The 72,089-nt window shown below is 40.8% G+C and overlaps 3 protein-coding genes across 3 annotated transcripts; 1 reads left to right on the top strand and 2 right to left on the bottom strand.

Annotated features, from left to right (window-relative positions):
* Positions 1-19,055: 19,055 nt before the first annotated feature.
* On the top strand, positions 19,056-20,206 carry LOC306744327 (cholecystokinin-like; the record flags this gene model as incomplete). Its single annotated transcript, XM_079226945.1, has 3 exons — positions 19,056-19,133; positions 19,361-19,562; positions 20,073-20,206. 3 exons carry the CDS (start codon positions 19,056-19,058, stop codon positions 20,204-20,206), a joined length of 414 nt encoding a protein of 137 aa, XP_079083071.1.
* A 4,143-nt stretch (positions 20,207-24,349) lies between these two features.
* On the bottom strand, positions 24,350-56,766 carry mroh1 (maestro heat-like repeat family member 1; the record flags this gene model as incomplete). Its single annotated transcript, XM_079227915.1, has 44 exons — positions 24,350-26,563; positions 26,647-26,712; positions 26,877-26,979; positions 27,274-27,408; positions 27,586-27,735; positions 27,899-28,020; positions 28,246-28,312; positions 28,418-28,564; positions 28,819-28,933; positions 29,303-29,440; positions 29,534-29,703; positions 30,078-30,243; positions 30,446-30,543; positions 38,662-38,718; positions 38,848-39,000; positions 39,330-39,442; positions 41,087-41,222; positions 41,434-41,538; positions 41,977-42,072; positions 42,251-42,392; positions 42,503-42,582; positions 42,725-42,847; positions 44,337-44,363; positions 45,405-45,551; positions 45,677-45,799; positions 45,937-46,056; positions 46,543-46,650; positions 46,872-46,924; positions 47,075-47,216; positions 47,613-47,653; positions 47,803-47,947; positions 48,140-48,247; positions 49,293-49,415; positions 49,551-49,624; positions 49,827-49,940; positions 50,303-50,381; positions 52,331-52,423; positions 52,663-52,803; positions 53,430-53,581; positions 54,227-54,325; positions 55,139-55,301; positions 55,391-55,522; positions 56,341-56,486; positions 56,745-56,766. 44 exons carry the CDS (start codon positions 56,764-56,766, stop codon positions 26,487-26,489), a joined length of 4,911 nt encoding a protein of 1,636 aa, XP_079084041.1. The 3' UTR covers positions 24,350-26,486.
* A 2,983-nt stretch (positions 56,767-59,749) lies between these two features.
* Positions 59,750-65,701, bottom strand: ncam3 (neural cell adhesion molecule 3; the record flags this gene model as incomplete). The annotated part of the gene is made up of 16 exons (XM_079227986.1): positions 59,750-59,792; positions 60,170-60,304; positions 60,414-60,603; positions 60,793-60,961; positions 61,050-61,177; positions 61,626-61,745; positions 61,909-62,076; positions 62,200-62,335; positions 62,607-62,740; positions 62,918-63,072; positions 63,470-63,587; positions 63,804-63,947; positions 64,163-64,300; positions 64,498-64,695; positions 64,853-64,948; positions 65,635-65,701. 16 exons carry the CDS (start codon positions 65,699-65,701, stop codon positions 59,750-59,752), a joined length of 2,139 nt encoding a protein of 712 aa, XP_079084112.1.
* Between the last annotated feature and the right edge of the window lie 6,388 nt (positions 65,702-72,089).

The raw sequence follows: 72,089 nt of genomic DNA, 5'->3' as shown, positions 1-72,089 counted from the left end.
GACATGTTTTACACCTGATGCAGTTCAATCAGGTTACATAAGCTGCAACACATTTACATTTTTTGGAGCATATTTGGCAAGAAAAAAACATTGTTCATCCTCTTTTAACATTGGATTGTATATGTGTCATGACTTTTGCAGGTTCAGCAGAAGTCCCAAAAGATTCGATTACACCATTCTGCAGTTTATTCCCTTTGGTATGTAGACATTTGCCAATAAAAAGCTTCAAGAAATAAACTTGTCTTTGAATGTTTCGTTCATTTTCAGCTGTTATATATTTTTTGATTTTCGTGTTGCATAAGTGGGCACATGCAGTCTGGTATTGATTTTTGGTGTGTGGTTATCATTAATGAAAAGTTCAACGGTGCTAAATGTGATTTATGATCCCACCTGTGCCACTAATGACCCTTACACGTCATGTTGCTTAGCATTCTTACAGGAAACCATTATGGTAATAATCATAGGATGCAGCAGACCGTGTGTGTAAACTGGTGTGTGTGCTCGACACAAGTGTGTGTTCCCATTGATGTGCAGGTCTGGTCTTGTTAGCAGGGCAGCACTTTGGGTTATAAATGGAGCATTATCATGTCTACATATGAAGGGCAAAGATGCAATTATTTTCATATTTTGTGAGTGATAGTGATTAATTAGATATTGTCTACCTGTGTATGTGTGCATGCTTGTGTCTGTGTACTGTATGCTTTCTGTTGGATAAGAGTCTCCTGGCTCTATTTACTGACCAACAGAGGAGATATTATTATTTGATGATTCCCAGTCTGGGCTTATGCTGTCCTCTTTGAGCATTTAGAGTCTAAATGATCCACAGCTTGGAATGACGTCCAGTTATACTCTGGTTTCTTGAGCTGTGGGCTGGAAAATAGACTTGGTTTTAAAACATCACTAGTCTGCAAGAAAAAGCAACACACGGTAATGAAACACCCTGAAACATTTTGTCTTTGACAAAGATATGGTAGTCAAATAAAGTTCAGATACTTGAGTCTATGGAAGATGACATTAAAATACAAATCCTCTTTTGTCCTACTACCTATTTCTCTCATTCTGTACTTTTTTTAGCAGAAGGGGTCAATCCACCCAGGTCCAGGGATAACTCGCCTCGTCATAAAATCAAGACTGTTAAGGCCTTTATAATAGTCGTTTCTTGTGTAATGCCCTGTAATGCCAAACAGTGTGCTCCTTCATTTAAAAAAAAATAACCATGAAAAAATTATTGGAAATGTAACAAAATGTTTCTTCAATATTCTATAATATAGTAAAAGTTTCAATTACAGCTAAAACAAAAGAAAACGTACACTAACTCACAGTGTGCTATCGTGATCCTGAACATCGCTTCATTATGTAAAGTCTTTACATTTCTTTTTCTTTTTTCAGCACAATTAAGACCATTTTCACTGACATGGATTATGGTACCTCGTAATTTAATGAGCTCAATTGGTTAATCCCCACAGAGAAAAACTGTTCAACTTGTTCAGCCTGTGTTTGTCGACACCCGTCTGCAGAGACCAGGAATTACGAATTCAATTTTGTATGATGAATGGACAATAGACTGCTCCAAGGGTTCTAATTAGTTCTCTGCTCTCAGGTCGAAGGTGCTTCTGCTGGAAGTGAAATACGCTGTGGTGGTGGGCCTAAGGGGCCTGGACCCGCCCATCTTTACAACTGGCCCATCTTAAATGAGGGGTAGGCCTTTATTTACTTTATACAATAGAGACAAAACACATTTTCATTTTCAAAACAAATTATGTTCATTTAGTAAATTATGGTCACATTTAGAGGGAAATAGATGGTAAAACAGGATGTGATTTAGGGCGTGGCAACTTTCTGATTGTTAGGTCACTATCACGGCGTTGTGTGGTCGGGGAGTTGTCCATGTTTTCGTCTTACAACTTTAAGCCTTTCACAGTGGGTTTCCAGTTCATGAAAATTAAATGTATATTTTTGATTGCTTAAAATGTCTTATTCAGCCTTCAGTTGTACTTAGCTCCTCCCTCTCGTGCCACGTCTGGTTGTAAAAAGCCAAGATGAACTCAAGTCTTCAAAATGGCAGAATGGTGTCTTTGTCCACTTCTTTGATTGTTCTCTATAAATACATTAAACGTGAACCTTCAGCCATCTCTTTCCTCTAGTCTCTGTTTATAGTTTCACATGAACAGTGCCATCGGGCACTTAAGAAAAAAGGGCGTTGTAGAAACTAAAGAAAAATTAAGAACCCTGTGCTGTTATTGTTTTTCTGTCAAAGAAGCAATACACACAAACTGCTTAAGGTCAGAAATGTCTTCTCCAGCATCATGTAATGGATTTTTTTAATAACCGAGTTCTTCGGCTGCTCTTGGTTTAAATCAGTAAGATGATTTCAGTGGATGTGGACTGAAGGGAAATTAATGCCATTTATGTGGCTGCTTTTACACAGAATCAGACAAATGTGGCATCAAGCACCAACATGTGATCATATCATGACAGTATAAGTGCCAAAACTACAGCTATGAGATAAGTAGACACATCCGCTGAGCTGGCCAACGGATGATGATTGGAATAAGAGATAGGAACATGCACGGATGATCCGGATTGAAGATTAGTTCCACACAGATGGATTAACAGAGTAGATCTACTTCTAATTAGTAGCAATGGCTGAAATCTTTCCTCAAGGGTAATGACATTTTTGCTTCAACTTTTCAACAGCTGAGTTGAAGAAAATAATAAATCTAAAACTTATTTAAAAGTTCAGAATATGACAGACATCAGATTCTGTCTGAACAGCCACTCCTGTTCAAGATGTTAAGTTGAATTACTTTCCTAATTATAATCACTGCTTGTGTATTTATTTGATAGCAGCTGGTTCATGTGTAGAAAGAAAAATCACACTTTAAGTGGAAGTGTTTTGACCTGTCAGGCACCATCAGTACTGAGACTAATCACTACTTAGCGGGTACCATTAATGATTTCTGTGAAAGGAAAACAACATAGTATAGCAGCCTGTTAGTTACTAATGGTGAATCATAATGTGTCATGGAAGATGGCAGGTGGTAAAGACAGAATGGTAGAGCAACAATTACTTGCATTTTTCTGCAGAACAACAAGTATTTTCTTGAGAAAATAACTAAACAAAAACTGAAAAACTACTGAAATACATTAGTATACAGTAGTACTCTGTTTACACTCACTTATTGGGTTCAGTTACATAAAGCTTCCTTAAATTTCCGTGGAAATATAACAATGTCTACGAGTTGGAACGTTCAGCGGTCCTTTCATGTATTTCAAAAAGTATCGATGAGATACTTTGCACTTAATAAATGTTGCTTTTGACAGCAGGGGTCAAATTACAGAAACTTCCTAAATCTGAAATCCTATTTTATCTCAGTTTAGGATAACATTTAGGATCTTTGGCATTACAGATACATGTTTAGACCTGTCTTTAGCTAGTACTACAGAGCCGTCCTTTCTTCAGGATCTCCCAAGTAAGAATCCCTAATAAGGATGGCAAAGTGGTTCCTCCATTTCATGTTTCCAGTGTGAACACAATGTACTAAAAACCTGCTGGGAATTTGTACGACATATGGATTATTTTGTTATAAGTCTGTTATTAGTGCTTTACATTCACCTAAAACATGACTTTTCTTTGTATAAAAAAACATATCAGATGTAAAGGGAATAATTTGTCATTTGATTCACTCACTATAGATTTTGTCACTTTAGCCCGAGGAACCATTGTAATTTCTGTCCATGTATATTATCTGTAAAGAAGCGTGTTTCGATCCTTGCCTTATTGATTTGCTGCACAATATATATACACTATCCCTGCAGGTAAATAATAAAGTCTTCAACAGAATTAGTTTCTCTACAAATTTTGCCAATCTTATTGTATTGTATCGTTCAATAACCTTGACTGTACTGAGTCCCACACTGTCTCTGTTTGTCTCTCAGCCTCTCTTTCACTCTGCTCTGTTTGTCTCCTCTAAACCAGTTATCAGCTAATTGGTCATGGATTATATGACTGAAACCGCAGTCTGACCCAAAAATATTGCAAACATCATTTTGGGGATTTCTGTTCCTCAAGAGTAAGCCTCAGACACAGCGCATTAACGCTCAGAGAGCTTGTTAGTCAAACTGAAAGACAGACAAGGTCAACACGCAACCCTCCTAACGTGGCAGCACAGTGATTAAGTCGAACTGTGTATGTGTCTTTTAAATGACTATCACTGTCACTGTGTATGTCAGATGAGTGTTTCTTTGTTCTGACTGAAAGACAAGTGACTCACATCCACTTAGACTTCTCTGTGCCGTTCTTTGTCAAGCCTCTCAAATCATCCATCTCACCAATCAGAGCCTGAGGCTGTGTGCTTCAAGTCCTCTGGATTAGGACCAGCAATCCTGCCCTCCTTTACAAATATGTGCAGAAAATAAAAGAACTTGAAAAATACATGACCAATTGTGTCTATAAACAGGTTTGTTTTGGAAGTTTAGGAAACATAGCAGCTGAATATTTTATGCCCACGCACGTCTGAAATCCAGATTCACTCAGTCGTGACAGAAATATGTAAATCAATTTTTTCCAGTGACCAAAAGCCAGATGCTGTCAATTTAAGTCTGGACATGATCAACATTTCTTGTGTATTTCAATGGTGTGTAAAGCCTTTAGGAGACAAATCAGAGCAGCCACTTCAAAGTATGTGACGTTGGGACATTATAATAAGTATATAATCCTGTTAGACTAAACTTTTCCAATTTTTGCCATGTCAAATTTAATTCAGCTTTTGATTGATGAAAACTTTAACAAAATTCATCAAAAGATTACAGATCTAGCAACAGGACATTCACCGAATCAGCTGTCTTAATAGTTAATTTAATTTTGTGTTTGAAGCAATATTAATTCTGTTTTCTTCTGTCATTGTCTATATATATATATATATATATATATATATATATATATATATATATATATATATATATATATATAAAATGTAGACTACTATAAACATTAGAAATTCTTAAAAGCGTCATTCTAAATGAAACTTTGATGAAAAGAAAACAGATAATTTGTCATCTTAATATTCTTTAAAGGAATAGTTTATCATTTAGCTTTTTTTGCCAATAGTTACTGCAGATGAGAAGCTCAATACCACTTTAATGCCTGTACGGTAAATATGAAACTACAACCAGGAGCTGGTTAGCTTAGCGCGAGAGGAAGTTACTGCGCTAAGAAATATACACATGTGAACTGGCCTTCTTCACAGGAGCCTTTGGACAAAGCAGAGCTAGCCTCCTGCTTCAAGCCTCCCGGTTGTAACTTCATGTTTATCATCAGAGAGTGGTTTTGATCTTCCCATCTAATTCTAAGCAAGATGGTGAATAAGTGTATTTCCCTGAAAAATATTCCTACAAATGTGCATGCTGTATTGATGTTGTAGTGATGTTGTAATTGTCTTCACTTGCTTCCTTACTAGGACAGTAAATTAGGTAAGGTCAATGAAGTCACTAAAATAAATGAGTGCAACACAGCTACCAGATGAATAAACTTTAAACCCACTTTTATCGAAGCCGTTGACTAAATATAATGCTGTGATTAAAATAAAAAACACTGAGGCAGAATTAGAGGGGAAATGCTGAATTGCTGAACTATGACCCCCCATTAAAAAAACAAATTCGTGACAAGAGAGGGGGATCAGAGAGGAATATTCGTGCTGCTCATCCAGCTGCTCTCTATCAAATTACACGGAGAACAGAGTGACAATAGGATGTTGCTCGAGTGATTCACATGCAACGGCCGTCTGCATTATGATGACCAATCCCCAAACCCACACTAATGATAACACTGTTTGATTTGTGTGTGTAAAATGAACGTATGACGAAGTGCACCGTGTCTACAGTACTTATGTGCAGGAGCATATCCTACAAAGGTTATTGTGTGTGTGTGTGTGTGTGTGTGTGTGTGTGTGTGTGTGTGTGTGTGTGTGTGTGTGTGTGTGTACACTCTTCTAAAAGTAAAACTAAGAGCACTTGAGAACAGCTAATACTATCCATTTACACTGTGTCAATGTTACGTAAGACAGATGAGAGAGGACAGTAAATACACAGCAGAGTGTGTTGTATAATCTGTGCATCATGGGCTCGATGTGTGTGCGAAGCGGAGATCATTAGACTGCCGACTCAGTGAATGTAGACTGAACATCTGTGGAGGATGTTGGGCATCTCTCATCCTACAGGCAACACAAATACTCCTAGATAGAAAGATAGATATATACTTTATTCATCCCCAGGGAGACATTTGTTTGTAGCAACAGCAAGCAAAGTTACAGTAAACATAAACATAGTGAAATAGAAGTATATACAGTGAAATAGAAGTTTATACAGGGAAATAGGATAGGTATTAAATAAACTAACTAAACAACTAAAGCGGTGCTAGGGCTATTGATATTGATTCAATTGAAGGAGGATCTGGCCATAGGTGATTTATTATAAAGTCGTATTGCAGTTAGCAGGAATGTGCTCCTGTATCAGCCCTGTGCAATCATGTGTGTGTGTGTGTGTGTGTGTGTGTGTGTGTGTGTGTGTGTGTGTGTATGTGTGTGTGTGTGTGTGTGTGTGTGTGCGCGTGCGTGTGTGTGTGTGTGTGTGTGTGTGTGTGTTTAAGGCACAAAGCTACTGTGAAAGTATCAAGAGTGTTAAGCGTCACCTCAAATATGAATGGATATGTTTTTTTCAGTCGGTGTCTGGAGATTTAAGAATGACGTAGAAGAGGGAACAAAGAGGGAGCAATAAATCCATGATAGTCATTTAATCCCATTTGAATCTGGTTTGGGTTTTCTTATTTCTTCTAGTTGATGCTAACAATTTTTTATGACACCAAATTCGTCTACGCCTTTGGTGTGTTCCGTGTTTGTGCCTTACTGTATGTGTCTATTGTTGTATGTGTCTATGTACATTTTCTGTATATGCATTGCCATAAAATTCTTTGTGTACTGTGATTTTGACCAAATAAGTAAGAGGAAACAGCGACATACTGATTGCTTTGTGGAAATGAATGCTAATTCCGGTTCAGCTTCATCGTGTAGCCACACGATGTATATCACCTCTGGTTCTCACCACAATGGTGCAACATGCTGCATGGAACTGCTCATCTACGACCGCAACCCCTCAATCTCAATCAAGTTGTTGGTCTAACTGCACACACCAAGATTGAGCAATGCCTTAAGTTCACCCTCCTGTAATAGCTTTCAGACTTTCATTCATTTTGAGTGTTTCTTTCAACATGTTTCAACATAATGAGACAGACATTATTCTTGTCTTGTTCTTCTACAAAATTAGGTCTCAGCTTCGGACAGTCATTGGAAGCACAACAACGAGGGCATCACCTTACATTTCTAACAAAGTGCAGCAATAACTTGGTACCTATTCCTCTCCAAGCATTTTGTGATATTACATGCATCTCTCTCTCTCTCTCTCTCTCTCTCTCTCTCTCTCTCTCTCTCTCTCTCTCTCTCTCTCTCTCTCTCTCTCTCTCGCCCCCCCCCCCCCTTTGGCTCGTCTCTAAGGTGTCATTTCTTTATTTCCCTTTTCAGTCCATCTTTTGAATGGGGTGTCACCTCTATATTGGCCATGCTGGCTGAAGGAACACACACACACACACACACACACACACACACACACACACACACACACACACACGCACGCACACAGACAGATGACGGGTCCGGGTAGACCTACACACCTTGTGGGAGGTGAAGTGAACAAAGCCCCTGCCGGTTAACCAGAGGATGGAGCGGCTTCTATGAGTCGCTCCTTTTGTTGGGTCTCAGGCCTCGTATTGATTTCACTCCCTCAGGGACGGACAGAGTGCAAGTTGTGAGGAACAGAGCGTGTAGGTGAGACAGTGATCTGTCCTCGCTGTTATTTCATTACCCATGTGATGATGGATCACATACTGAGAGAGAGAGACCAATCTCTCCTGCAGTGTTGTTACAAGCACCCTGAAGTAATAATTTGATCATATCATGTCAGCTTTTTACCGTTTGCTAATCGTGTCAAGCGTCACAAATATTTAACAGCGCATACATACTTGATGGAATTACGTTAAATCTTGTCTACCTACAGCAGTGGTTACATTACGCAAGTTAAGAAACCGTGACGTCTGGTATTCAGTTGGTCTTTATGTTGTCGACCACCAACCGGGTTATTCTAAAGGGGTCGTGACTCAAAAAGGTTGAGAAACACGGATCTTCAGTAAACGGTTGTGTCGTTGCGGCGTCACTCCCAAATGCCAAATATATAATTAAAATGAATTTACCTGCAATTACACTGCAGTGTACAAATGACAAGTGTAGAGGGCGAACAATATGATGGAATAATCATCATCATCCTCATCTTCATGATCATCAGGATCATCATCATCATCATCATAACATGCCAGCAGGTGGGAAAGGGTAACTGGTAAATGATGAGAAAAGGTCAGGAAGGGCAACTCTCATATTGTTGCTATACTGTAGTTGAAAGCTCAAAAAAAGATAAACAACACAGCTTTTCCCCGGCCCTGAAGCTATAATGGACTTACTGAATGTTATATTTTTATTTTTCATTTTATAGTTGTGTACGTTTGTAGGATAAAATTGACCTTTAAATAAAAAAAACATTTAACATTTTAGCACCCCAATGAAAAAAAAAAAGATCCAATCCTTTTTAACAAACATGATTTTGAATGCTGTATGACATATTCTACATATAGACGACTGTTTAAGGGAAGAGAGAAGCTGTAGCTGAGTGATATTTCCCATAGCCACTGCTACCAGTGAAGTGGTGCTATGCCAGATAAAAAATGACGGAAATGACGGGCAACAACGTTTTAAAAAGCACCTCTCAAATCACCTCACCAACAGCAATAACTATAATAATATCAGTTTTGATAACCAGTGATCACTTTTCATTCCATCGAGAGGCTTAAAACACCAAGACAGGTCCCTCTTTTCAATACACTGAAGATTGTTTGGCCAAAATGTCAATGCTGCTTGATTTTTATCCAAATCAAGGACAGTATACGCTAGAATGCGTTGACCCTCAAACTGTCACAAAATCCATTCCCACATAGGTTTAGTGTAACCTTGCCTCACCTAATATGAATGTGCCTGTTACCAGCCTGTTTCTTTTGGACTCCGTCTAGCTTCTCTCAGTATGTGTGTGTGCAGCTTCTTATCACACTCCATCCAACTCATTTTCTTGTTTCAACCAACAAATGCCCTCTTTTTCCTGCCAGTGATAGACGGCCTGAGGCGGGCAATATAACTGTCTAAACTAACTATCAAAACAAAAGGAGAAAGTCTCAGTCTCTGTCTCAGTTATCTCTATATTTACTGGAGACAACTACTGAAATGAGAACCTCCACCACTTACACTGTAGGACTAATTCAGGATATGCGGAGTAAATAGCATCGGGCCTCTTAAGTAATTCAAAATCTAACTAAAAGTAGTCTGGAATTGATTGCCTTTACCCTCAGAAATGTTTAAGGTTGACTTCCCAAAAGTGACTTAACACGAAATGCTGCAGTCCTCCTCCCTTCCAACTATTTTATCAAGTGATGACTTTAGAATAAGTAATGCATTTAGAGGATGTTTTAGTCAGATCTGCTAATTCCTTTAGCATGCTTTACAACGTTTTAAGTGGGTCATTACGGTCTCGGGTATTCCAGTCTGTCCTCAGAATCCGATGTCCGTACTTTCTCTGCACATAGCGTTTGATTTCATCTCTTTACATCCACAAGTCAATGGTTACTCACTGCTCTGTGCACACAGGAGGAGACTGCAGGCTCTATTGCCCTGAACCCAGTGGGCGTCCAGATCGCTGTCGAGTGCATCGGGAACAGGGACGTGGGACAATGTAGGATTGTATTCCGGATCGGGATTTAAGTCTGATTGTGTTGAATTTCCATCATCGGTAGAAATGAAAAAATAGCGCCTGTTTTTTCACATGAATCATCATGTTAGAAGAAGAAGAAGAAAAAAACAGACTGATAAACAGCAGTTTTCTAATTTATTCATCCTATATTTGTGCAGGGGGACCTGATTCATGATTATCTTATTCAAGAAATATATGTGATGCAATAAACACCTTTGTTTCTTTACTAAATGTAAGGTAAATAGATTCCACTATGTTTTGGCACACCTATGGTGCGCTTGGCCATGTGGTGGGATCAGAAAGCACACATTATAGGTGGGTGCTATTAAGGTGCTACACATGGCCAATCACATTCAGTACTTTCAGCTCCTTTAGCTCTCCCAGTAACTGACAGTTATGAATCCTGTAGAGTTTCCCTCAGAGGAAACTTTTTGTTGTCTAGGACCTGGAAGGGAAATCAATTTCAAAGTTTAGTTTTGAATCCGAACAATCTCTATGACTTCATGCTGTTCATCACAGCCACACATCTACTTGTACTGTAATAAAAAATGTGGACCAGCGGATCTGCGGTGCATGATTGTGTGGCTTGACAGAGTGCAACATTACTCCATCGGGACTACAGAGGGAACAGGTACCTGCTGCCTTCAGATGGCTGTCCAGCAGTGTCACGCAAAGGCCGCCATTATCGCGCCGCTAACTTTCACGACAGACAGAGGTTTATTCTGCCTAGCTGGCATTAATGCCGTAACATTTGTATGATGTATCTGCATTATCATGTCCACCGTATCCACAGTGACTGAAATAGGATATCTGAGATAAGTAATGCATCAAATTGTTGAAAAAAGCTATATTATAGAGTAACATTTAATAGATTATATCATTTATTTGACTAAAAAAAGCTTAACCGTGTCATATAATATGTTACTCCACTACACGTTGTGGCATCACAAGGGGACAGGTGGTGGAGGGACGCTACATCCCCACTCAAGATCAGTGCCCACACCACAAAATGGCCGCCGGGCTGGAGACTACATCTCCCAGGCTGCCTCATCACGCACCCAGCTGCAGGTGCTTAAGGCCCCTAATTGAGGCAGGGCTGGGAAGCTGGATAAAGGGCAGAGTGGAGAGCACATGAAAAGAAGAGCGGGACAAGCAGAAGGTGCAAGAGGCTGCAGAGGAGAAAAGGACTAGGAAGAGGTGGACCTTGGACCCTGGACTTTTCAGTGTTGAGTTTTGAGTTTTGTTTTGGGTTAAATAACCCCTTTCTCCTACGGGACGCTTTATGTTTGTGAATGGACTTTTTATTTTATTTTTGGAAATTACCTTGCTGGTGGGAGGGAAAATAAACCTTACATTTGATTTATACCGTCTGAGTGTGCCTGTTTTCCACTCTCTGTTGCACTGGCCCACTCGAGCCTGCTCTAGGGACAACCCGTGACACTACAACGTTAAGGACGACATAAAATAGCAGATGAACATTTAATATCCAGGGGTTCCCATTATAGACACCACTGACTATCAATAACAATTTGGTCTGAATTTAGCACACTGACTATATACAGTACTAGGTTTCCACCTAGTCTTCTTCTGTTTTGTTGTTCAGCAAGACCAAGTCAGTCCACCCCAGGCCGGGCCAGCATTTTGCAGTTCCTGTTTACTAATAATTCCGAACAGTTTAGATTAGCGGAGACATCTAGACACATTTTATAACATTTCAGAGTGAATAGTTCTCCCCTGTTTAACCAAGTGCCATAAAACTTCCCATTATTACTGCTCAGATAAAACCACACATATACAGTAACTAATATTGCAAAGGTTACACACACACAAAAACACACACTTTTTATGGCCCGGAGAGAAGCATTAGGATTGATGAAAGGATCTTCTTTATTGAAAAAAAGCTGTTGAATGTAGTCTGCCATTATTTCCCCTGAGAAAGTCACTCTTAAGATTCATCAATAACACTTCGCACTGCACACCAGGCCTGAGCTAACAGACTGTTTATTTCAATTCAAATCGCTTACAGCAATTTCATTACATTCTCAAAATAAAACAAATAAAAACATAAACACCTTGTTAAGCTTTTTTTCACAGATAATCCTGCATATGACAAATTAGATTTAGTGATTAGTAAGAAAGTTTCATTGCAAATTGTAGAAAGTCAGAGAGAGAGAGCAGCAAAGTTCAGAAGCATTATCAGCTCTCATTGTTTCCAACTATGAAAATGATCATATCATCTAAATGTAGTACTTAAGTACAATTTTGAGATAACCTACTTTACTTCAGTATTTCCATTGTATGTAACTTTACAAGTCCACTTTTACCTTCACTACATTTAATCGACAATTTTAGGAACTATTTGCTATAATGTGCAGATTCAGATTCTTCATGTGAAATACAGTACTTTTACTGAAGTAGCATTTTGAATGCATGACTTTTACTTGTAAAAGATTATATTTACACTGTGCTTCATTTAATCATAGACACATTACAAATATGAATGACCCACCATCAAAGCATGGTAAAACAAATACACTGTTAAAATACCCCTTCACTGTGAAACTATGGCAAAAAAGACTTTGCTGAGCGGCCTCTAGATAAATGACGGGAAACGCTGGCTCTGAGAAAGTTCTACAAGCAACATCAAACCTATGGACATATAGCTCAAAGTATTTTCAATGTATGCGTGAACGTTTGAGAAGACATCACGTCAGAGGAAACCGATGTGATGTAAAATGTCATCAGCAGCTTCTACCTTGAACACTTGACTTCTACTGAGAGAGACGTCTCACAGAAGGAAGACGGACAATCATTTGGCTTAAAAGTGTGGTGAGGAATATTTGCAGTTAAAAGGTCCTCATTAATGGTGAAAAACATTGTCAACAATTTAAATAAATGACTTTTGATTGATGAAAAATATCGTTTTTTTACTTTAGGCTTGTGACAAAGTATTTGATATGCCTCTTTAGAAGATAAATCAAACCTGACAACCTTTCGTGTGAGGCCGTGTCCAGACAACAGGTCAACCGAGAGGCGTTTGTCCATCTATTAGATCAGAATATCTGCATTCAAAACAATCCAGATGATGAAAGACATTAGAAAACTAAGATAATCAGCAATATCACATTACTAGCTAATTAAATTTATTGATGTGTCTCGTGCTCAAAACGATGATCTTATTTTTGGACGGTGTCTATAATGTGAAATCCTCGGTCTTTCCACCAGTTCCCAGGTGGCCTCAGACAGTAAGTAGTCATACATTTGTTAAAGATGATTTGATTAATGTTTTATCGTCAGCATAATTTCTGTCTTCCCATCTTCGCCCCTCCATCTTTCACTCTGCCCCCGCCCGTCCCTTCATGTCTGACAAAACAGAACGAGCCAGTTGATTAGAGCAGAAAAGAGGGTCCATCTCCTGAAGAGGCTTCTGTCCCACACAACACAACGCTGCAATTAACTCAAGGGCCGTGAGTCACAGCTGGGAGGGAGAGGCAGAGAGAATAAACAAGAACGCATTCCTTGTAAAAAAAAAAAAAGCTCCGCGTCTACATGCATGTTTTTCCTTAATGACAACAACAGCGATGTGCTCAAGAACCACTGACCTGCGTGACCTTGCTGGCTTGACAAATTGATTGCTCATTCCACAAGAGGGATATTTTCAAGTTATATGTCAACAATGTGCTACAAAGTCAGCTTGGCATGAAGATAAATCTGGTTACATATGGTTATTTTGTTAGTTTTCATTTTTCAAGAAATTGTTGAATTGTAAATTGTATTTGGGTTATTGAGATGGTATTTTATTGTTAACTGAACCAAGTAGTTTGCTTGTGAAAAGTAGAATGCCTTCTCTTTATTTAGAGGCTTCTTGATCTGTGAAATTTAACGTACAATTTGTATTATAGTATGCAAATGCAGAATATGTCCAGAATTGAATATTGTCTCGTCGCAATTTCCCACAACAACAGAGAGACACAGAACCACATTACAAACTGTACCAAGATGAACTTGGCTGAGCACTTCCAGACCATGAGATGAATATTCAATCGAGTAAAATGAGATGTATGAACACATCATTTCACCGGATATGCAGCAGCAGGAAAACACGAGCGAGGTGTGGAGCAGATTTATAGATTGGGCAAAAAAATAACCTCTTATGAGTGATTTATAGCGTGATGATCAGATAGTCAGCCCATTGAGTTATGCATGGGGTACCAATGAATGCAGCTGAGTGTAGTAGTAGAAAACCAGTCATTTATACTCTTTAATTATTGCATATTTGGAGACACTGTGAATGTGACAAAAGACATACAGAGCTCCCCATGAAACCAATCATGGAGGTCATATACCAGGAGAATGAGCTGTGAGCAAGATGAAAGTCATGTTTCCGTCACTAAAGCAATCATTCACTTCTCCCTAAGGACAGCACGAACCTCAGGAGAGGTAGGTGGAAACCATTTCAGCCAATGACATGGCAACGCAGAGCACTACAACATGAGTATTATAGACTGCATACGTTCGAATCAAAGTACCACAATGCACACTCACAACAACGAGAACATCATTCCCAAATCACGCCAATAACTGTTACCACAGCTGCACATAACTCGGCAGATCGCAGCAGAAGCCAGCAGGTGAAAAAAGCCATGGTTTACCAATATGAACTGACGACAAGAACCTGCCCATGAACTGCCTGTCCAAGCACATAGTATCATGTGTGAGTGCAGTGGTGTATACAAAGTTGGAGAAACAACAGTTGTATTGTTCATTAATTAGTGATGTTAGATTGTTAGATGTTAGCAGCGATGGACAGAAGCAACTGCCAAGTAAATGTAATGGGATGGTGTGCAAATATCTATGCAATGTATAGACACAATGATGTTGATCGCATGTGGAGGTTGGAGAGGGATGATAGGGCAATGTGGTATTTAGCCCTCTAGTGGACATGAGGGGGATTTGAGAAGGCAGGTAATAGAATACAGTGGGGGTACAGACTAAAATATGTAAAACTGAGAATGTAGCTCCTTCACAGCTGTTATTTATTCATACTTTTCATCTTTACTTCCCCCAAACAGCAGACGGAAGCTGTCTGATGAGGCCTGCAGCTGTACTTCTGTAATGACACCCTTTGGGAGGAGAGCGTCATTTGTTCAGCGGTCTGTTTGACCAAAAGCACTCTCAATGTCTTCGACAGAACGGATTACATTTTAAAACATGGTGGGGTAAAAACATGAAATGCTGTGTGCAACTTTTATTATTCATGAGGCAAAGGCAGACGTTTGAAAACAATCGTGTGTCTGCTAGAAGGTAGACAGGTGCCAATGACAGAGTGCAAGTGAATGCCCCATCAAAGGTCAAACACCTGCCAATGACACCATCAGGAAACAGGCTAATGTTAGCCTCATCAACATACTGGAGTGGAGCTGAAAACACACCAGATTGTCCACCGACACAATCCCCCCATTCTCTCTCACATTGACAGGTATCCGGCTAACCTCTCTTCAGTGTAACCCGTCAACACCTACATCAACACGTGTCCTCTTGAGGTCAGATGCACGGTTAATAAATATCCTTCTTGGGTCGGTGAGTGCAATTTTGAACTTCCCACGTCACAGTCGTGAGATGCGTTATTACTTTTGTGACACTGGTATCTTTTATTGCTGGTTTCAGATTCATACCCTGTAACTTTTAATTTAAGCCAACAAAGACCCCCCAACATTCAGGTCCTGAATTACACAAAGCTAAAGGGTGAAAATATTTTCCATAAATGCTCCAGAGCCTTCCTGGGACCTCGCCAGCAGCTGAACAACTGCAGAATTTTAAATGATTTGGACAATCCCTGCAACCAAATTAGTATCTCTGAATAGACATACCAGGAATAATAGCTGGCAAGTGAAGGAAGCACAGTTGTGTTTCTCCACTCTCCATTACTGGCTCCATATCTAAATGTATATATATATATATATATATATGTATATATATATATACATATATATATATATATATATATATATATATATATGTATATATATATATACATATATATGTATGTATATATACATACATATATATATGTATGTAAATATACATACATATATATGTATATATATATATATATATATATATATATATATATATATATTTAAATCTCAAATAGTTGTATGATTTGCATATTGTAGTAAGGACACAGCATAAGTAATGCTTAACGGTGTCGATATAAGTTGAAGGTTTCATCTTCAAGGGAGAGTTTTTACTGCTTTAATGGACTTAAAAATAATAATTGCATGAGCACTTCATGTTATTACCTCAGTGAGCGGCTCACCCCATTTAATGTATGATTGCCGTTCAGCCTTTTCATCAGACGGAACACGATGATTGTCAGTTTGAAAATGAGTTTGGCATTAAAGCTTAAAGTAGGGTCTAGCATTTTACTCAGGTTTTTTAAACAGACATTCAATCTGGTAAATGACAGCATTTATTCATTCTGCTCAATTTGTTAGAAGTCCACCAGGGATCATTGGTGGTGCAGTATGAAGAAAATAAAGCCCTGTGAGAAATCGATTTCCTTTATGAAATTGCAATGGCCTGTCATTTCGCCCTCGCTGAAATGGGCACTGACCTGCGTGCTGCTTCTGCTCAATGAGAAAGAAAAACACACAGTGACAGAGTGAAAACATTTTACTTTTCATATTCTATCCACACCTGTGTCCATGCATAACCCGATACCAATTCACGGAAGATATTCTTTCTCTGGGATTTCTTCTACTCTGGGTCGCCACCTTCTCATGTGTACTCATATCTGTCCATCTATCAGTGTGTGTGTGTGTGTGTGTGTGTGTGTGTGTGTACTTAGATGCTGAAACACAGTAATGCATTCTACTTGTAAAGAGCTGTTCAGTTTTTCTTCACTGATTCAAACCACCAAAACTGTCAATGTGTTCCTCTTTTTGTTTCTCACACAGGTGAGTGTGGAGGAGGCGCTCAATTAAAGCTGCCACCTTTGTCATGAACCTTTTTTCACAGCAGTGTGTGTGTGTGTGTGTATGTGTGTGTGTGTGTGTGTGTGTGTGTGTGTGTGTGTGTGTGTGTATGTGTGTGTATGTGTGTGTGTGTGCACATTTGAGTCCTACAATGCGTCAGTGCCTTCAGTTTCTGCGCAAGCAGCAGGCTCCTCCCATGTGTCCAGACCCCTCCCCCTTCCTGTGTGTCCGTATAAAACATGATCTCCTCTCTTGCTCACTCAGTCTCAGTCTGAACACTGGAGGAGCAAAGATCAGCATCTTCAGACTCAGCATCTCGGTCCATGGCAACAGCTGCAGGTAAGAATAAAAAAAAAAAACTGATTCTGAAATGTGTCCTTGGTTTTTTCTGTTGAATGAGGACAAAAGGTTCTTTGAAGGAGTTTCTTTTTTTTTTTAATAATTTCTTCTTTTTTTGTCTTGGACAGAAACAGAAATTGTGCATTTAATCAGAAAAGTTCAGAGAAAGTTATACAATGTGGTTATCATATTTAGTTGTATTATTTCCTATTACTTTTTTATCTTTTCACAATAAATGTATTATTAATTTTGTACTAGCTTCTTTAGTTAACTGAGTTATTGTTTAAAGGGGAAATAAAACATAGAACATGTAATGTAGATAAATGGGACACCACTGACACATGTGTGTTTAGGACAGTACATTTCAAATATGAGAGCACAATGACAGGTGGCCAAACTGTTAGAATAATCCAGCTGTTTAAATTCAATTGAATTAGAGACAATGACCAGCTGCTAACAGGAATTATATTAGCATCAAGAGAATGACTGGTTACACCACCGCTGTGTCAATCTAAACACAATTATTCAAACGGACTGTTGCATTGAGTGACATTGACACAATTACATTTATATAATTTCTAGAAGGTTTCATTTCAAGGCTGTGGATGAACAGAGCTGATAGTCATCCTGTCCAGTGAACAATAGCTAGAGCAGATAAAGTACTGATATCATCCAAGCTGCTAAAGGATAAACAGAGTTTGGATTCTGTGTCTGTTGAAATATTCACTGAAAAAAATGTTAATATGTGCTTTACTTTGCATAAGTGCAGCAAAAGAGAAATTTTTTGAATTGTAAAGAAAAAGAGTTGAAGTATGGACAAGACAAAAAAAGGCAGCAAGAGAGTAAATAATAACACGTAATGTGCTGTAATAGAAGCATTGAAAGTCAGAGCGAGTGGGTTTTGAACGATTGAGATTAAAAAGCCTCAGAGGGACTGATGCTGTTTGATCGAATTTGAGGATTTGCTCTGGAAGAATGTTCTGGCGCAAAGCATCATTCATCACAACTAACATGCTGCTTTGCTGGGCTTCAAAATAAATACTATGTTAGAAAACTAGCTAGTCAGTCTCACAAATGTAATAACATGACATCTTTAATGCATGCAGTTTTTCCCTTTTTCAAACAACTTCTCTATCACAGAAAAAATAATGCCAAAACTATAATCACTGTTGATTATCTAAGCAGATAGTATGTATACGAAGATAGATGTATACGAACGCAGATTTTTAGGGGTTGCAAAACAGATTTTGATTTATGTTTTGACCCTTTTATACGAGCAACAGAATACATAAAAAGGTAATAAAAAAAATTAAAAAATCATGCAATTCATTCTGTCAGTGCTGTCATGTGAACACTGCTAAAAAAAAAAAAAAAGCACAAAAAAGGAGCGCCAAATGAAGATTTAGAGATAATTGGTTTCCTTTTTGATTCTGTCAATGCTGACAGTGTTCATCCCAACTACGCCACACTCTGTGGGTGGGTGTTAGATACTGAATTGTTCTGAAATAAAAACATATGTTTGCGGTTCCAGTGGAACCATCAAAGGTGAATCTCTCCCTCCACCACTGTGTTTTAACAACTGTAAAAAAAAATATGTATAGCTACTCTCTGCCCTGTGGTTTTCCCCTCTCAACAAGCTGAAGGGAGACAATAAAAGAGAGCAGCAGGCAGTGGAGAGACAGTAAAGAGCAACGAGTGGCCTCATAAGAAAGTGACCACATAGGCGGAGATGATTTCTTTTAACTATATTTCTGTATTTTGTCCCCCTCTTTCTCTCTCTCTCTCTCTCTCTCTCTCTCTCTCTCTCTCTCTCTCTCTCTCTCTCTCTCTCTCTCTCCAGCAATGAATGCAGGTATCTGTGTGTGTGTTCTCCTGGCTGCTTTGTCCAGCAGTTCGCTGAGTATGCCCTCACAATCCATGGTAAGACACACACACACACACACACACACACACACACACACACACACACACACACACACACACACACACACACACACACACACACACACACATATGATAACAGTCGCCACAACAGAAAGTGGTATATCTTCTAATCCTATAATGCATTGAGTATTTAGCATGGAGTCTTCTTGTTCTTAATGGGTCTTTCCTCATCTCTCTTCTCTCTGTTTTGTCGTCCTCCAAAGTCCCAGAGAGCTGAGGGTGAGGCTCTAGTGTCGGACAACATGCCTCCCCCCTTATCCCTCCACACACGCCAGACCCGCTCGGCCGCGGCGCCCCCCTCAGGGCGCCTGGCCGACTACAACCAACTCCAGGAGGAAGCAAATGCTCGAAACAGCCTGAGACAATTACTGGCCAAACTCATCTCAAGGAAAGGTGAGAGGTCGGGTGTAGAGCATGAGATGAACGGAACGTGTAATTAGAGCGAGTCTTTCCCTCTAGTCATCTCACCTCATTACACACAGAATATTCCCCTTGTCTTATTTTGCTCCCGGTCTTGTTATTTCTATCATCCCAACATCCATCACTCATGCTGAGTCCTAGTCCCACCATCTGGCATTTTACCGCCTCCCTCTAGCTCTCTATCTCTCCTCCCTCCATCTTTCCATACCTCCTCCTCCGCCTGTCTCCCTGCCTCCTGTCCTCCCTATCTGCTCTCTCTCTCTCTCTCTCTCTCTCTCTCTCTCTCTCTCTCTCTCTCTCTCTCTCTCTCTCTGTCACTGGGTATCTCTGCATCTCTTTCAAGTCAACACGGTGTGACTGGGAGACCTGCTGAGCTCACTGGTCTCCCTGAAACACTTAAAATACAAAACAAGTCAGCATGCGTTACTTCAATTCAAATGTGCCTACATCCTTTGTTTGATGACGAGTGACGGTGTGTGTCTCTGTCTCCTCAAGGCTACGAGACCAGATCCTCCCTCACCAGCAGAGCCAGTGGTCTGGCCCCCGGCCACAGGATAAAGGACAGAGACTACCAAGGCTGGATGGACTTTGGAAGACGCAGCGCAGAGGAGTATGAATACCCCTCCTAAAGGCCTGGCTTGCTTTCGCTGAAACCTGAGTTACAACCCCCATCACCGTCAATAAAAGCCCAATAAAAATAAAGAGCCCTTTTCACACTGCACTTACTATAACCAAGGGCTGACTTGACTGGACCCCCGAGTGAGTTTAGCATCATAATATATAAATGGAGGGGTGGGGACCCTGAATCGCCATGCTGAAGTAAAGAGCACTTGCCAAACCGCTCCCCACACTAAGTCAGAATTGTATTCAAGCACAAATGTTACAGATAATGCTGACAATATTTGATGTTGTTGTTATTGTCAGGAAATCCTAAAACAATTATAATAAAAACCAATATGAATATTATATATTCATCTCCCAATATTTTTTGACTTCTCTATCCTTTTGTTCCAATTGAAAACATAAATCATTAAAAACAGCTTACACATAAATGGTTTCATTCTGACAAAGACTCAGTGGTAGTTTTAGAAGACAATGCACTGTGAATAAATTGCCAGTGTTAAAGGAAAAGAAGAGCATGTCACACTGACTTTTTGGGAAGCAATGGAGGTCTATATGACACAGAGGATAATTGGGGCTTTGACTGCACAGTGCGCACAAAATATTTGTTACATTGGTTTCAATTCATTGCTGGAATTGTTATTTTCATGGGAATTTGACCAAACCTATGCTTTAAGACCAACAGGAACACACACTCAGTGGTGTTAAGAGCTCAGCAGATATTGGCGCTTAGGTCTAGGGCAACATTGAGCAATATGGTTTCTATTATATATTTTTTAAAGGATATAGTCTCAATTTATTTGGAAGAGGAAAAAAACTGACCATATAGCAAAATATTCTCCTTTGAATATGAATTCCAGCTCTATCCTCACTGTCTTACCTACTGAAATGTATGTCACTCAAAGTTATTATTAAAGGACCTCATTCTACCGACGAGTAGGAATGTATCAGAGGCCTTTGTATTGGACCGTAACGAGCCACTTAGGCGGCTTTTGGCAATTGGATCAAAAGTGCAATTTAAGTCTGTATCTTTTATTGGCACCTCAATGCATTCAGCTGACTGCAGCCCAGAGCTTCAATTCACTTCAGTCTATTCATATCATAGCATCTCTAACGAATGCTGAGATACAACACAACATCACAGCACCAGGATGTCAGTAAGATCGTTTCTAATTTGGTAGTCACTTTAAACTGCACCAACTCTTCACCCCGCCCCCACCCTGCCTGCTGAAGCTCACCCTGGGCTCAACATGCGCAGCGTGAAAAGCACAAGATCAGCACAAGGTGTTGTCTGCTGTCAGTCGCCCTGTCAGTGCATTACCTCGGTGGCAGAAAGTACTGCAGATATGAATAGAAGAGTGCTTTTGTTTCCATTTTTTTTTAAAGACTATTGATGTATGCACTCTTACAGGTAAAAGTCTCTGTGCTACATTACATCTTTCTCCCAGCTAACAGATTCAACACAAATCTAAATAAAGCTCAATTTCTCTCTGATTTAAGCAAGAAATGAATTGAATTGGGATTATGATGTTATTATGTTTCAAGGGCACAGTTGGTGGGCTGATCAGAAGGATTTTCTTGTATCCTCTGTCTGCGGCTGCCATGTCTGCCGGTTGGTGTCCTTTCACACGAGGATTTGGCGTAATTCACCAGGGCATCCTCCACTAGATGAAAGCCAGGACTTTATCTTTAGAGTCTATTGTTTAAAAAGATATACAAATTTAAATTTGTTATATAAGTTTCAAAGGATAATGTCAGCCATCTTTGAAAGTAAGCTTTAATACACTGCAAAAGGTGAGGGAACACGTTTCTCACATCAGTGGAATTCTAACTCCAACTCTAACGCCAGATTTGAACATTGTATAGTGATTTAAATCAATCAATGAAGAGCAGAGCAGCAAAAGGGGAACATCAAGTGAGGGATTCTCTGCATCACTGAACCCTGTCTCAGAGAGAACAATTCATAAAATAAAGCTTTTAGTTTGCAAATACAAACGAAAATAGATGGTCATATATCTCATGTAAATTTGTTTGTGAAACAGATATGAAGCAAAATGTAAGCGTATGTGTATATAATCTTTGGATGAAAATGGGGAGTTTGTGTTTATGTGTGTCTGATTATGGGTCTTGATTCATCAATTACTCTGGCTTGAAATTAATAAAGTACTATATTGACGTATGAATAAAACTCAACTGCCTTCACAGTTCACACACACATCCTGCTGCATAATGTCCACACAAAAAACGCACATTACACTTTCTCTTCACCTCTTCAATGTAGTCCCTTCACCCAGTGTATCATCAGACTGGTTTACAGGCAGATGAACTGAGATTAAGACACACACACACACACACACACACACACACACACACACACACACACACACACACACACACACAGTATCATCAAGTATTATTAGTGTAAAAAATAGTCATTATTCAGGAAAGTGTTCCCTGTCAATGTTTTACTAATAGGATGTTTTGGATTATTATTACCTCTCCATTATGTGCATGTTGCATCTACTGGTTTAAGGTTGTGCTAATTTAACTGGTGCATATACTTTTGGGTATTTAATCTACAGCAAAGCCTCATATTCTGTAAAATCATCATGTGTGTAGCGCTGCTGTCCTGTGAGAACCAGGTATCTCTAAGAAGTTGAGCTCAGAAAAACAGCCCCGTTTCAGTTTTTTGACGAACCAAGAGGCTTTTAAAACCGTTTATCCAGTTAAAGAAGGAGAATTTTCTCAACCCCGAAACAAACCATAATCAGCCTCGAAACATTCAAATTCACCAAAACTGGAGACACGTGGTTTTTTTACTGGACAGGCATGGTATACAACTTTTAATCTAAAAAGTAGTGATGTGTCCTTCCTTGTCGAGGCTTCGATGCGCGTGTCGAGTAATCCAGGTAGATTTTGGTGAAGCGCGTATCGAGGTTTGTGTCGATGACGTATGTGGTGACGTCTGAAGCCTCGCGAGCCGGCCGTACCACGTGACTGATTCAGAAGATGGTTCGTGGGTTTGCCGTGCGATTTGAAATATAAGGGGCAGCGAAACTCAATGGATTTCCCCCTTCCTCTCTGTACCCAGCTTCATGTGTGCCTGTGAAAGGGTATTTTATAAAGCAGGCAAAATAGTCTCAAAAAGCCCAGCACAGTGGAAAAGTTCTTATTTTTACTTAAAAAATTGGACACATCAACATGGACTAGCGGAGCTGAGGCTCGAAACACCGATCCGATATTCTTACCACTGACCCACAGTCACATCACAACCTTCTCCCAATTTGTTTCGAGTTTTGATTTTGATTCCGCCATTAGATCATAAAGACAGACACAATATTAAGTTAATAATTGATGTATTGGCGTCACAAACATAATTTATTAAATTTAAAGCTTCACACACCAAAGCCATGGTGTCGTTATGATCACTCTGCCTGTTTTACATGTATTGTCCACTTGGTGGCGCAGTAGAGCAAATGAAGCTTCATGGAGCTTCGGCCCATGAGCGAACCAATTGGATGGAAAGCTTCAATGCTTCAGGAAGCTTCATCTCGCCATCACTACTAAAAAGTAACAAGTAACTCATTTCAAAATGTGTCTCTGAAATGTATAGTGGGAGTAGAAGAACAAAGTTGCATTCAAATAAAATATGAAATCAAAGTACAAGTACCTTGAATTTGTACTCAAGTACAGTACTTGAATAAATGAGACCTTTTTAGTTACATTGAAGCTCTGACAGAATCACACATTCTTTTTGTATTTGTTTTTTGATTTCTGCATCAGAACAATTTAGTCGCAAGGTGAACTAATGTATGAAAACATATTTGTCACATTACGCACGGAGATAGGATACAACAGACTAAACACAATATACAGCTCGAAGAATGACGTGTGTTGTTAATGTCATCATCGTCCCGTCTGAAACACACAATAGTTGTGTTTACTGACGTCTGTCTGTCAGCTCCTATACAAGATCTCAAGAGCTCATATTTACTCTGTTGCTGCTGATCCAGTCTGAAACTCCCCGTTGTAGTTTCAGATGGGTCAGACCAACAGCTCAAATATCAGAACATATGATCAACATGATACACAGCTGGTCGCTAAATAAATTCACAAAACATGACTAATGCTTTGGTAAGCACACCTTTTATTATTATACCTTCTGTAAGATCACAATACCTGGCTCTTTACTGCACCCGTATGGGTACAGAGAAAAGTACACTTGCATCGGGCAATACCATTTTTTGCAAACCAAAGAAATTACCCATTATACTTTTAATGGATTTGTTTATTTCTTAATTTTAAATACATTGATTGCAATCATCCACTCGGTCTTCTGGTCCAGTGACACATGAGAAGTGACATGCACACATTCAAACTTGTAGCCATGTGTCATACATACTGGGACATTAATTAACAGTCTTTATACATAATAAAAAAACAAAATGATGAACAAAAGATCAGTAGTATAAAGTCAATAACCGTTTTTAAAACTCAGAATAATAATTACTCTTCACCATTGACCCCAAACCAAGCCATAGTGTTAGAAGTCTTGACTCACTCTTTGTAGAACTTTTAATACAATGGATAGCAGCCTTTTACATTTGATTGATACGTCTTTGATTGATACATCTTAATCGTTTTTCCTACCCACAAAGAAGTTGTCGCATATGGGAAACAGTTCATTTTCTGTTCCACCTAAAACTATTTAACGCTTTTTTGCTAATTATCCAAGCGCAATAACATAAAAAAGTTTGCCATCTGTGACAAAAAAATGATGTGAAAAAAACAGGTTCAGCTCCTTGTTTGCCTTTTGGTTCTTAAATCAGGAACTACATGAGAGCTTAAAAGTGCAACAGAAACATTGAAGGTAAACATACATACAATCATTAATTTGATCTAGAAACAATGCATTGCTTTCACCTGACTGGACATTTTCTGTCACCAAATTAATTTATCTGAAGATGCACAATGGAGTATTTAGCATCCCTCCTTGTTGGCATTTGAGTGAATTCATTTGGAGACACAAAAGTTGAAGTGGCGTGCACAGGCATCATACACATTCACACATATTTATACACTTGGAAGAGGTCTGCAAACCTACAGCTGTAGCCTAAAGCTGTACAACCTTAAACCTAAAAATAATGATATGGAAACAACATTAAGTGCATTCAAAGTGAGAGAGGACATCATCTACAGCGTCTTCATGGTGCTATTATAATATTTATTATCAATGAACATTTGGCACTAATTGATTTCAGCATGGCTTATTGGTCTGCTCTGCCCAACAGCAGCTGCCCAAGGTGGGAGTAAGAAATGATTGTGACACCAGGAAAGTGTTCAGAGTGGCTATTTAGTTGTCGTGCTGGCAGCGATTTATAAACAGCATCATTGTGACTTAGAAATGGAGGCGAGCATGGCACCAACATGCTAATGGGGTTCAGAGGAGTCATGTAGATTGCTAAACTGGGTTCTGAACAAGCCCGTTGACATGTTAGGTGAAAACCTGCCGCACAGGGCCGTGTCTGAGATTGGTTATTAAAGTGAAAAATAAAATAGTCTGTTTATTGCTGGCTGATTTGACAAAGTCAGCTAGATGATCTAGACAACTGGACATGGCGATGAGATCGTAAACATCCTGTTTTCTTTCAATTACATCCTTCTCATGAAATGCTGGTATGACGACACCCACACACACTGTGGATTTGTTGTCATGTACGTTAAATGCTCATTACTATTTCCTTTTTTACATAATATTTGAAGAAACTAGATGTATTCTAAAAATTCTGTTGCATTAGAACCTTCTAATGGCCATGGTATATTATTGACAGAAAACAGTACATATCTGTTATTGTCACTCGCTAAACACGATCTGCATGGAGCAACACAGTCTTTGGTCACTGAAGTATAGCTAAGAAGCAACACTTCCTTTCAAGTGCCTTAGGTGTCAAAAGAAGCTTAACAGAGTGCTAACTGCTAAATATATGAGCATGTGTGCGTATGAATAAGTACCAGTGTTCATTTTGTATGATTTCGTAACATTGGCAAATCTGATAGTTTGGCTTCTGGCTCCATATTTGTTCCTGCTTTGGTCCCTGTTTTTGGTTTTTATGAAGGTTCCAGTTGTGATATTTGAATACTGCTATAGTTACTGTACATTTAAATGGTGGGTTCTTAATGGTTTTTATAAACTGTGGGCCTAATCCTAAATATTCTCTGTATTCTTGTTCTGCTGTATTAGCGCATAGAGGAAACACCAAGATGTGGATGTAGGTCTTTGTGTGTGTGTTAGTGGAAACGTCCCATGGCCTCAGCAGCCTTCACCCTCACCACAGGATCTGGATCTTGCAGCAGCATCACTAAACCTGGGGAAGAACGCACACGCACAGTGTCAATACAACAGAATTTGTTTACATTTTTGAAGAAAGAAGGCTGTCCCGTGAATCACCTTTTGTGATGGTGCCCATGTTGAGGTGGGAAAAATGCTCCTCTGGAAGATTCCCCAGCAGAAACCCTGGAACGAACACACACACACACACACACACACACACACACACACACACACACCTTATGATCAGGTCACATCCAATAGGAACACACCGTTTCTGACCCATGCATCCACTCAGGTTCACTGGTTTTAGATGTAAATGTTCATGACCTGGAGTTTTGCAGTCATACCTATAAACATGGCAGCTCCTGCTCTGACCTCAGCCCAGCTGCTCTTAAAGAACTGAATGACTGATATGTGATAGAAGTTCAGCATTCCTGGAAAGTCCTCAATCTGTGAATCACAAAACATGCACTTATCATCAAACATGAAATATCATCTATTCTGATTTCGCAAACAATCTGTGCGTTTGATCCTTAAATCCACTTTGTATTAAAGCCAGAACATGGAGTTTAGTATTTCTGCTCAGATTTCCACAACATTGTTTCTCAACTTTCATGAAAATAGCAACAGTATGTAATTTTCAAAAATAATCTTAATATTCTTTAAGCCATGCTTATGAAATACTGTGTGTGTGTGTGTGTGTGTGTGTGTGTGTGTGTGTGTGTGTGTGTGTGTGTGTGTTACCAGGTACTTGGTGAGGTCATTGATAAACTCTCCATAGTGCAAACTCTTCTCATCATGAAGGTGGTTCTGAAACATGGCTGTGATCTGCTCTGATCCCACGACAGGAGCACACACTCGCATCGAATATTTACACGCCTGGGCAGATGCAAAAAAAAAGAAGAAAGATCCATATTAGTATAAAACAATACAATATTTTTTTTAATTTTCTTTCTTTATTGTTGTTTCAATTTAAGATAACATTTTCCCAATGTACTTTTATTCCAGTTTTAGTTATGATAATAACCTTGACATGAATGCACACTTTCTATTTACCTTGACCACCTCTGGGTTTGGGTCAACCAGGTGCAACAGCAGGCTGACCAGGACATTGTGGATCTGGTCTTTGAACACTGGCTCTCCTGAGCCAAACTTGGACAAGTTCCCCATAAGATGGATGGAAGCACAGCGGATCTCATCGTTCTCCTGGATGAGACAGAGCAAGAGAAGTACTGTTACGTTACATGCGTCATGCGTCTGAATAATTAAAAAGATACAAAATAACTCCAGAACTGCTATTATAAATACACTAACATTTGGATACTTTTGATTACTCGTCAGGTAATTGAAAGATTTAAAGGAAACTTACGCTTTCCAGGAATGGTTTGATTTTCATGAAGATATAGACCACTAATAAGTGGACGTTCTTCTTGTCCAGGTAGAGGAGAACTTTGGAGAGACCAGACATGGCTTCATGGGTAATCAGCTTACCTACAGGAAATGAAAAAGAGCATTTCTAAAAAGAAAAAAAAGAAACAATCCAAGACAAGAGGCTGAACATGTAGTACCATAAACATGCTGATGTCATGAGGAAAGTGAAAGCCAAATCCCTAAACTGTAGAAATCACTGCAATCAATCAGGAGAGCCAGACTACAGATTACTGCAACTTAACTTTTACCACCATGAGAAAACTCTACTGTCCACCGTCTACTGACCTGGATCGTCTTTCTCCTCCATGCCTGAACTCATGGCTGCCAGCAGCTCTTTGGCATATTTGTTCACCTGTGAGAGAATGAAGAGAGCGTGAGAAAGAGGACCCATGAAAAAGTAATCCATCAGTGATCTAGCAGCAGAGGATGTGCTCTTGTGTGTGAGCGTTGCATGTACCTTCTCAGGTGATCCCACCGCTATATTGCCCAGCCCCCGAACAGCCAGCATGCGGACAGTGCAACACGGATCCGATATCCTCTCCATCATGTTGTTCATCAACACATCTATCAGCATCAACTCCGTCACCACATGATGGTTTAGGAGCTGGAGTCAATACACGAGAGAGATGACAGGTTATTCATGTTCTTCATCTGTTAGTCAATAAAAAATGATTTGATGGCATTTGGGGCTGTTTTCATACAATACTGCATAAGGGTTAAAAAAAAAGTTAGTAGTAATTCAGATATGGTGTCAACAGGTGGGGACATTTATTGTTCATTGTACTAAGCTCAATGAAACACTTTGGCCCCTCCAACACATACAAACTAAACATGATGCAATACTTCATGGTGTATCACCTCAGAGAAGAAAGCAGTGACGGTGATTCTCTGGCATTCGTAAATGTTGTTCAAGGAGGGACACAGCGACTCTACAATGGCGGGCAACCTGGGACCAGCATGCTTAGCCATTGCCCTATACAAAAGACAAACATACTAAAATGTACACAGGCTTCATATAAAGAGGATAATCATTATTTAGAACACATATTTTATTTATGAGAGAGAGAAACAAGAGCGGAATGATATTTTAATCCTCAATAGGAAAGATAAGAACAGATTTCTGTTTCATTTACTTTTTAACATCATATTCCTAACATATTAAATGGATTTAAATATTTTGGGACTCCTGATAAATGTATTAAGCATCACACATTTAGTTTCTAATACCTTTGAATATACAAGTCACTTTTATCACAACAATATTGATGAGCAGCAGAAATGTGTTGATCCAGCATATATCTGTAGTGAACTTCGGATTGAGATCTCAAACTGAACCACGTACCTTGCCAGTAGTGTCACTCCAGTCGTGTGTGAATTTGGTTCTCTTATTGCGTCCCAGGCGTTATCTTCATCCAGTCTTTTCATCACCTCATCTAACTGGGCCCGTGCTAACAAGATTCGCAGAGCATCAGTTGCCACCCTGAAATCACGAACGATGACACCAACATGTTAGCTACACCTGAAACTAACTAACTTTAGAACTACTTTGACTAAGGAGGAACAAGATGCCTACCCTGCAACATGGATGGAGGCAGTTTGTTTAGTGTTGGTATCCTTCGGTGCCGAGACCCCGACACTCGCTCCCAGTCTGACAGTGAGACAGGAGAAGAGCTGAGGAAACATGCTGACTGCCGGCTCCTGACTGTTGCCATTTAATAACAGCTCTTTAAGACCACATGTCATCTGGAAACAACAAAAACCAGACAGGCACACATGTAAGAATCATCCTCTTCTACAGTTTGTTTGGTTTGGAGCTGCAGAAAACAGCTGAAGAGTGCTGGGCAGGACCAGAATTGCATCTAAACAGCTGTCTAAACCGGCCACGTTACACTCCTGCTATAATTGTGAAACCAAGATCTGTTTTTTTGTGTGTAATTACAGTGAATGTGTAGTGATTGTGTAGCGCTGTCAAAATGTGGGTGACCTACTCCCAATACCCTCCCTTAAATGTCATTGCTTTCTTATTTATATTAGTGTGAATTGTGCGAGTTGACAAAAGGAATTCTGCATGAATATCATAATCTTTATCGAGAACTAGTGACATGTTTGTGACTTACAGCCAGCGGCTGACTGGTGGCAACCTTTTTCGTCCCTCCTCTGATCATCGACTCCCTCTGGTCTACGTAGGGCGCCATGATGAGAAGCTTCTCAATCACCATCTCAATAATCTGATTGGCTACAATGGGGTCTGCTCCTAGGGCCATCCACATCTCACTGGTCCAGCTGGCCAGCGAGACAGAAAAACTCAACGTTGAAGCATCTTTCATTGAAAACACAAACACTTTAAATTCTTTGAAATATAACAAATTTGCAACTCACAATCTAAATAAAAAGGTTACTGAATTTACTGTGTGAAACATTTTGTGGCCATGCTGGGGTAGTATGTATGTATGTATGTATACAATTATAGGTTTTGTAAATATACCTGTCAAAAGGAAGTGGTTGGTTAACTAGTGCATTGATGACAGCCTGCAGATGCTGAGAAGCCAGGATTAGTACCGTCTGTCCCACCGCCACTCTCACCTGAACACAAGGAGAATAAACAAAACACTTTTTACACTGCGACTCAATCACAAGTTAAGAGGGTATAGCTCATAGATTGTTAACAAGATACTACACAATGAGTAGATCATTATTGCAAAATACCGCCCACAGGGTGTGTTGGTTATTCAAAACAGAATTAGAACTAGAGATTGAGACCATAAACTCGTGGTTACGAGTATGGCGCAACAAGGCTGTAAAGTAAAAGTTCTTCAGGGCCCTATTCCTCGTACCTATCTTACTGAGTTAGCCGGATAATTTTCAGGATAAGATGACGCATGTCAGGCTTTTCGGTTCCACGAAGTTTGGATAAATCACCACAGCAACACATCGAAATCCCTTAACCTGCTTCAGGGCAGGTTTAATTCAATTCACTGGATAAGCTGGCCACTCCCACCGGACAACAAAGGCAGCTCCCTTTCTCATTGATGAAGGAGCGATATTAGTTATATTAGGGAGAGAATTCTTCCAGATCGCCAAGATCCGTTCTCACATCATGATGACTTCTTGTACGAGTGCTATCGATTCTGCCGACAAGGACTCATTTATTTACGAGAGCTCCTCGAGCCGTACATTGAACACCACAGGCGCAGTCGATTGACAGTCTCACATACTGTATGCAGACTGTATGCATAGACTATCACCCGCTGTATGCTGTGCTGTTCGTAACATTTATTTAGCGCTTAAGTAGGGTGACCAGACGTCCTCTTTTTCCCAGACATGTCCTCTTTTCGAGACCTAAAAAATGTGTCCGGCAGGGATTCCAAAAACGTCCGTGATTTTGCCTCGTTGGATATTTGTGTTTGAGCTTCTCCTCTCCTCCTCTCCTCTTCTTTCTCTCCTTCTGGATAAATGATTGTCTCTTCAATGCATATTACTAACTCTACTTTCTTTTTCCATGGATTCGTGGCTGACTGGAACCGGTCCTGCCTACTGCCATGGCCCTGCTGATGGAACTGGCCTGGAACCAGGCCTGCCAGCTGCAATGGCCCTGCTGATGCCCCTCCTCTATACCTCCTTCTGCTTAATGGATCGTGGCTATCTGGATCATGGACCATGCCTACTACTCATATGAATCATTTCTGTCACAATCATTGAATGTGCTGTAACTCCGTTACGTTATTTATTCTGGTCACATGACATCTATTGCTTCTGTCCATCCGGGGAGAGGGATCCTCCTCTGTTGCTCTCCCTCAGGTTTCTTCCCCTTTTTTCTCTGTGAAAGGGTTTTTACTATCTTTATTGGGGGAGTTTTTCCTGATCCGATGCGAGGTCCCGGGACAGGGAAGTCATGTGTACAGATTGTAAAGCCCTCCGAGGCAAACTTGTATTTGTGATGTTGGGCTATATAAAATAAACTGAATTGAATTGTTTCTAGGGTCTTTCACAAACTAGTTATTACGCCCTTACAAGTTTTGAAAATGGTATCTCCCTTACGTTCCACCTTTTTGCGCGAGCTCTGACTGTAGAGAGAACTGTCATTGGTCGACCGATCTCAGTGTTGCCAGATGCATGATAATTATCCTCCAAATACGACCATTTTGAGCCTTTGGTACGATACTTCGCCATTTCCAATCTGGCAACACTGAGCACCTTGCCACCTCCACTAGTTGCATTGTTTACCACAGCACATGACATCTGCAGCCATGCCGAAACGTAAATGCAAGTTCACGGCATGCTATACACTTACACCCACAGGAGGCGGAGGCGGGTGTGCTCGGGGGCGAGGCCGAGAGCGCACACCAGGCAGCTGATTAATAAAGTATCTTACTAAACCCGCAAATTCGAAGCTTGTTGCCCTTTTGTGCCACCCGAGACTCACGGAGGTAGCGTACTACGTTACACACTCATAATTATATGACAGAATTATTAGTACACCATTGTTATGGCCCAGAGTGCATGGGATGGCAGTGGGCCCTGATGCTGTTCGCCTCCCTGCCTGGGGTGTGCTGTTGTTTTGCTGTGCTTGGTTTCATTGCAGGTGGCGATATTTAAGAGATAACTTGTGAAGGCCGGCTCTCACTCCTGTCCAGCTTCTAACAGGGCCATGCTGCGCGTCACAGATTCTTGGGTGGTGGGGTTAGCAAGGGTGTCGGTAGTAATAGGGGTGAGAAGCCTTTTTGTTTAACTACGTTTTCGGTTTTATGTTTTTTGCTAGGTAAGATACCTGTACTTTCTTTTGTTTCTTTGTGTGGTCTAGGGAAGTTAGGTTACTTGCACAGATTGTTTTGTTTGTTGTTTTGGGCCAGGCTCACCCTGAAGCTGATGTATGACAAAATAGCAATTGAGAACTATAAACTGCAGCATTGGTCCTAATTTGGGATGTGGGGAAAAGGTGAGACTCGTAGGTTACGTTGCGCTCAGGCTCCCCTAGGCCGGGCGTAACACCATACATATCATTATTGTAGAAAATGATCAAGGTGGACTCATGAAAAGAAGAATACAGAGAATCACACACAATTTATTTTCACTGCTTCAATTGATTGAATTTCTGATTGTGAAAAATGCATACATACTGATCCGCCCATACACATATTCAAACCTCCTAGTTATATGGTAATCTACACCTACATGAATATACACATATAGTACATGTATTGCACATACAGTACATATATCCTCCATAAGTATATATTAATTTGTATACTACTGCCAGCAGTTACATTTAGATACATGTAATCTGATTGATTTGGGTGATGAAGCACTTAAAATTAGCCGATACATTTTCCCAACACTGACGCATTTAACTTATCTGATATTTTGCGATGTCAAGCGGTGACTGTGTTAAGCTGCGTTCACACCAAAAGCGCTGCAAGAACGTTGCGAATATTCGCAACATTTTTAGTGTGAACGCAGCATTAGACTTTGCCATGATTAAGGTCTTGACTTCCTCATATGGGTTCATGATCATCTCCTGCTAGTCAGTGGAGAAAAAAGTGGCTTGTCCTTTGAGTTTATTTGCCATTGTACTGTTAGAAGATCATGGAATCTGTGTTCGATTTTTCACCCTCTTTTGAAGCAGACGGGCACGCGCAATAATCCAGATGACTGAATTAACGAGACCGTTTGAGCACGGATCAGCCGGGGAGAAACCGAGTTAGCCTGATGTTAATCACCGCGGTAATTTAAGATGGATAATAGGACATTTGATCGACTTTGTTGAACCACGTACGATAAATGGGGCCCAGGGCTTGTGCCCCGATGTATACATCACACACAACTTTTATATGACACATGGAGGGCAACTTAACATTTTACAATAAACAAGCACCAAACATGACTGAATTCTTTTGTTTATTTGTTTATTACATTTTTATAAATGATTTAAGATTGATTATTTATTTATTCTTTATTGTGTAGTGTAGTGTTTTTTAAGCTTAGTTTGTCACATTTGGACTTGCAAATCTATGTAAAATAAATTGTTTATGTGTACATTACAATGCATGAAAAATGATAATTAATAAGGGATATTATTATGAAGGATTTGTAAATGAAGGTCACTTTTATTACTGTAAAATGATTAATGTGTGAATGAATGTTAGACAAATATTGCATGCTGCATGGACTGCCGCTTTAAGGAATTGTAGTTATCTTGTTCGCCTGAGGGGGCGGAGCCGAACATTGACTTTTCAGACGATAGACTCTACCCTTTTTTGGGAAGAAGAAGACGAAGAAGAAGAATAGTTCCGCCCCTGAAGCGGCAGGCCCAATGACATGGTTATACCCAGAGGTGATATAAGTATTAACCAATAGGAAGGGCTCTAAGGCTCGTGAATGAGTAGAAAACTAACTTGAATTCAAAAGCTCGTTCTCTTTCCGTCTGCTCAGCGAACCCCTCAGACCTGTGGTCTGCTGTGGATCTGAAGAGCCCGATCGAGAGCATAAGCTGTCTGTCATTTTTATTACATAAATATTCTTTTACTATAACTCTTTTGGATTCCGGAACTTATTCCCCACACCACCTCCCAGGATCTTGAACTAATATTCTTCAGTAGGAAGGCCCATCAAACAGGAAATCTTCGTCTCCCTTCGTCTCGTCAATGGTCGGAAATAAACCGGCAATGTGATAACACAATTGTGCCAATGAGTGTTATAATTAGGGATGGCTTCATTTCGCTTTGAATCACATTGTTGCCAGAATAAATCTGAAGTGTTAACAAAGCATGATTTGTAAGATTCCCTCCTGCAGCTCCTACCATTGCGCGTCTGAGGGAAGAGGAAAAAAAAAAGATGGCCGGACCAGAAACCAACGTTTCTCTGCTCTGTTTGGCGGACGGTCTGCCAAAACCCAACATCACCTGGATGAAGTAAGTACTGACTATGGGAAAGGTGGCCACATCTTTTGAGTATTTTGTTCAGAAAGACATATTATGCAAAGGTTTGTTGTGTGTGTGTGTGTGTGTGTGTGTGTGTGTGTGTGTGTGTGTGTGTGTGTGTGTGTGTGTGTACTACAATAGACAAAACACACATAAATACACAATATGATGTACCCCCAGTAAACAGGAAACTTGGTGGAGATTTTATACGTTGAAACTGGTTTATGAAACTCATCGAGAGCTTAAATTGAATGTTATTGTCAGCGTGACTTTCTAACAATGAAGCCATAATATTGGAGTAACTGAAAGCCCCAGAAGGTTAGTTGTAAGTTATTATAGTATTATGACTTTAATTCAGATTTTCAAATGAACAAAACATTGTTTTTGTTTTTTTACTTAATCCACTGAATTTTAGTCAGAGTTAATATGTACAGCTGTTACAGCAAACAATTAGAGAGATGAGCAGATATAATAATAATAATAATAATAATAATAATAATAATAATAATAATAAATAATGTATTGTATTTTATTTAGAAAAACCGGATCATCCGGTAAAAAAACCTATATGTACCACGACAGTGAAAAAAAAAAAAGAGGAGCAAGACTAACACTGGACCCCTCGCATCACCTTTCTAGCTGTTGACCACTGAGGTAGTCCTGATAGCTACAAGTCCTGCCCCAACACAACATCCAGGTGACCTCCTGCTCCACTGGTCTCCCCCTTTCCCCAAAGAAGGAGGGCGACACAGTGGCTGCAGTGATTAAGTGATTTAACAAAAGGGGGGAACACAGAGAAGGGTGGAGGTGTCTCTGTGAGGCTGCAGTGTTAAATGACTTAATCACTGCAGCCACTTAATCTCAAGTCCTGCCCCAAAATCCAGGTGACCTCCTCCTCCACTGGTCTCTGACCCTCCATGAAGGACAGAGGCCGGTGCAGGAGACGGTACTGGATGTGAGGAAGGACCGGAGCGCTTTGTTGTAGTGAAAAAAAACAAAAACTCAGCCACTCTGTTTCACCTACTTGAGGCGTCTGAAGGGCTTGGAGATGGCTTTGCCCACAGCCGAGAAGAACCTGCCGATCGCACTGAGTCTCCTCGGTGGCGTCATCATGTGGTCTTTGACAGAGGAGGCAATACCGTTTTCAAGCTCTGGTGTTTCCAATTTCATGTGGAGCAGCACCATTTTTGCACCGCCCCACGTCTTACACAGGTCCCGGTAAATGGTCTTGTCGAGGTTTTTAAAGATCTTTTCTGTGGCATCGAAATCCACACCTTCAACTTCGGCCCACGTCCTTTCAAACACACGCTTAATGTCGGCCTCTGAAATGTCAATGGTCCCGTGCACTTTCACTTTTTTAAGTATCCGTAAAACTAGATCCTTCGCAAACACCTCAATGGAGGTTTTGTTCTTCTCTTCCTGTGCCACCGAGTCCTGCTTAGGTTCAGTACTAGAAACCTCACACGCCGGGCCAGAGGTCACCACAGGAACGCTCTCCTCAATGACCACTGGTGAATCGGCGTCCATTATGGTGTGTACTGTCTCGTCACTGTGGCACAGATCTGCTTCGGCGCGGGTCGCCACAGGGTTGCTCTCCTCAATTACCACTGGTGAACCGGCGTCCATTATGTCACACACCGTCTCCTCACTCTGGCTGCCGACAGTGTTGGGTTTGTGGCAGCCCGCCACGTCAGGAGTCTTGGAAGATGCCCTCCTGACTGGTTCTGCAATAACGGACTCCACACCATGAGGGATGGGACTGTCGACGAGATCTGCAGTCTCCACAGGGCTGCTCTCCTCGACGACCTCCGGTGACTGTGCCGGGGCCAGCGAATTGGCAGCGAGCGAATCGGTGGCCACTATTTGAGACCTGCAGAATTCGGTTGCATTCTTCTGTTTCATTGTCTTGAGGAGACCGATTATATTGGTGCCAACGATGGGAGGGCAGTCACTTTTCAAGACATATGTAGGGGCCAAAATCTTTACCACAGGGTCAGTGAACTCAAAAGTTAACTTCACACACCCGAGAGCCGGAATCCCTCCATTAACTCCATTCACATTTCGATGGGCTGTGCTGTTTTTGTCAAAGCCATATTGAATAGAGGGGAAATGACACTTCATCCATTTTGCAGTTACTACTGAGATGACAGCGCCACTATCAAAAACGGCGTCCATTAATACTCCGTTAATCAAACAGGAAATCATTGAACTCTCTCCTCTAACTGGGGCCTCAATGATGCTCGCATTGGGCTGGCAAGCGATTGGAATAATGTCTAAAATATCCATAACTTCCTTGTTTGAAATCTTTAGCCTTGAAAAGAAAAGTTGTCTCGATAAAGACTGTGTTTGTTTGAAAGCTTTCCTTGGCTTACTGGTCTAGTCTATATATGAACTTAAGATCATCTAGATCAAAGGCAGTCCCATAAGCCCCGCCCACAGAACGTGTCACATAACTGTCAAAGGCAGTTCCAGTTCCAGGCAGTCACAGAATGCCTCATAACATGGGCGGGGCTTCTGTGGGCGGGGCTTATTGAACCATTCCATGGAATACACACCCATTTTTCCTGAAACTGTGCTCGTTATCAAAATGCCCATTTCTGGACTAATAAAGTCCAGAGTTTTGTTATTGTTTTAAACTTAAAATATTTTGTATACATCAAAGTATGTCGGGTCACTATGGGGCCCAAAGTTGAATGTTATTTTTTTGCTCTCTCACCCCATATGTGTATTTGTGGGAATTGTGTGTGCGACGCTGCGGGAGGAGTTAGGCGGCAGACTTTGTTTACGGAAGTATAATAATAATAATAATAATAATAAGATTATTATGATTAAACCTGCAGGATTATAGTCTTTACAGCCTTGTTGCGCCACAGATAAACTGAAGCCTAATTCATGGTTCTCGCGTAGGTACGCCGTCGACGTGACGGAGAACCATAAATTCGAAAAACTTTGAATGCTTAACGACGATGCCGTCGTTGAGCATTCGAAGTTCTGCGTCGAGGGACCGCATTGCTCTGCAATTAACCGCCATGCCGCCAGGGGGGTGTGCCTGTGTGGCTGTGTGGTTTCAGGAGTTATAGCCGAATCCTTGCTTTTTCTTCCGGTCACAGTAAACAATGGCGACCAAGTTGGAGCGGCTGCATTTGGAGTTGGAGCTCATCAATATTGAAGAGCAAATGCTTATATTGCAAATGTTGAAGCGCAGGCGACAGAGAAGACGTTTGCGGAGGTGGTGTAGGAAGACAGAGCGGAAAAAGTAACTGCCGGAAATTACGTTCTGAGCGGACCAATCACAGCGCTTGCGGTCCGCGTCAACACGACACGTAGTTAGGATTTTTTGGAGGTGCACGTCAGGCTACGGCGTAGGGGTCTGCGTCGACGGCGTAGCTACGTCGTCGACCTGACGGAGAACCATAAATTAGGCTTAACACACACACACACACACACACACACACACTTAGTTAGCAGTATGTGAAAACGGTAATATTCCTGTAAATACGGTCACCTGTGATTTTGAAATATTAAAAAATATACAGCATCACTATGTTTTCAATATTTTTGTTGAACGCAACAAGACCGCTACAGCGACTGCACCCGAGTCGGATTGGTGTGAACATTTTGAAGTAGGTTTAGCCCAAGCACCTCTTTTCCCAACAAATAAGAATAAGAACAATAAGAAATAACAGAAGAACAATAGGTCCTCCGCTAGGGCCCCAATAACAAAAAAAGCAATTGAAAAATGTATATATATGCTGAAAATCGTCACACTGGAGTGTGTTCATACCTGCTCTTCAGTGATGCGCTGCAGACGCACATGTAGCACCTCCAGCATCTCTGGGACCTAACATACAAACAAGCACTGGGTTTGGTATTCCAGAATATTAATCAGCAGATGCAACAAAGGGCTGTGTGAGTCTGTGTGAGTCCAAGTATATAATTGTGTGTGTGTGTGTGTGTGTGTGTGTGTTACCAGCTCTTGCAGTCCTCCTCCTCGGTTTTTCAGCAGAGTATTTAGGATGACAGATGAGGCTCTGCAACAGTTAGCCTGACTGTCGGCCAGCCCTTCAAACAACATGAACACCAACGTCGTCAGCTGCTCCTGAGGTAGACGCTTACTCATCACCTGACACACACAGGAATAAATGCAATAAAACAGTTTTACTGTAATGCCGTGTTCACACCGGACGCGGCGCGAATTTGCGGCGCGACCAGATTACATGTAAAGTCAATCCGGTGTGAACACGGCATAAGAGTTACGACCAATTAACATACAAAAGCGGTAACATTGATTGTATGAGTATATTATGGTGGACCGAGTTATATAGAATAAAAGCAAAACCACAGAAGGGTTTGCCATTGAGTGGCATACTCAATGGCATACTACAAAAAGGAATCAGTACATGTAATGTAATTTTTTTTAAGAGAGCCTTGCTGATTGGTATAAAAGTGTACCTTGGTGAGGTCGGAGCAGGTCTTATATAGAACTGAATGGTCAGGGTTATCTAGCCGGTCTTTTAGAGGCAACAGACTGTCCACGCCGTCGTCCTTATAATCTAGGGAGAAACCTACAAACAGAGTCAAAACAGCAAGTTTTACAACAAACTGTTACTTAAACATAAATGTGTTTAGTTCAAAGCTGGACTATGTAGGTTGAGTGAGAAATATATAGTATATAATCAGTGATTCTTAACCATAGGGCCGCGGCCCCCCATTGGGCCGCGAGCGCAACCTAGAGGGCCGCCAAAACCTTTCCGTTTTTACCCGTGGGCCGCGGGAATGCATAGGTAATGAATTGAAGCCACCAGAGATATCACTGTTATCCACGAGACGCTCAGTTACAATATAGCTTCCCACCACTTGGCGGTAATGCGTCAGTCAGTTATTTAACAAGCTCTAATATGCAGAAGAAGAAACTCAGCCAGCAGCTGGCCTGTAGCGAAAGTTATAAAGAAGTATTTAAAACGAAAACAAGACGACGAAAGTGCTGCTGAACACCCCAAACGTCTAAATGTTTGTGCAAGTGTAATCCTGACTTCACGAAGTAGGGCTTTGTGAACGGAGGTAACGAGGCGGAGCCCTGAGCCCAGTGTGTGGAGTGAGGGCTAACGTTAGCTAACGCAGCACTGAAGGCTTCACAGCTAAAACGGTATCTAGAAACCAAACATCCAACGCTCGGTGGAAAGCCGGTGGGGTTTTTCCAGATAAAAGGACAGTGTACTACAGATGCAGAAAAGGTCTGTCGTGTCACTGACAAGCAACTCCAAATGTGCTGTGAAAGCCAGCTGGCCCAGATATGAAGAGCAACTTCTGTTTCTGCAAACATGAAGACTGCTGAAGCATATCATTCACAGTTTAAGGCTATATTTGAATTTGCACTTTATTTAAATGTTATTTACAGTTTATTTAATTTGAAGATTATTATTTTGAATTGTCTGCACACTAATAGTTGCCCAATAATTGTGAACACACAGATATTCTCTTAAAAAGGTAAAAACCTCACTTTTACTGTCTTAAACATTTAAGGTTTATTAACATGTTGGATTAACCGAGAGCACTGTAGTTGTTCAATAATACAATTAATCCTCAAAAAAACTACTTTCCTAATAATTGTGCAGTGTATTTATTTTAATACCACATATAATTTATCAAATTTCAATTTTTTCTCTCAGTTTTTTTTTTGTTGAAAAATCAAATTATTAGTTATTGTTGTGTTAATACGCCTGACTTGAGCCTTTAAATGATTTCTGTCAGCTTAATTTGTTCCATAACTTGTTGTCTGTGCAGGTTTACATGATCAATAAATGTCTTTGTAATGATCACATTGCATTATGTCATTTATTTGACATGGTTTTTGCTTGTTAAACTGTAGGTAGATTTGATTTAGTTATTGAATACAAATCAAACCAAGCGTGAGGTCAATTAGTTAATAAACCAATACAGTGTTAATATTTGAATGGGCACCGGGGCACTTTGTACTTGAAAAGTTGGGCCCAGAGCTAAAAAAATTTAAGAACCCCTGAGAGAGAGAAAATATTTGTGTGTGTGTGTGTGTGTGTGTGTGTGTGTGTGTGTGTGTGTGTGTGTGTGTGTGTGTGTGTGTGTGTGTGTGTGTGTGTGTGTGTGTGTGTGTATATATATATATATATTTAAACAATTGTTAAGTGAAAATGACGATGCAGGTAAAAGGTCAGGGCTCTGGGTCTCTGTACCTTCATAGCGTAGCTGTATGTAAAGCAGAGAGTATATACAGTCCATAGCAGCAGTGCGAACAGCAAGCCGAGGGTCAGAACATCGTGGAGACAGTCGGCCCAGCAGAGCTCCAAGGTTGTGGAAAGACACCATGTTCTACACAGATGCACAGAAATAAAAGAAAGGCACAAAATTTCAGTTTTAACATCAAGTGAAGACAAAATACAGTCACATTGATGTGAGAATTTAGTGACCTTCAATGGCTGAATACTTTGGGTCATTTACATTTAAATGAGTTACAATTCACCCATTCTCAAAACTAAGATCTGTGGTGTGTCCAGGATAGTTAAGATGTATGTGTGTGTACCTTGACAGTCAGGTTATCCAGGTAGTAAGCCAGCATGTGAGCAGTAACTGTGGCAGCTCTCTCTCTCTCGTGGTCCTGTCCGGAGCTCAACCATGATTCAATGTGCTACACATAATAATAAAATACGTAGTGTCAGACTACACAGTGTTGCATTGTAACAGATACTTCTCGATGCATGGCAGTTCACTGAAGCAGATTATTATTTTTCAATTAGACATCTGAAAAAAATTAGTCAAATGGATAAAAGCTTTGGGATTCTGTCATAGCTAGCAGGACTACTAAAGCATCACCAGAAGTAACCAAAACACTACAATACATTTATTTTAAGCTATAGAGTTAAAGATACTGGAAATTTACAAGAAATTAGTAATGAGGATATGCTATTGTTTAGCAATATGCTGACATGTGCTGCCACCATTTGTATCCTCAATTCTTTTTTAAATGCACAATAAGAAAAGAGAAGAATGTGGTGATACAACTATTACTGGGACTTAACAATATGTTTAGCTAAAGAGCTGATTAATGTTAAACACCAAGCTTCACCTTGAAGACACTCTGCAGGCCATCAGGTGTGGGATCCTTGGCCAGAACACTTTTCAGCAGCTCCTGCAGTGCAGCCAAGGTGTCTTTGTACAATGCCTGTAGATATTTACCAGGACATGTTAGTTATGCAACATGCCAGCATTTGATAAGTGTGCACATTATGCTCCAGGAGGAATGTTAATAGGTGTGAGCATGAAGACACAAGACAAATATACAGCAGATTTGTGAAGTATACTGCATGTGTGTGCACACATCTCCGTCTGATTCACTTCACCTGTCTCTGCCTGGGGTCCAGTGTCTCCTCTTCTTTCATTTTCTCTGGCGTGTGCGTCTCAGGTGGCAGAGAGAACACACTGTTCACACAAACCTTCAGCAAGTCAAAGCTCTCATTCTCACTCAGCACAGGGTCCAGAGGCCTGAAGCACGAATGGTCAAAGAACAAACACGTGGAAATGACAGGACGTCCGGTGCCAGAATGCAGGGATACCACATCTTTTGGGGATTAACATAGTCAGCTGAAGGATACATTAAGTTGGCACAGGTGGTCATCACAAGATGGCGCACTGGAGTCCTCATTGAATCAGCTGGCTCTGCCTTGATAAAATCCTGACCAGTGTACACAAAACAGCAGACCAGAAAAAAAACATTGTTGCTGTATTGGCAATTCAATATTTATGATTCGTTTTAAGAAAATTAAATGACGACGACTACTACTACTACTACTACTACTACTACTACTACTACTGACCAGCATAACAGTAATGAGCTCCTGTTTGCGTGAGAAGATGTACCCTTGTTTCTTCACACACTCACGGATGGCTTTGGCTATGAGCCCAACACTCTGGATCAAACTGAGTTTCATAGTCAGGTCCTGAAATGAGGGGAAGACACAGAGAGTCATGTCGACAAAATACACACAACACAAGATGCACAAGACAAACAAACAGAATAAATTAAAGGGCATACACAGATCATAAGATTCAGGTCAGGAGGAAAAGTAGGCTAAATATGGAGGAAAATAGATAATTGCATTTTCAAAATTGTCAGGAATGCAAACAAGGCCAACTGCAGCCCAGTTCAGCAGATGAGACTCGACAAGCGATTGAGTGGAAGCAAACACAATCCAAAATCACTCCAGCAATATCAAAATCAAGCAATCAATCCAGTCAGTCAGTCCACCAATCAATCAAATCAATCCAATAGCGATATTGCAGATTGATCCTCCATGTCTATGGATGGAGAGAAGTTTGAAATCAGAGTTGTTGATTAGAGGTTAGAGATTGGTTGAACGGCACACCATCTGAAGGCTCTGGTCGAAGAAGTGACAGAAGAGCTGTTAAGAGTTAGCAACAAATCACAAAAGCCCTTTTAGACGCGAGTCATTTGAGCGCATTTAAAAGAACAAATCGGGCATTAAGGAACGACGACAAGAAAGAAGGAAAGGGGTAACTGTGTGAAGATCATAGGAAGAAGGATCTTAAAAAGGGATGATACTTTTCAACTGCATGTGCATCAATAATTCAGTGTTGTCGTAAACCAGCCTTATTAACAGAGCAAAATAAAAAATAAAAAAATGGCTATTTACAAATAAGCTTACCATTTAAAAATATGTAAGTAATGTAGTGGGCATGTTGCTAGTAATGCATGTCATTCAAAAGACATTTTAAAAGTTGTTTGCATTATATTTGGGTTCAGCTACGGCCAGAAGAAAACAAAGAGGCTGTTGTGGAATCGTGGCTTCTATCAAAACGCCATCTAGTAACCATGCCACTGGCTTTACATTACTGCAGTCGAGTGATAATCCCCAGAAACTGTTGTCGAACAAAGTGGAAATGACAAACTCGTAAACAGCCACCTTTCAAGCCAAATGCGGGACTAATGAAGGAATATCTAACTAAAGACTTCTGGTGTGAAGCTACATTTCACAGAGGTAGAGCATTGTCACTTCGTACAGTGAGGACAGTTACAGTTAGTGTTGGTCTGTGTTTTCTTGTCAATATTGCTCCCAACTGATAATTTTCTGCACAACAGCATTTAAGCAGCTTCAACTATGACCCCAATTGGACTTGTTGGTATTTTATTGACTGCCTTAAAGGACTGCCTTAAAATGCATTAAAATCTATTGCTCTACCATTGTGAAATAGAACATAGATATGGCAAAGCAAAACCTTAAAACAATTAGTTGCTTTATTGTATGAAGCGGTGTTCTCTCTCTTGGCTTGACTATAGTTTCAGTAAAGATTTTAGTGACAGTATCACCACAAGTGTGCAGAAGAGTAAGAAAGAAGAGCAAGATTAAAGAGAGGAAAAGTTCACTAGCAGGTAAAACAGAGACAGCTCCTGTATTCCTGTGACTATACCTTTGTCTCTACTTTAATCCCCAGAACCTGCATGAAATAGAGGTGATATAGTCATGAGTGCACAAACAAATACAGCAGTCTTGCCTGCGAGTTTTTTTCTCACAAAAGCGCAACGATAAATACAGAGCAATAGGCGTGCTGTGGGCGCGTCTCAAAGCACACGTTATTTTGAAACGCTAAATTAAATGTTCACATTATACCATTTAAAGTGTAAAACATGAGCAGCCTTTTGTGTTGTTTCTTTTTATCAAAAAAGGAGGCTGCGATTCATGAGATACGAGCCGCTGTAATCCAACGTCTTACATCAACATTGAGTTATAACTGACCAGTCCGAGAAGCGTGTGTGGTTATTTTGTGGCAGCCTGGAGTTTTTTATATTTTCATTAATTAAGGTAAGCACAGTAAACGGCTGTGTGTAATCGTATTCATCAAATCTGTTTGCTCTTGTTGATCAAATCACCACACCAGACACGGACGCGGTTCTGAGATGTCTATCCCCAGTGCAAAGAACCTCCCACCTCTTTGTGCCTCTCATCCTACATGTGCTGGACATTGCACTGCCACAAAAGCAGGACCCTTTAAGATTAATATGATGCTGACTCAGCCAAGAAGGACAAATCCCAATAGGTCTGACGCAACATGTTAACCACAACCTTTCCACCATTTACGCTCAAGCCATCTCTCTCTCACTCACTCACTCTCTCACACTCACACACACACTCACAGGTTCCATTTCACTGCAACAATGGGAAACGCACGTGTAGCAAAAAAATAGGAATTGAAATTCATGAAAAAGGCTTCGCTTTTCCTCCTAGCAACAATAAGCACTGAGTGGGCTGAAGACATACATGGTACAATACAACAGATTCAGCTGGATTTAGTTGGAATACAGAAAAATATTGTGTCCAACTGGAATACGTTTTCATGACTATCAGCCATGTTCATCTTTATAGCATCGCTTTTAGTACAACCTGCTACACCTGTCCTCATCATCAGTATATATTTTTTCCCTTAAAATGCAAATTATTTGTCTGAAATGCAAATAAGAAAGCAAATCATTTCCATTACCTTGGTATTGAAGTGTTTACTGATGCAGCGAAGGATGTCTTGTTCAATGCGGGTCAGTATCTTTTCTGGAGGTGCGTTGAAAGCCACTTGACCATAACACAAGATCAGTGTGCTTTTCACCTTCTCGATCTCAACATCATTACGTTCCTGAGGAGAGGAAAGGAAGGCGCGGTAAAGAAAGATGATGCGCACTTTAAAAAAAACAAAAAAACAATAGTAACACAAAAATCATCTTCATTTGCGAAACATGATAAAAGTTGAAAGAAGTCAACCTTGAGAAGGTTGAAGATGCTTGGTGACTTCTTGAAGGCGTCCGACTTGCCAAACTCTTCCAGCTTGGCCAGAGTTCCCTCTAGGTGGCTGTTGGCACACAGACCAACACCCATAGCAACTCCCTGATGGTGATGGTGACAGACAGGACAAGTTAGAGCGTTAACTTGTCCAGGTGTGAAACGATAATTGAGAGATGTTTTTCGTATTGTTTTGAAAACCACAACCCCAGAGAAATGATCACATGACATCTATTAGGTACCTCTCTTTCGACAGCATCGTTGTGCCGCGCTGCAAGGAGGATTTCCTGCAGCTGTTTTTTGACAAACTCCTTGTTGAAACACTGTTGTAGAGTCACTCCTAAACATCTATACAGGAAACTCTAGAGAGAGAGTGTTAAATGCTTATTATATTATTAATTTACTCAACTGTATTAAGAACTGTATTAAGGACAGTTTTCCTTGTAAATGGTTCTCATCCTACTAGTTGGCTCCCCACATTGGGTCATAAGATCATGTTAGGGTGTCGTGAAAAGTTAGCAGAAACAAAAAATATCTACACTTCACCCTGTGATGGGAGTGAGTTTAATTGTTCACCTCTCTGTGTACAAATACAGTTACAGAGTAATGAGGAGGCATGGCTCTACTTAAGGAGGTCATGTGCCCCAACGGATGATAACCACTTTTAAACAGTCAACTCTATGAGATGACTGATGACCAACCGGGAGCTCCAAATTAGGTTTGCTGCGGGGGACAAACCACAAAACTATGTCTATTCATTTAATGTCACTGGACTCGTGTTGGTAACTATAACAAAGCAATCAGTTCGCTCTTGATTTGTGGGTGGACAAGCTGTTGAAAGCACTTACTTTTTCTTCTAAGGCGTTGTTATACGTGGAGAGGTCTCTTGTTGCCTCAGCTGCCAGCTGACACACCCACTTGTCATCATCAACAGTAGCCAGGGTTTTAAACAAAAGCTGGAGACAATTTAATCTCGTTTAGAATGACAACTGAATATTTCCAACATCAACAACAGATAATTAAACCATTAATGCACAATAAATGGGAATTATCCAATATGAGCTAAAAATAATAAATCTTTTTGTCAATTATCCCCACATTTTGGTTTCATTAAAATGCAAAACACAGACACATTGTTGTATGAGATAATATTCCCACAAACAGTAGACAAACAAACCTTCAGCATCTTTTCCTCCCAGTGTTTCTTGTCCAGGCTCTCTGTTGTTGACCCTGGAAACAACAACACGCAGTCAGACTTCAATACTATAAAAGGAGGAAAATTACTGTAAATAAGGAATGAGAAGGAAAATGAAGTAGTGCAGACAGCAAACGATAGCTTCTTCCAAAGCTATTACTTTATTTTTTACGATATGTCCATACCCTCTAGCATGGAAAGCAGAGGAGGCATCTCTTTCTCCCACAGTATCTCTATTTTGGGGTGGATGTTGATGCTGAGGATTTGAAGGAGTGAGAGGGACGGAGCTCCATGACCTCTGCTACCGAACGGGAATGCTGCGTTCACCTGGGACACACCAAGGCAAACCAGGGCATAAACAAATGTAGACAAACCAGTCATATAAATGCTTTTCACTTAGCAAGCAAACTGCATCACTTTAGTGGGATTACTGCGAAACTCCTTTCATGCATCCTCGATGTTGAAGAAACAGTAGGAGTAGCTCTAAAAGTAAATCTAATAATTATGACATAACAGATTGTCGCTGAAGCATGAAAAGGGAAAAGCCGACTTGACAAGATTTTTTGGTATGACCAAAAATGTTGGTCACGCTGAAATTCATCAATGACAATCTGTTTCTCCAGCCAGTTATTAAACTGGATGTTCAGTGAGCCTTTGTTTTAAATTCTAGACACAAAAGGAATGCGAGTTTGAGATTGTAGTTATAGACTTGGATTTACTTACCAGCAGTCGGACCATTAGTAATTGAGGTGAGGGCAGATTGACTGTAGGAGATAAAAAACACATTTATCTTGGAATAGAAACACTTTGAAAATAGCAAATTTCAACAGTTAATAATTAATTAGTGATATTTTGTGACACACAGCAGATAAGTTTCACATAGATACACCTGGTCAGTAAATATTCCTCCTACCTTCTTTTGTAAAGTCTATGTTGAAGCTGGGCTCCTGGTTATTTTTCTTCTTGTTGCCCAGCACTATCAGACTCTTACACAGAGGAGTGGTGGCATTGCTGTACTGCGACGGGGTCAGAAAGTACAGCAGCTTGGGCCATAGTACCTGCAAACCACAAAACATACACACGTTAAGTTTCTAAACAAATGACACACACACACACACACACACACACACACACACACACACACACACAGTAAAAGAAACTTCTGCAACAACATCGTCAGTTTAAATGTTTTTTTTTTTTTGGAGAGACAGATGAATCAGTTGCCAACAGACAGTAGATAATCTACGTACATCTGCTAGTTGTCCAACTGTGGTGGTCAGGAGGTGAAGAGTGTTGTCGCACATCGTCCTCAGTGCCTCGTTAGTCACCTCCTCTGGATCTGTGGGCCTCTGGCCTCGCTGGAGACATACAGACACATCAATCAATGTAAAGGTTTCAAGCTTGGACAACTTGATTTGCAAGCCCCGGCTTCAGATTGAGCAGATATGAAACACCCGTGCAAAACATCTTCTGTTGCATCATGCATCACATATCTTACATATTGTCAATTGACCTCATGTGCATTCTTATATTTTGTGTCGTTTGCACAGCTTTGTTAAACATGAGAAGGAAAATTGTTTAAATTACTTGAGTAGTAATTCTCTTTCAGGAAAAAAATCAATTCAAATCCTTCATAAGCAGGCTCTTAAAATACTTGATAAAAAGCCCAGGAGTTATCACCACTGTGCAATTCTAAGTAAACATAGTCTCCTGAGCTGGGATAACATCACTAAATTCTCCTATATGTGTCTTGTTTTTAAAGTTCTTCATGATATGGCTCCTCCTCCACTTGGTGAATTTATCAAACAAAACACGCAGAGTGGTAAACAAACTAGATCTGCGGAGAGAGGTGACTGTATCATCCCCTTTAGGAAAAGTTCCTTTAGCCAGTCTGCATCCTCAGTAAAAGCAGGACACCTCTGGAATGCCCTGCCTCTGCATATCCGCACTAGCAGAACATATCCCTCTTTTAAACACGGCCTAAAGAACTGGCTTATTAGCAATCAGGTGTGTGAGCATGAATCGTGACTCCCTCCTCAATGATTGTGTGTATGTTTATTGATCTTTATGATGTTTTTATGATTTTATGATGAGGCCTATTTATATATTTGATCGTAACCTGTATGTTAATTGCTTTTTATGATGTTTTGTTATAACCATTTCTTTCCTTTAGTGATGGCTTATTATATCTGGCCACAGGGACTACGGTTGAAATTTAGCCTTAGCTAAGACTGACACATTTACCCCTGGGTTGATTGATGTGTACGGTCCCTGTTCAAATAAATAAAAATGAAAATGAAATGAAGATAAATAAAGTAACTAAAACTACCACAATCATAGAAGCCACATAAATAATAATAACTTCCACACAAATCCACTTTTTAAACTCAACAGGAGTTGTACCCGATATGTGTCAGGTAAGGCACAGTGTTGAACGAGGAATCGAACCAGCAGTTCCCCTCCCTCTAGCTCCAGGTAGCCGTGATGAGCCATCGCACTGATCACCTGGACCACACGCTTCTTGACCTGGGACACAGAATGTGAGACATAACATCATGATTATCAGAACAAAACAACTTATTCAGGACAAACTTAACTGATAACATATATATTGTTTGTGATTAAGCGGAATGGTCACATGGGTGTCTACAAGTGTGTTACCTTGTTGCTGTGGTCAGCCATTGGTTGTCTGATGCTGGCCAGAATCAGCAGTTTCTTACTCTCCATTGTGGACGCTGAAAAAAAAAACCACATTAAGACACGTACAGAAAAGATTAGCGGATAAAATAAAAAGGAGGAATATGTTTTTTGTATGACTTTGGTATAATTCAGGGCACATTGAATAACATATCAACTTATGCCAAATCAATCACTGATGCTTGTGGAGTAACAGATGTGTGTTTTGGATGAGTTGGGGATGCATGTGTATTGTCTCACTGGTAGAGTTGATGAGGTGACGCAGGACGGCCAGCGAGCCCATCCTGTTTCGCTCATTACTGTTCTCTAACTTCTGAAGAACGAACATGATCAGTCGGTCTGGGAAGGAGTTAGCTAGACAGAAAGGAGTGGAGAAAAAAGTTAAGACAAATTTAAATGCATAAATTAATCACAAAAACAAGGGTGAAACGCGGGAAAGGCAAGAGAGAAAGGCTGAGAAGTAGACCATCTGTCACAGTTAATATGATTATGTTGTGGAGGACACAGAGTCTTGCACACTAATGGATGATCTCATTACTGTTCTTGTGACTCCATAGAACTAAAACACATAGAAACGCTTCTGGACAACTTTCAGCTACCATCCCACCGCAGACTTTCTTAATCAACCTTCAGAATTAAATGTAGTGGCGACACAGAGCACGTTTTACATACAGATGCACACATAAACACAAACACCCACTAAAGAGCTTCTGTACCTAGTAAGCTGAAGCAGCGCAGGACCTCGTTGTGGTTCTTGACAGTGGGAGGGTTGCTGTAATCAACAGGGGCAGACACCTGGGGGAGAGAAAGGAAACGTTACACTCCGTGACAGCTATGTTTTAACTTGTGCTCCCTCAAACACCATTATGATGAGTCCTGGCATTTTGAAGAGTATAACAATAATAGAATCAATTTATTCAAAATCAGTGGAAATGTCTTACTGAAACACCTAAATCTTCTCATGCAGCAGTCGTAATAATTATTATGATAATGAGGAAAATAGTATAAATTATATCGTTAGTTTGTAGAGACTATTATTTGTTTGTCTAAGGCAGCAGTACTCAAACGGGGCTATGTGAGATTTGTATGTGAGATTTGTATAAAATATATTTAAAATTAGCATCCATTCAAAAACCCTTTCAAAATTATATTTTCAGAAATATTCGATAATTCTAAGTGTAAGTTATAAACTGAATTTTATATATTCTATATTAAATCAGACACTGATGTGCATAATGTGTAAACATTATTTTGTTCAACCAAAAATGCTTTGCGCTGGTTAGGAGGTACTTGGCTGGAAAAAGAATTCCACAGGGGTATATCACTGAAAAAAGGTTGAGAACCACTGGTCTAAGGGATCGGCTGAATATGTTATTTTTATTCTCTAGCAAGCAAGACATGGCAAGCTTCATTCAACCACAATCTCTTAATTGGGGCTAAATTTATGACCAACTGGATACAAGATATGAGATTTCAAACAGCTATCGTAATTTGGACCTGCCGAACTTCTGTCAACTTCAGTTACACACATGGGCATGCACAGTTTAATGTTAACAAGTGTTTAGTGAGAGTGTGTGTGTAAGATCATTGAAATGGGAATGACAACTGTCACATTCTGCTGCTCTATCATTCTGGTGAAATACTCTCGGCCCCCAGCCGATAATCCAGTTTGTACACACATACCACTGCCAGAGTCATTGTGGTAAAATGTTGCAACAGTCAAGGCGTAGGGCCAAGTGTCAGATGTTTTCATAACCTTGTGACTCAGCTAACTACAGCAGCTCTCTGACAGCCCTTTGACACGTCTTAAAATTATATGCTATAGGAGTAATGCTAGTCCGTCGACAGATTTGTGGTTTCAAGGGGGTGGGGTGTACTGGTCTGTTAGATCAGACCGATCCAGCTAAAACTAATATAATGTAGTAGTGTAGGCAAGTAATTTATGGGTGCATTTTTCTCCAGGGCTGACAGTAGGCACCCTACTGCTCTTTTTGTCCCCCACCATTCTGACATGAAAACAACCCAGAAAGCACTCAATGGCTCTGTGTTGGTAGAGTGTAGGTTGACAAACTTAACATCAAATTTGACTCTTGAGAAACTCAGACATAGTATAGAAGGTTTTGGGAATGTCTGGGAAATTAATCAAAATTGTGATATTCTGGATGAGGGAAGTTACGGTGAAAATGACCAATCTATTGTATTGAATTTAGTAATTATTTTATGCACTGCGAAATGCTCAATTTTGGGGATTGTTCATTTCGGTGTGTGTCAAGTCAATGAATATATGTAAATTAAATTGCTATTTATTATACAATGCTAAAAACTTCTTTTTTACAGTGCCAAAAACTGTGTTTTCCAAGTGCAGCTGTCAGGACTTTGGCAGTTCTTATTTAAAAACGTATTCCAAAAAGTTGTGGAGTTTTCCAGACCAATGATAAGGTGCCCTGCCTTTTGCCCCTCAGCACAATTTAAGGTTTATAATTCACATTAATTGTGGGCTTCTAAAATGCCAACAAAGTGGTTATCAAGGAGATAACTACAAAATAGAAAATGTTTTCCTCTTATTTGCCAGTTTATTAATCTTTTAAAAGTTAACTGTTGAGCACAACCTATGAGCACAGGAGGAGCACAGTCTCTATGAGCAGGATAGACACACCTTTGTGTGAACATCTGTGTCATGCATCAGTCACCTGGTTCACTCAAGGTTAAAGCTGCGGTGTTGAATTTAGTATGTATGCATGTACCTGTTGATGCAGTGCCAAGAGTAGACCGTCCAGTTGTGTCTCCAGCACCCTGCTGCCCATACTGACCGAAGCATCAAGCACTAGGCACAGACTCTGAGTGGAGGCAGGAGAATGAAAGAAAAAAAATCAAATCAACCTCTGAAAACATGTATTTAATTCACACCTCAAGCGCTGCTGAGGCCCGATAATTGACAGAAACAAAAGAGTAGTCTCTGTTAAGAGCCAGGAGGCAGTTTAGAGGGAGAGTGATGTTTACTGTTAACACAAATTATCTATGTTATGAAATATAAAAACAAAGAGTCCACCACACTCATGCTGCAGCCCTCACCCACCTTGCTGATGACATAGTGCTCGTTGTTTTTCTTGTACAGGGACAAGATGGTAGGAATGAGTTTAGGAATCTGTTCCTCCAGCTTGTCACTAGCCATCAGATGGCACATAGAGCCCACTGCCTCCGCTACCGTTAGCCTCAACTGAACACACAGATACAGGAAGTCAAGTGACAGACATGACAGAGATACCCCCACTAGTAATAAATAGATGAGTGTAAATAAATAAAATAAATGTAAAAAATATGTATGTATGAACAAATAACACAACTTGCAATCATTTATTGTCAATTGGCGTTTGAGTCTCTCTCATCACATTTCTATACTGTAGTCTAAATGTAATTTCCAGGTGGAAGAATAGACAGATTTCTTTTAAAGCAAATGCTCCGTCACTTTATAAATATCCTTCTGAGATGATTTTGATTCCCCAGTGTTTTTGTGTTTGTTTGAACTGAAATCTTATTCAGTTGTGAATGTTGTCCCAGTGGACAAGTTAGCTCAAATGGGTTCCCTGCCTTCTGTAATGCAGCACGAGGGTACAGTGGTTAAATTGTTAGACTGGGACTTGATACAGCTTCACAATCCCGGATCAGATGAGAACATATAATTGAATGACTCTCAGGAACCCAAATATACTAAAAAGGTCAGCCTTTGTAACCTCAGCTCAAGTACTTCTTTCAATTCTGCCTAAACATGACTTCGTAAGATGCATAGTTCACTGTATATCAAACCAACTAGCTACCCCCGACATTGACCTACAGTGACCTTACCTTAGACTCCCTGCTTTGTAACCAATGATTGAAGAGGATGTCAAAAGCAGCAAAGATTTCACTGGAAAATGTGTCCTTTCTCACAGTGGGATCTGGAGCCTTGTCCAGGTTGGCGAGGTACTCCAAGATACCGTCACTGAAATGACACAGCGCTGAAGAAAGAAAAACAAAACAGAGGGGGAAGGACATTGAGAAGATTTTCCATCAACTTATTTTGAGCGAATACACTTAGCTACACTGTAGTTTGGTACGAGGTTTGCTCTATAGGCTATGAAAGGCTGTAATCCGTCAATAAAAAGAGGAGAGGAAGTAGACGTTGCCAACTGGAAACCAAACAAGTCGGTTTGGCCATCTAGCCCACGTATGAGAGAAAAATGGAGAGTTCTCCAGAAATTTGTTTCAATTGGGCAAGTTTTAGTCGTTCTATCATGTCAGCTGGTATTGTCCATGTTTCATACTGTCTGGAGACAAAGACGAGCATTTGCACGATGTGGGAATATCCAAGAAGACATCAACAGCAGATAAAGTCACGTTCGCTCTGTTGGCATGAATCCGGCAAAGGAGTTTCCATAATCCATTTCACGCAATATCTTTTCACATTTCAAGAGAACGTAAAAACATCTTCCAAAGGCTAATGTAATGATAAAATGGGAAGAAAGAGAACAGGGAGAATTGCATATTTTGAAAGTTTAATGTTTTTCTATGCGAGTACCTGGAACTAGTGTTTAAAGAGTTTTGCAGTGGGGTTAATATACATGAACAATTATGACAAATTGAAAAAGCAAAGTAGTTCTTACCAAATGAGAAGACCCACTTCATGTTGTCCTGTTTGGCCATGCTCAACATTGGCAACATGGTGCCCAGAATAGCATTCAGGAAGGGTACCATGCCATAAACTAGAGAACAAGGAAGAATACTGCATTAATGGGACATTATTGTTTTACTACTTCCTCTTTTAGCCTCTGATCCAGATCAGAGTCATTTAATATGATTTACTCATTTACTATTTGCTCATCTTGATTCCTTAATTCAAGATCTATATTTTTATATGTAATGAACCTGCATTAAAAGGTGTTAAGCAAGCCCAGTGAAGATATGTTTGACAGCGTATTCACTATGGTTGCAGTCTGGAACTGTTGTGGCAGGAAGGTTTGGACAAACCCTCTTCGTCCACATCATGAAACAAAGACTAAAGTTTAAATTTAGGATTAATCAGCAGCACTTTGGAGATAAAAATAACACCTACAAAATGTGGCTGCAACAGAGCAGTTTTGTTCTTCACAGTCAATGTGGTTATCAATAAATAAAACTATGTATTTGTTCATGCCACACAGTTCATTATGTCCTACATCCTTTAGTAGTAGAGAGTGCAACAGTGCAACTTTGGCAGCAGGACATACGGATTGGAAATAAATCAGGGAGTAAATATCACTAATACAAATGTTTCAGTTCAGTGGCTCTGGGCATCCCTAATTGCAGCAAGTGTGAGTGTCAGAGTTGTTTTTGGACAGGTTTAACAGGTTTATGTATTTCTCAACAACCTCTGAATACCAGTGTGTGTGTGTGTGTGTGTGTGTGTGTGTGTGTGTGTGTGTGTGTGTGTGTGTGTGTGTGTGTGTGTGTGTGTGTTGTGTGTGTGTTCTTCCTTATGGCCTTAACAAGGCAAATATGTGCTTTCTTTGCCTTTGTGGGTGTAAATACTCTCTTACCATTGGAGTCAGACAAGTTGGCCAGTGTCTGGACCACAAAGAAGTGAGGTAGGAGCCCTGGCTGAAACTTGGTTAGTATTTCCTCCATGATGTCATTGATGTACTTGTTACCCACAGCTACCAAAATATTACTGGCTGCCTGCTGCCAATCAGGAACGACCTCCTGAGTGAACCGGGAAGACGTTGAGAAAACAGTGAGGAACATCATTTATCATCAGCCTTCCGAAATAAACAAAAAATGTAAAATATTACTTTTGAGCGTGTCATCTCGTCTGAAGCCAGAGAGATGATACTTTTTATCCTGGGATAACTGATCTCCTCTATCCTGCAGCCAACAATCAGCTCAATAGTTTGAAGAATCACAACTCTGTGGCTTACAACCAACTAGAGGAGAGGGAGGAAGAGGAAAGAAGAAAAAAGAGACAAGGAATAACAGTTAAGAGCACATACAAAATGAAATACTAATTACAGCACAGCCAAGTAAAATATATTCAATTGGCTTTCATACGGGTTAGATAAAATATGCCTCAGCACATTCAATACAAAAAGGACATAGTTTGTACGACAGTATGATGCTGATGTTTCCGAAGGCATTTCTTCAGTGTAAAGATGTGATCATCTGATAATCACAAAGTCAGAGGCTGAGATGTGTCACTTTGTATTGCAATAGTACTATCGTACATTTTCAGGAAACTAAATTGACAAAACATTACACATACAACTATTTCTGACAAGGTTTACATCTCGTAGATGTGTGAAACCACTCACATACTATGGGATCTGACAGGGCTTTAAAATGGGACCAGATTTAACAGATTAGCAGCAAACTATTGTTAGCAGGGGTTACTTACTGGAGTCAAGACACATCTTTAACAAAACCACACAATAATTTACATCATCTAGTACCAATCTGCTTTATGCTCGACATGGGGGACTTCCCCTGCAGCTTCCACTCTTAATGTGTACACAAGGACACCACATGACACCAATAGTGACACAAGCACTCGAGGCTTGAGGAGTTAAATGGTAGTGTTGTCATGCTCATGTGCATGCTTATCTGGCTTTTTGACTCTGGCTACAAGAGCGTGACTGATAATTAGTTCCAGGTCACCCTGGTACGGTTTATTAGAGTAGGCCTCAGGCTGACACTCAGAGTGGGTCGACATACAGTGTAATAAAAAGGGGTTTTCTGGGGGTTTTACCTTTGGGTGTTTCAGAAGGTAGTCCCGACACATGGTTAACACTCTGTCTGGCTGCTGTTGTCCCAGAGTCAACATAGACTTTCTGACCTGCTCCTGGACCTCTGGGTCTTTATCAGTGGCCGCATCTAGCAGAGCCAGGGTCACCTCTAGAGGGGAACAAAATGACAGAACAGAGACAAATCTGAGTGGGAAAAGATAAATGTAGAAAGAAGAGAGAAATGGAAGAAACACAAATGGCTAGACAACGCTTGAGACCAATGTGAGGACATATGGTTTTCTGCTCAGAACTGTGTCTAACAGAGCAAATCAATTATTGTGGCTGAACAGAGTCAGACATAAAACTAATTGACAGAAGAGGAGCGAAGAAAGGAAAAGACAAGAGCAGAAAGGTGAACAAAGCTCACGTTCCACATCCGTCTGTTCCATGGTGGACAGAAGGGCTGGCTTCCTGGAGCCTGTGGCCGAGGATGGAGCTTCCCTCCCGGGGTACAGCTGGGCACAGGCTGCCTGACAGACAAACCAGATAAAGGGGGGTTACAGCTGACAGACTAAAGTTCGCTTCACTGTTAGCTAACTGGTGCAGTAACCTGTACGAGTACTAGGACATTCATCCTAAACCTAACTCGCAGTGATAGCTGAGTGAACTATTTCAGTTGACGTTATAACATGGCATCTGGGTGGTGATGCTGCAGCAGCGAGCTACCCGTGCGAGACGCGTTAGCAGGCTAAGCTAGCAGCTGTTGCTACGGAAGAGCCGACAGCGTCCACGCGTGACACACTAAAGGAAAACAACAGTCGTGCTAAAAAAACTCACCGAGTCCCCGCGAGCGTCCGCTAAACAATTACCCCTCGCGACAAAACTGCTTCTTGTATCGGTTCAAACGAAAGGCTGCCCTGTCAGTAACACAGTCGTTGTTGGCGCTGCGTGTCTCTCTGTCAACGCAGGTGTAAACACGCCTGGTCATGTGCTTTCGTCAGGGGCGTGGCCAAAGCGGCATGGGCGTGGCCAAAGCGGCAGGACCACAGCACTGAGGCAGATAGAGCTGCAACTCAACAGCCATACTGTCTGCTGTAGCTTTGCATAAGACTACTTTATATTATGGAGACTGCTGTTATGCAGGACTCAACTATATATTCAAACCTTTTTTTGAGTGTGTCTCATATTTGCATGTCTCTGTGTATCGACCGGCACTGTTTCATCCAGGTTTAACTCTGCATTATGAAGCAGTGGAGAAATACATATTGAGACTTTGTAAAGTGCCAGTAAAGTGTCAGAATGTAAAAAATACTAGTATATCTCATATATATATATATATATATATATATATATATATATATATATATATTATGTAGGTAGGTAGGTAGGTGGAACTCATATTAGATACTTAACATTGTGCTGAGTTCTTTGTAACAATCCATATTGTATAATCTGATTGTATGAAGAATAAGCACAGTAATAGAAACTACAGCTGTCAGATGAATAGTAAAACAAAAGTTAAAGGTAAGCTTAAAATAGAAATAGTCCAGTAAAGAACAAGTGCCTCAAAATTGCACTTAGTCATGCTTGCCAATGTGCAGTCCAGTCTCATTTGAACAAATATTTTTATAAAGGTATTAAACGATATAAAGTGTCACGCACCCCTCAGCACCTTCAGAGTCTTGATTGCCACATCTTTTATCACTCAGTCTTTAATGACGGTCTGACTCAGCTTTGACTCAGACATCTCAGCCAACCTTCCACTTCCTCCCTGCACTCATGTCGGTGCAAGATCAACATCAGAGCAGAACAGTTTCATCATACTCCTGATGAGTGGCCCACGGCTGTCGAAGTGTAAAAGCATTTCACAACATGTTCCTAAAACCCCAAATAGGCAAATGTTTTGTGTGTGACATCTGGTGCAGGAGTTCAAGTTCAATCTGCCAATCTGGTGTGATTTATCCAATTATATAAAACAATCCAAGCCCACTTTTATCATTTTGCAGTTTGCCTTACTTTTTAAATGTGAGTCAATCTGGGAAATTACATAACCCCAAAAAATATACTGATAAACTAAGGTTTTGGACAGCTTTGTCAAATATTCTAAACCGCTCTATTCAAATTGTAACAATTTTGACAGCCCTTAAAGTAGTTAGCTGTAAATTATAATCTTACTGTATGAGATGAAGAGGTTAAAACATTCATTTAGTAAGCACCATGAAGCTCTCAAGGGTGGCTGTAGCTCAGGGGGATGAGTGGTTGTCCCGCAACCACAAGGCAGCCGGCTCGATCCCCAGTCCCCCCCATAGCCCACACGTCGAAGTGTCCCTAAGCAAGACACCAAACCCCCCGGGCGCCCCACAGGGCCGCCCACAGCCCCCATCCAGGGATGGGTCAAATGCAGAGAAGAATCTCCCCAAGTGGATTAATAGAAGTGCATGTTTCTTTTCTTTCATTCCACCCTGTTTGTGATGGAGGTTTATTGAGCACAAAAGAGATGAAGCTATTTTACAGTGTTTTTATCAAACACAAAGATGTAAAGACATGTGTAAGACAGTGTTTGGCTTTCAAAGCAATATCACATTAATATCAAAATAATTCATTAACATGGTCAGGCAATTTGCAAACATAACATCCTTAAGTATCTCAAATCAAAAAAGCGCAAGTTAAATATTTGGCTTAAACATTTTCACTTATTTGAATACTGTAAATATAGTGACTATACAAACTAAATAACTTACAGCATTAATATGTTTAGTTAGGTTCATATATGTCTGACATGTCACCTATTATTACAGGTACTTTAAAGATGGTTCTGGTAATAACAGCTGCTTTTAATTAGGTTCCCTAAGTGGCCAGAGTTGTTTGCCGACCATTTATAAAAGTTTGTCCACAAAAAAGTGCTCAACAGTTAAGTTGGTTACAAAGTCAAACATGGCTTCAAGTTTAAAGCCTCTCATGATATATAATAATAAAGATATCTCTCATGTCTGGTTTGACAACATATTAGTGCATGATAATTATATAAAGGTTACAGTGTCAAATACATTCAAAATGCAGAAGGTAAACACGGTTTTGTGACTTTTAGTAAATATAGCAATACAAAAATAAAATTATGACACCAACAAGTTTACCCTGTAAAAACACAGACAACACGATTACCCTGTAAAATGAGACTTTGTCGTTTGAGCCAAAAGTCAATCAAAAACATCTGATGCCTGTCTGTGTCGGTCTTTGTGTGAACTGGGAGCTGTGAGATTTCAAACTAGTCATCCTCCCACTCCAACAGCACAGACGTCTTTCCCATAGCAGTTGTATTGAATGTAGAGATCGTCGATGGTCTCAGTCATTAATTGTGTGGTTGTTTGATATATTCTCTTGTTGTCTATACATTATCCTTGCTTTCTCACACTCTTTCTCTTCTTTCTGGCCTCATGCGTTGGCGGTGTGCAGGTCTCTGCCCGCCTGGTTTCTCCTGCAGAAAAGACAATAAGACACTGGTATAAAGAGATATGAATGTACAAATATATAGTGGAGATCAATAATTTTCTCTGTGGGATAGGTTTGATCTTCATGCGCCAGTTTAAATGAGCGGAATTGGAGTTTTATATTTTCCTCGCGTCAAACACTGTTGCGAGAGTTACACTGTCTTGCAGACAGATCGAGCAGATGCTCATAAGGATATTTTCTTCATTTTTTTAAATGTTTGCCCAAATCTCTGCATGAGGAGGGGATAAGAATATAATGTAGTTTACTGCTCTTCCCAGCAATGCTTTGTTATCAGAGTGAAAGAAAATAGCTAACAGCAGGTATTTAAACTTGTTTGTTGTATATGGGAATGAATGAACATACTCGTGTTTGGTAAGGGCCGCTTTGTCGCAGGTAATCTCTGTGAGCAGCCCCCCGTCCTTAGTTAGTGTCTGCACCCCCGCTTCCGAATGTTGCACACTGCCTCTCGGAGTGGATATACCCTTCAGCTTAACTCCTCTGCCGTCAAACAAAGGTTTGCAGTATGATGACAACAATTTAAGGATGGACAAAAATAGTGAAAATGTACTTGAACATGCACTGACAGACTTGTCCAACGCCTACTTACCCGTTGGTTCCTTCTCCTTCTTCGAGCATTTGGAGGCCTGGGTCTTTCTGTCCAAAGACTTTCACAGCGATGGACATGAGCAGGCCGCAGCGGTTTCTGTAGCAGCAGGTGGCGTCTACCACCAGGAATATCACCAAGAAGATCACCATGACGATGCCAACCACGCTGCCTTTGGTCATGCTGCTCTTGACTGGAAGACGGAGGGGAAAGAGTCAAGGTGACCAAACTGAAAGTATGGCAAACATCTTCAATGTGGCACCAACATATTTTTGTCACGCCACAATGTTCGAGGAGCAGTTAATCTCTATTTGTGTCACTGCTCCCAGTTCATAGTTGAAGCCATTTAAGTGTATGATTTAGGGAGTGAAAGGCCACATACCAGGCTTATCTGCGATGGTGAAGTTGAACATGGCAGGGATGGAGGAACCATTAGGGTTGACGGATGAAACCTCTAGTTGATAGTCTGAGCCGTAGGACAGATCTTGAAGGGAGACGGAATCAGCATCGGACGGCAGCTGCATCTCTTTCCACTCAGTTCCCTCTTCATCCTGAGAGAGGAACAGAAGGATGAAAACAACATGAAAAAAGGAGAGCTATTCATTGAAAAAGCAGAGACCGGCTCACAGCGTCTCTTACCGGTTTGTATCGTACGTCAAAGTGCAGCAGAGGAGTTTCACCATCATCAGTCTTTTTAAGAGGGACAGAGAAGGAGTTTCCCTCTACTTTCATCTCAGTCGACAACAACACTGGGCTGTCTGGTTCACCTACGAACAGAAGGCAAAGAGAAAAGAAAGAATTGATGACTAACTGGTGAGCTTCCATGATATATACAGGTTGACTGGGCATGTCAGCGTATGTTTTCATTGTTTAGTAGATCACTGTGGGTACATCACCTCCTGAGAATGGATCACAGTGGATTACGTGGTGTCATCAGCACGACACATGTCCATCAGGCGGCAGATGACGATGTCATGGAAGTGTTGCGATGACGGTTGCATGAAAGAAGAAGAAGAAAAATGAGTGATGGCATGGAAGAAAAGCCTTCCTCGCAAGACATATTTACACAAGCATGCAGGAATACTTGCACATACACATTAAATATATTATACATCTTGTAAATATGTATGCTCAACACATATAATACATAGATGTGGTGTATGTGGTGTATGTGTTGATAGCGATGGTTGTAAATGTAGTGTTTGTACCACTTACGTATTCCCTGGGTGTGGACTGTGTGTTTGTCTGAGAACCGTCCCACTCCCACTGCATTCAAGGCAGCCAGACGCACTGTGTACAGCGTGTACGGCTTGAGGGAGGTGATGGCTGTGGGACCTGTGAAAGCAGACAGAGAAAAACACACCATCAGCCAATGTGCATGATTAAATGTGAGTTGGTGGCATAATAAGCAGTTGAAAGTATAAATTAAATCACTGATTTTGTCATGAGAGTCATGATACACAACTATAAAAGCCCCTTTGAAAAACAGATGTTTTACCTGAAACTGGGACTGTGATCTCCTTCCACTGTTCTGCTGCACTTTGCCTCCACTGCAGGACGAAGCTTGTGATTGGTGTTCCTCCACTGATGGGGAGGGATTGGAGGGAGAAGAGGACTGTGGTTAGTCCAGGTGAAACTGACAGGTCATGAGGCGGACCAGGCTGGGCTGTGCATAAGGAGGCAGGTCAGAGAAACATAGAAACGTGTAAGTGTCATGGTTATAAGTAAATATATAATCTACTTTCCCTCCACTTTTTTCTTTAAGACAAAGACAGACATGAACTCTTACTGTGTATTGCAACGTCTCTTGATGCATTTCCAGAGGTGCTGACAGCCATGCAGGAATACGTTCCACCATCAGAGGGCAGTACCTCATCAATCACCAACTCACCATCAACAACACGGACACGACCAGAGCTAGAGTCCTGACAGAGGGAGGCACAAAAGGAAATAAAATCCAATCATATATTGGACCAAGCTTAAGTCTGTAAATGCTCAAATGTAATGTTGTGGAAGTAGCTGAACATTGTTGAAAGTCAACATGCATAAAAAATTGCTACAAATGTTAGCTTGATTGAGACGTGCAGCTAATGTTGTGTATGTGTGTGTGCGCGTGGGAGTGTTTGTGAGTGTGTGTGTGTGTGTGTGTGTGTGTGTGTGTGTGTGTGTGTGTGTGTGTGTACCATAAACTCTTACCAGTGTGCGTCCATTGTGCTTGTTGAGCCAGTGTAGCTCAGGCTGAGGATGGCCAGAGACGTTACAGGACACAGACACTCTCTCGCCTAATGATACACTCTGCTGCTCGGCCGACACAAACACCTCTGGTGCCTCTGGAATAAAACATCCCATGTGTCATCATAGCACAACAGGATACAGTAAATATGTCCCCCAATATGCATAGTGAGTTATAAATTAAGTGTCATTGTATGTCTTTGTTGTTTGTTTGTTTTGGTGATCCAATGAAGTTATCAGAGAGGCGGAAACAAATCATATAAAATGTAACTTACCATAAACATGAAGCATAAAGGTGGCGCTGCTCTCAGATATCTTGTTGGTGGCGGTGCAGATGTACTCTCCGTAGTCGGCCCTGGTAACAGACCTTATAGTCAATCGGCTGCGGTCTGTGTTATACTGATGATGTGAAGGGTCAAACACCACCGGCCTGGGAGGAGGACAAGCAGAGCAAAACACACCATGAATAATTCTATAGGGATCTGTTATTCATATTCATATGGAAGACTGGGCCATGTCGACACAGCTTATTAATGGAGGATATGAGAAAGAAAGAGGCCAGAGAGCACACACACGCACATACGCACACATGCACATACGCACACACGCACATAAGAACGCACACACACACACACACACACACTCACACTCACACACACACACACTCACACTCACACACACACACAGTGGAGAAGAATTAGGGAGAAAACTGGTTTAAATGCATTCCACATTATACTTACAATACACATTATCAACAAACTGATGCATAATATGTCTTTCTGAACAAAATACTCAAAAGATGAGTCCACCTCTCCCAAAGTACTTACATTATCCAGGTAATGTTGGGTTTTGGCAGGCCGTCCACCAAACAGAGCAGGGAAACGTTGGTTTCTGGTCCGGCCATCACTTTTTTCACCTCTTCTCTCAGACGCGCGGTAGGAGGAGCTGCAGGACGGAATCTTATTTTTTATTCCAAATCATGCTTTGTTAACACTTCAGATGTATTCTGGCATCATTGTGATTCAAAGCAAAATGAAGCCATCCCGAACTATAACCCTCATTGTCACAATTGTGTTACCCCATCAGGTTTTCAAAGAGCCGGAAGGGCGAGTCATAAATGATCTGACCACTATTTAATATTCATGTGTAAAAGACACCGACCATTGACGACCACGGAGATGGAGATTTCCTGTTTGATGGGCCTTCCTCTGATCTGAGCCTGACACACGTACGTCCCAGCATCCTCTCGCTTCACATTTTCAATGTGGACTGTATTATCAGGCAGCCGCCGCACACGGTTTCCAGCTGAAGTCAGAGATGGCAGGACAAAAATGCAGAGACAGACAGAGTGATGGAAAGATTCGAAAAATGGGAAAAAGACAGAAAAAGAAAGTTATACTGCTGCATGAGAGTCTAATATTCAGTCATGTCAAGTTTACAAAATGTGCAATGCTTTTTGTATACTACAAAATAACCCTTCAAACATCAGTAGAGCTTCAAGCGCAGGGTGCTGGTCCTACCAATAGAGGAGATTTCTTCTTTGTGTCTGAGCCAGTGGACGTCTACGGCCGGCTGGCCAGTCACCAGGCATGGCACCATTCCGTCTTTGCCCTCCAGAAACTCATGGTAGGTGTTGGTGCTCCCAAATGATGGACCCTCTGACAAAAGAAAAGACGGTTAGGATGCTTACTTTCTATGCAACAAAGCAACCAAATGAAGGATATCATCATCAAAATGTGGGTTGGTTCGTTAAACAAGTCCTCATATGCTGAATATGAACAATTCCTATTTCCTAGCTATATAAAGGCTCAGTTACAGTAGACAGGTTCAGCAACAACTGCCATCTGTTACGCACCATAAACATACAGCTGTGTCATAACGTCATCTTTGTGCCCACTGTCGAATTCACACAGACAGGTATATCTGCCCGCATCCTGCATCGTAGCCTTCTTAATGATCAACTTAGAAGTAGACTCATCCAGAGTTGACACCTTGTCTTCATCGGCGATGTCTTGCCCATCCTTCTGCCACGTTATGTCTCCCTCTCCCCCAGCTAGGACATATGAGAGGAACCGCAAAGGAGGAAGAGACAGCGAAAATAAATGCTTGAATACGCTTACTTTGAAACATCTAGAAGAGAATAAAACTGGAAAATGTCATTCACATGAAAAAGCTTCATTAGACATCAAATAAAAAGTAAAATGACTCACCTTTACACAACAGTAAGATATCTTCTCCCATCTGAATATCTTGCTTACTGGTAATTATGTCCATCTTTGTTTCTAGAGGGGTAGGAGAAGAGTTTTGTTTTCATTTTGCCAAAATGGTAGTGAAAAAAGTAGTTCAAATTAAATATGTGTTTCCTAATGATGCTCGTCAGGAGAGAAAACATTGAGTTGGCGACAAAACAGTTTGATTTAACATCCCCATTGTAAAGTCTTATGATTACAAAAATACCAGTTCACTACCAGTAAACATTACTATTTGTATTTTTTAAACATAAACAAATAACTAATAGGACACATAAATGTCTGTTGAAAAATAACAAAGATGGTCATGGTGCAAGAAATACAAATGTGGTTTGAAGCACCTGACATTAAGATCATCTGAATTGAAGACCTCAATGAAAACGGATCCCAGAATGTAAGCTTTAAATAAATATCCTGCTTAGTATTTATTATTAAAACTTAAAAACTAATTTAATCTATTTCATCATCCTTTTAAACGGCAGAGATGTCGACTGTTTAAACCGGCAGAATCCCCTCACACTTGTCTTTTTTTTGATTATACGGACCACAAATTTTATATTTGGGACAAAACAGTGGAACAGTGGAACAGTTTCCTGAGTTATTTCCTGCTTACACTATAAATCACCAACATAAACTTACTTACGCTCATAATCTCCATATTTCAACCATGCAGTGTGTATCAAAACATATCATTATGCCACTGTCTTTCTTGAAGAAATCGTAATAAAGTCAACAGATCTTACCTGTGCCCTGCAGCAGCAGCAGCAGCATCAAGGCCATCTTTAAGATGACAGCGCAATGCTTCGTCATGTTCACCCGACTGCTGAATGCCAATCCTGTGTGACTTGAAATCAAAACTCTGCGGTTTGTCTGTTCAGTCTGACGGTTTTCTAGTCAGCACAGCTGGACAGAATGCCCAAATACTTTTGTGATAAAGTAAAAAAGATGAACCTCAAACCTATATGTGACTCTATATCACGCTGAAAAGCAGACACCTGTTATTTCCTCACCACCTAACATGAGTATGATAAGGAGAGGTTATATAGGAGCACAATAGCAGAGGAGATGAGAGGAAACGATAGAGGGGTGGGAGAAGGAGAGAGAGAGAGAGAGAGAGAGAGAGAGAGACAGAGAGAGAGAGAGAGAGAGAGAGAGAGAGAGAGAGCATTGCTCTCTCATCCTCCTTTAACCGCAACCAAATTACTGTTGGACATTCATGAACAGAAATGGGAGGCAATGACTGAATCTGATTCCAATCTATTTCTCTCTTTTTCTTGACTCACAATAGTCCTTATACTTGTCCTTTGTCTGTCCCTTTTTTTCTAGGTTTTTACATCTGCTCTCTCTCCATCTCTCTCCTTCTCTCACTCCACCCTGTTCCCTCTCTCTTCCTCCAGGCCACCGGATGAAAGCCCCCTCAGGGGACGAAGAGATGGGGAAAGATATTTGTATCATTCAAAAAGGGGTCACAAGCACAAGCAACAAACTGCTCAAGCACAAGCACAAGCAACAAACTGCTCACCCAATGTGCCAAACGCTGCCACAGTTCACATTTCCTGAAAACGTACGTCCTTAGGATGCTGAAATCAACAACCTCAATGACTGAGTGAATGATCTACTGCAAAGAAAACATTGTCTTAACTTAACAGCTCATACCCGGTGATTGCAAAATAAACTGTATTTGTTGGTGTTGATCATCAACGAGGCCGAGAACATTTAATCATCTACTTAATGTAGTCAAGTCAAAGTTAAAAGTAAAACGTTGATTAAAGTCAGTGGTGTGTTGACATGTACAGAGCCCAAGGCTTTTAAATTAGCATGAAAGAGTAAATAGCATTTGTCTTTCACCAAGCAGACCTTTCAACCTGTCATTGCATGGAAAGCACATGTTACTACAATTTGTCATAGTAAACCATGCTAGTGAGCAAGCAGAAAAGAAAAAGGCCTTACAGGCTAACCTTAAATCAAATTTCTTTAAAAAGACAATAGGCCACTTAAACAGCAGACAATTTGACTTCATAGGAAAAACACAAGTCTTACTTATAACATTAACAATGGCGCCGCTCTATTCAAGTTTCCCAGTAAGCCATGTGACTGTGGCCCAGTGTCATAAGTACCAGGAGCCTGAAACTGAAGCAGCTAAAAGGACAGCATTCTTTACACCTGTGCTTTTCCTCCTGTGACATGTCGAAATGCCTGCTGAGATCACCACAACACTCTGAACATCATGGTTTACTCATTTGCCAAAGGGCTTTAACATGAATGGGATTAAGGGGTCAGCAAAATGAGTCCTAAACTGAAACACCCAACTTCACACAACTTACTCACACAACTTACTGTACGTCACTGCTCTTTCATCGTGTGGTGTTATTGCTTGTTGCCAGTCAAGTTGCGTTCCTCTGGGTCCTATCACTTCTATTGGCCAACCGCCAGCCTGCCCCTCCCACCTGCCCGTAGATAGCCTCTCAGTGTCTCCACGCCGCCGTCCCACCGGCCAATGAAACGGGTAGAGAGTCCAAAGGGGCCACCTATCAGGTTGATTATCAGGAGGTGCTATTATGGCTCATTAAATCGGAGTGTGCTCATAATGAGGGCTGTTAACGAGGGCCATTAACGAGGGTGGGCACACACACACACACACACACACACACACACACACACACACACAGCAGCTGCCCTACATCACGTTCTTTTGAGCAACTTCTTGTTAACTCTTGAAATGTATTAATTGATTTTGCTGTCAACATCGTGTTACCGCTGACCCAACAACAACAACTAACCGATACTCAAACATTATGTCGTTACTCAGAGAGTTGACGCAGAGGCTAAATGTTTTGAGGACGTGTTGGAGTCATTATGAGGACCATTCTGGTCTGCTCCATGTTATTCTTTAATTCAATGCAGAGGGTTTTGGTCAATTGATATATCTACATCCTTTAATTTAACACTTTTTAATTGGAATGTGTGGACAGACAGAATTCCTTGTCATCTCCACCCACGCAGTGAAAGCAGTTTGTTACAGTCCTTCGTTGGTACCTAAACTGGATCTATGTCATTTAAGGTGTTTACTTGTGCATTTTGACAGAGATCAGGAATAATACGGCCGCGTACTTGACTTAAGAACAATAAAGATGCTTCTATTGCAGTTATGTCTGTAAAATGTGAGTGAGGCTCAAGCGGTTTTGGTGTAGAGAGCTGCATCAGCTAAAATGGTTGAGTATCTATACAATGATTGCATTAACCGATCATCTTTAACAGTGAAGAAAGGACACAATAGCAGGGTGTTTGATTGTGGACGTTATACGTGTACTGGGACAAATACACACAGACAATACACAAAATACATTGTATGTAGTAAAAATATATGGTAATATATAATCCATTGTTGTGTCTTTGTGTGTACACACACAGTATATATATCATACAGACACAAAACAATGTAGACACAAGCAGCTACATGTAACTCACAGACTGACTGAAACAATGATGGTACAGCCGAAGACATGACGACGAGACAGGCAGGAAGAGCGAGTGAGACGGAGACAGACTCTCGTGACTGAAGAAAACACACCCTCACTCTCCCCTTTGTGCAAAAAAAACAGACCTGTGTGTGTATGCGTGCATGCTTCCAAGTATCCTTGCTATGCAGATAAGCTTGGCTCAATGGTTTATGTAAGTTGAAGTAAACTGTGCGATCAAAGGCAAAACATTCAACATTTTTAACCTGAAAGATATTTTGGGAATTATGACAGAACACAAGTGTCAATAATTGTTTTTCCCCTTTTGGATAAAATCGGTAAGGCTATCAGGATAGTCGTGTACTGAACACGGGCATATTGTTCCTTTGAGTTTGACTGAGCTTGGATCACCAGTGGTGCAATATTCTGCTTGAAGAATGGACAGATGCAGATTCACTGCACCAGTCCTAGATTCAGAAGAAAATATGAGCTTGGAAACAGGATTTAACCTTCCCTTATGCAAAGCCTTCTGCTGAAATTACATCTAAATTATTTTTAAAAAATTGCTAGAGCTTCCATCTAACAACTTAAATAATATGATTGTAGAGGCTTTAACACGTATCCAATTTAAGTGTTAAAGCCACTAGGGGGAGAACTTGTTCGGACTCGTGTTCTGCCACAAACAAATCAACTGTCCATTTCAGCACTGTGTCCCTTTCGATCCATTTATTCCGTGCTTCATGACACCATGGCATTAAATCAGCAATGTCCAATACATTTGCATTGAATTAATCTTACATGCTTACAGCAGCACAACATAGGATACCACCAGACAGGATAAGACACAACCACGTTGATACATCCAGTTGACACAACCACGGTCAAAAACTGTTTGCTACCACTATGGGTAAGAAGTCACTTATGTGTCAGACAAAGTTTGCTCACTGGCCTGTCCAGCGTGCTAGTCTTAGTTTGCACTAACCAGGAACTACGTGGAGCTGTAGCATCTGCAACAAGTACAATGTCTCCCTTTTTACCTCTGGGTCATCAGCAGTAATGTTGTAATCAAATCTGCGAGCCGGCCACTCCTCCAATGCTTTCCATAGAAAGTCAGGTACATCAATCCATCTTCTCTTTGTTATCAAATAGTCTGTATTGAATCCCCTTGAGGCTTCATCGGCAGGATTCTGTGTGGTAGATCAGTTGCTCCTCGGATGGTAGATATCATGTCCGCCACAAAGGTTTGGAATCTCTTGTCCTTGTTTCTTTAAAACCTTCTCTTCAATCAAAGAATGTGCTGCCTGGCAACACCTTGATTGTTTGGAACTGAGACCTCTTCTTTCTTGAATGGAAGGTCCATGCTATAGTGTCCATCATGCTTGACTGAATAATTTATGATTTCCATGACTATCATGTCATCTCTTGACATCTCCATTTTGTCTTCTGATGTTTTTTCATTAAAATCATGGATGTGCTGATTATTCAGCAACTCCACCAGGTTGTTTATGGAAATCCTGTTAACAGGAGCAGTGGGATAGCCACGCCCCCACCGCTCATCACTGCATCCTTGAAGGGAATCATAAATAATAACCCACCCCATACGGTCCGTTTCCATGGCTGTTGATTACTCTCCCAGGCTCAAGCATTTTGAAGGCGTTGGCACCTATCAACAACTCCACATCAGCTTGAATTCTAGGAACACCAACACCATCCAAGCATGGCCACTTTGCCAAATCCTCTTCTTTGATGAGGTTATCAGTGCTCGCAGGCATCCTCTTCTGGGTATAAACCTCTGGCAAATCTAGAACCTTTTCCCAGTGAGACTTGAAATCTCCAAATCCGTCAACATGTAGCTGGAAACTGTTGCTCCTGAACCTGTGGATTTTGGTTTTCCTTCCATTCAGATTAAGCCTCCTCATCAGGGTTTCAGAACCAAATGTTTCTGTACTGCCTGGATCTAGAAAAGTATATGTCTTTATGACTTGGTCTCCCTTATTGTATTTCACCTGTATTGTGACGATGGGTAGAATCCCATCACTGTTACCGGCCCCTGTATGACCACATGCGTGTGTAGAGACATGTGCGCTACTCAATGATGGTTCCTTTGGGTGGCTTGAGTCTGTGTTGACTGATTTCTCTCTTTGGCAGATGTGAAGAACACTGCGATGCTTTAGGCTGCACAGATTGCAAGTCAAGCGCTTATCGCAGTCCTTGCTCATATGGCCAATGCAAAAGGCAGCCGAAACAGATACCATTTTCCTTAAGAAAATACATTTTGTCCCTGTCTAATCGTGGACATATCTCCAGTGTGTTTCCACGAGAGCAACACAAACAAAATCTGGTGTTCTTTGCAGATTAACTACTTTGTCCTTTAGCATGTTTTAACCTTCCGGCTTCTTTAATGGCTGGGGTTTCAACGGTAACAGATGTTGCAAAGCTACTTCCTTTGAATCTTGGCTGCAATTCTGATTCTGAAAGCAAGTCACTGTCAAAATCCGAGAGCGCAAATGAGCGTGTGTACTTTATTTTGACGAGCGCTTTTACATCACTCCGTGAGCAAAATTCCCTCCAGTGCAAGCAAAATTCCCTCCAGTGCAAGCAAAAGTCCCTCTTCGCGAGTACGAATCGAGAATTCGGCTCCTTTAAGGCTGCAGCGTGAATTTAATAGGACGTGTCCTGACAGATTGTGTTTCCCTTTCACCATTGGCCACGTTGGGATGTTACTGCGTTTCACTCGTAGTTGACTCCTTAGCAATAGAACCTTGATTTGGTACCTTGGTGCCTGTATCAGAATCCATCATATATTAAACAATAAAAAAAAAAAAATGCAAACACCACATCAGGCGACGTCTAATCGCTCAGCGGTTGAATCCAGCAATGTCGACCGTCTGCTGAATCGCATGATGTCGATCAGCTGTTGACTCCCGCGATGCGAATAGCTCTTGACTCCAGCTGTCCCATTCAGCAATGTCGATCTGTCTGTCCAATTCAACGATGTCGACCAGCTGTCCAATTCAGAGATGTTGATCAGTTGTCCAATTCAGCGATGTCGACCAGCTGTCCAATTCAGAGATGTTGATCAGTTGTCCAATTCAGCGATGTCGACCAGCTGTCCAATTCAGAGATGTTGATCAGATGTCCAATTCAGCGATGTCGACCAGCTGTCCAATTCAGCGATGTCAATCAGCTGTCCAACAAACGACGGTCCCAATGAAGTCAGTTTTTGACTTATTGTAGCAGCTCTAACACATATCCAATTTAAGTCTTGAAGCCACTAGGGAGCGAACGGGAGAACTTGCGTGTTCTACCACAAACAAATCAACTGTTCATTTCAGCGCTCAGGGCGGATCTTATCCACCCCCGGCGTCTTGCCACCAAGGAGCTTTTTGACAACTTTAGCGGCTACCTTTGACTACTAATTCAGATGCCTCCTGGACGCCTCCCAGTAGAGGTTTTACGGGCACGTCCAACTGGTAAGAGATCCTGGGAAAGACCCAGGACACGCTGGAAGGATTATATTTTCCAGCTGGACTGGGAACGCCTCGGGATCCCCCAGAATGAGCTGGAAAGTGTTGCGGGAGAGAGGTAAGCCTGGGTCAGCCTGCTGGGCCTGCTGCCACCGCGACCCGACCCCGGACTAAGTGGATGAAAATGGATGGATGGATGCTTATAGCAGCACAGGATACACAGGATACCACCAGACAGGATAAGACACAACCACGTTGATAAATCCAGTTGAT

Source organism: Taurulus bubalis (assembly GCF_910589615.1).
Source record: "Taurulus bubalis genome assembly, chromosome: 12".
Lineage (NCBI taxonomy): Eukaryota > Metazoa > Chordata > Actinopteri > Perciformes > Cottidae > Taurulus > Taurulus bubalis.
This window is presented reverse-complemented; position numbering and strand designations above follow the sequence as displayed.